Source organism: Vicugna pacos, chromosome 14 (genome assembly GCF_048564905.1).
Source record: "Vicugna pacos chromosome 14, VicPac4, whole genome shotgun sequence".
Classification (NCBI taxonomy): domain Eukaryota; kingdom Metazoa; phylum Chordata; class Mammalia; order Artiodactyla; family Camelidae; genus Vicugna; species Vicugna pacos.
In genome coordinates this window covers 20,147,783-20,219,871 of record NC_133000.1, presented here as the reverse complement: position 1 = coordinate 20,219,871, position 72,089 = coordinate 20,147,783, and the positions used below count along the sequence as shown (strand labels likewise).

Sequence of the window (72,089 nt, the reverse complement as noted above, 5' to 3'; positions counted from 1 at the left end):
TACTGCACTTTGATGACACTTGCAGTATCCTAAGAGAAAACTCAAGGCCCCAGGAAAAGATGGGAGAGACGTTCTTCTTTGTTGTAAATTCCATCTTACTAGGATTTCTGTTATAAACACCCTGAGCCACATTCTCATTTGCTTTACAAACTCAAGGAGAAATGCTCGCTGAGAAGATTCACAGAAGAGCTGGATGGGGGAATTGGGTAACTGGCTTAAGCTCCATGATTGCAGAGACCATGTTTTCTTCAACATCATATCCTTAGAGTTTAACAGAGTATTTGGCAGGTAGTGGTCCCAGTAAATACCTGTTGATCTTCTGTATGTGTAGCAAGTAACACAGCATGAGGATGGATGGGAATTTACAGTGTAAATGGGAAGTAGGAAGGAGAAAATGTGAAAAATGAGGAAAAGTGGCAATAAGTAAGCTTATGTTATTTTCTTTAAAAATATTTCTTCTTTAGTTATATTGTCCTTCTGAGGCTGTCTTTAAGATGACTTCTTAAATAATTGCTCTTATTTCCATTTTTCATAGCTGAAGAAAGAAAAGTACAAAGCATGGATCCCCTTGGGTCATGTGGTGAATCTATTTAATTCTTTTCCTGTTTTAAAAATCTTTGTTTTCTTCTTGATCTTAAATAGGTTCGCGTCTGTCTAACATTATTAGACAGGGACAAAAACTGTGCTACCAAAAACATTAGTCTAATCTAGTGCACCATAGGGTGACTTAGAGAGATTTAAGAAGAGTCAAGAGTTACTTGCCTAAAAGAGGCAGCTGTATTTACAGGAAAGATCAGTTCTCAATTTGTGTGAATAAGTTACATTTTCTTTTGTCCTTCCATGACACTAGAGGCCCTAGTTCTTCTGGAAGAATTTTCCAGGAGCTTGGAGATGAAAGTTTATCCAACTTTTTTTTCTTTCTTTTTCCACCAGCACATGGCAGACATCATAACAGGAACACATTACAATGGTTTTCTTGAGAAAGGAGGTATTAGAGAAAAACAAATATCATATACTATCACTTATATGTGGAATCTAAAAATATGGTACAATTGAACATATTTACAAAACAAAAAATGACTCACAGACATGGAAAACAATCTTCTGGTTATCAAGGGGGAGGGAGGCAGGGTTAAATTAGGAGTTTGGGATTAACAGATACACACTACCATATATAAAATAGATAAACAACAAGGACCTACTTTATAGCACAGGGAACTACATTCAATATCTTGTAATAACCTATAATGGGAAAGAATCTAAAAAAGAATATATATATATAAATGAATCATGTTGCTGTATACCTGAAACTAACACAGCACTGTAAATCAACTGTACTTCAATTTAAAAGAAATAAATTGGCTACACTTTTACCATCTCACATTTTTTTATTCCACGACCTAACCACTGTTTTTGAGTCTGAATCACTCACTGCTACTTTGCTGTGTGATATCTTTTAGATCACTAACCTCTCTGTGTCCATTGTTTCACATCTGTACCTTGAGAACGAATGCTCTTCTTTACACCACAATGTAGGGCTAGAGGGAAAAATACAAGTAGATACAAGAAGGCTGAAGCGAGTCATGTTTCTATTCCCAAAGGAAATTCAAATAAGTTTAGAGTTGCTACCGTATTTCTTCGAATCTGTTACCTTTGATCTTCACCATGGCAGTATTTAGGTACCACTAAGACACAAACAAAAATGCTGTCAATTAAACTAAGACATGTGCCTTCTTATCACATCAATTTTAAGATATGTTTCCACTTTGGAGATGCTAAAACGTGAAAAAAAAATCAACGAAACATGTATAGCATCTTATGTCACTAGAGCCAGGGCCATGCCCAATCTGAGCTATAGTTCAAAAATTATAAAGTAAACATTATCAATTATATGAGCTATTATTTTAGAAGCATTTTGCTACCCACAATTATTATCATGTGAATCCTGAAAGCACAGAACTAGTGACAGCTGTTTTCATGAGTTGTGGATGGACACGGTCTAACAGTCAGCATTTGACTTACATTACAGTTTTATTCAGCTTCCATGAGCCCATTTATTTATTTTAAATCCAACATTCTTTCTATGAGAAGTTCTTTTAAAATAATAGCCACTCTTCCGTGCCTCCCACAAATAACCATCCTTGCACACTTGCTGCTGACTCAGCACTGGCAGTTAAACACAGCCTGTTTCCCAGGGCTGCCCTGGCTCTCCCATCCGGCTAGGAGGACGCTAAGGCAGCGTCGGCCACAACGCTGCCACTCAACTGGCCTTGGTTGTACCAGCTCATCAATCAGACTGCTGTCAGTCTGCATTTAAAAGGGCAGTGAGGTTTATACTTTCCAAGAGAAAAATCTCAAAGTCTTGCCGGATTCCTTTTTTTTTTTTCCATTTTATAATAGGAAACTTTGCTCCATGAAGAATATATACATTCAAAACTGTGGAAAGCGGCCTGAGAGTGACTGTGACCACCTTTATAATGAACAGTAATGGAATTTCGATGGTTTACTTCCACATCAGTCAGCCCAACTTCCCTTTGAAAGCACAGCAAGAGCAATCTAGAACAGATGGGCAGGGTTGGAGAACATTGTATATTCCCTTGTTAATTTGTGTAACACTAGCTGTTATTTGCTACACACTTACTATGTGCCAAGCACTGTTGCAAGGAAATTCATAAGCTTGAGAGACTTTATTTCTCATCACATGTAACAGGCAGGTAATGCTACCAGTGACATCTCACACGTGGAGGAAACTGAGTGTTATGTATTGAGTTGTGTCCCCTCAAAATTCCTATGTTGAAGTCTTAGCCCTCAGTGTGACCATATTTACAGATGGGGTCTTTAAAGAGGCAATCGAGTTAAAATGAGACCATTAGGGTGGGGCTTAGTCCAATAAACTGGTGTCCTTATAAGAAAGGGAAATTTGGACCCAAAGACAGGCATAGAGGGAGAGCCCCAGGTAAACATGAAGAAAGCTACCTGGAACCCAGAGACAGATCCCTCCTTTGTAACCCTCAGAAGCAACCCACCCCACAGATTCCTTGATCCTGGGCTTCCAGCCTCTCAAACTGTAAAACAATGAATTTCTGATGTTGAAGCCAAGTTTGTGGTACTTTGTTGCAGTAATCCTAGCAAACTAATCAAACCAAACCAATGAAGGTGATGTAGTTTGCCAAAGGTCACCCAGCTAATAGGGGTCTATGGTTTGCATGTGAACTTCTGCGCCTGCATCTGGAGCCTGGGCTCCCCTTAACACCATTCTCTACAGCCCCTGTGGAGACAGAATGAACTCTCTTCCCTGGGCCTCATGCTCCATGAAAATGAATGAGCCCATCAGCATGAGGTTGGTGGTTCCTACAAAAACTGTAACGGCACACAGCAGCTGTTTCCCTGCCATGCCACACTACAGGTGAAATATTGGATACACACGTCATTATTCCGCAGGGAAAAGTGAGGGCCAGAATGACCCAGTCCATCTGTCGTGCAGTGTGTAAGCCCCGTGGGAGCCAGAAACGACTTTAGGGACACGGTTTTCCAAGTCGTCCTTTGAGTCTGATGAGCAAGGTCACCATAACCTGTGACTCAGGCGCACGTCTGGAGGATGCTTCAAATCTTAAAGTCCTGATCTTGTCATTCAACTGCTCAGAAGCCTGGATGACCATCTGCCGCTGTGCCATGCACTATAAAGTCCCTAATCTGGTCCCTCATGTGGCATCGCCCTGGCCTGTGTTTCCAGTCCTCACTAGAGTAATACACCTTTTCTCCCCACATGCAGGCATGTGTCGGTGTGCACACACAGACACACCCTGGGCTCACGGCCATGCTGGCTCACTCCCTTCACCCAGGACTCGCCGTGTAGGCTCCCCCAGCCGCACTCTTCCTCCAAGGATTTCCTTGACCTGAAACTCCCTTCTTTTCCCCTGTTCACCTACTGGCATCCTACTCACTCGCGAAGTCCAATTCAAACCTCACATTCCTCAAAGTCATTTCTCCCGTCCCTTCAAATGGAACTATTTCCCCTCTAATTCAAAGTCCCAGGCCTATTTTCCAGTCTGCCTTCAAATGGAGATAATTATGACTCTGTTATCCCCATGAACTCTTGGGAGAGAGGGCCTCTGCCTTTTCAATTTGTGTGTGTACTCCGCAATATCTAGAATTTACATAGTGGAATATCTAAAATTCACACACTCTTTGCATAGTAGGTACTCAATACATTTTTGCTGGATTTAGTGCAGTCTCCTGGGTCATCCCAATGAAGATAACCAAGCAAGCTCTAAAAAATTCACCGACCTTCAAGAACAAAAATCAAAGCCCTGGAGCCTTGCCCTGGGCTTTCATTTTAAGCAGAGCCAGCTCAGAAGGGCAGAGAAACTCTTTCTCATGTTTTTCCTGGAAGACAAAGTATGGGCCTGTGATCACCAAGTATGCTTTGTGGTCTCAAGTTCATTGTCTACCGAACATACAACATTTTATTTTGTTCCTAGACTAAACTGCTTTGAACTCCAGGAGTCAATAATAGAACATATTCCATGATTCCTTCACTTTAGGTGACAAAGTGACAGCACAGATGACGTGGTGGCCCCGAACAGAAATGACATTCAGTGTCTGATTAAAAGGTGCATATGGTCAAAGTCAATTTCATTTCTCCAGGTTGCTTTCTTCTTAAGAAATGCAAAGGCAGCACAAAAGAAACATGTTTCCCAGCTCATAGGCCTCACCCTGGGTGACTGTCCAATTTAAAACCACTACCTGATCAGTGTCACTTGATCTGGATGGCAACAACTTCATCAGCAGCATGATCTAAAACTTATGCCCCTTTGCTCTAAGTTGCTTTTGAACTTGATGGCAATTATTTTGTCCTCAGTGGCAGCTGGTGTAATGTGTAATGTGTAATGGTGAAAAGAATGGTGTTAAAAACAAACAAACAAACAAACAAACAAAAGGAGCCTGGAACTATCTGCTCCAAAACAAATCCTGGCTATACTAGAAATTAGGGATCTTTAATATGACTTAACATTCTGGGCCTCGGTTTCATTATCTGTCAAATGCGGGCAGAGGACTGTTCTAAAGGAGTGTTATGATAAACTAACTGAGTCAATAAACCAGGACATCAGTGTTGGATTTAACATGAACTGTTATGATTGCAAAATGTTCTTTCTCTTCAGCAAAGAAAGGAAGCAGCAAAGAATATTACTGGCTTCTGTTATGGGCTGCATCTCAAACTCCCTTCCCTTTGCTTTTTTTTTTTTTTTCCTTTGCAGAATCCGTAGTAAATTATAAGCAAACATACGAGTGATGCATGTATATTTAGTTTCACATATAACCTCATTGTTACTTCTTGGCTTCCTTCCAAGATATCTTACAAGTTATCAATCTCGCCAGGACAGAGTGTGTTTTCTGACCACTTCCCCTTTGCAATTAAGGACTGTGACCACTCGCTTACGCAGACGGAGACCAGCAGCCTTAACCCCAAAGGAGGTCAGAAACTCCCAGCTCTTCCCGCCGAGGGGGCTAGCTGAGAACCCGACACCGTGTGTTTTAAGGCTGTGGCTAAGACTGTGACCATAGGAACTGGGAACACCCACCAACACCCAGTTTCCCCCAGCCCCACTTCCTTCGCTTCAATGCCATTAAGCATGGTTGCAGTGCCTTTGTGAATGTTTTGAGTGGAGTTAGGTTTCGGGTGTTTATTATTGAATTGCTAAAGATTTGGAGAGACGACAAACAGACAAGTAAAGAAAGAGACAAAAAACATCCTTGACAGACAAGTACTATGAGCAGACCTGGGGTCCACGAAGGTCGGGGTTCTCGCCAAAGCCCCAGGGTTTGGTCAACTGCTCTTCAGATAAAACCTGCCCTAGATGCACAGCAAGGAGGTTTTATTTGCATAGGAGACCTGCCAGTCGGACCTTGCAGATATAGATCAGAGTCAGGCTGGTGGCGAGTTTTCCTGTTTACCATCTACCTTCATGGAGGCGTTGAATGCAAGGCCTTACAAAGGATCTGGGAGGGCCATCTCTTCTCCTCTTCCCAGATTTGGGGTTTCATTACCTTTTTGCTCTCTGTATCACCTCTCCACGTTGAACATGGAGAAGATAAACTCCCAAAGGCTTCTCTTCCGAGTGCGTGGGAGGGCTTGGGAGCGGGGCCGGCTGGGCTGGCGATGGAAAGGTCGGGTTGCACCATGTCGTCCACAGGCTTTCCCAGCTGGGCAGGAAGGCTTCCCCATCTGACTTCATGGTGCCACTTACATATAGTCATTCACCCACAAAAATTAAACCCACGTGGGTGGAGGCCGTGTCTAAGCTCTTTGCCATTGCAGGCCCCACCTTTACTGCATACGTGCCATGCTAGATTTTTGGTTTAGTCAATGGGTTCACTGTGCCAGTTTTCTTTTCTTTTTTTTTTTTTTTTTTACTGTTGAGATAGGAATGGCAACCTTCCAAGGACTGGGGAGAGACCAGCCTGTGATTTCCTGGGAGGGTGAACTCCAAAGGCTTGTCCATCAGAGTTGAAGAGTCTTGAAGTGCACAAGCATCCAAGCATCCAAGCATCCAGGACATATTATATATTCCTTGGAAGTCTAGAATCTTATCACTCCTTTGAGAGGAAAGTTTAAAGAAACTGTTGTTACTGGATCTGGTGAGGAGGATGCTGACTGGCACAATTTAAGACTATGAAAGGTCATGCTCTTTGAAGATGACATTGGCTGCAAGAGTGTAACTTACAGCTTCAAAAACCTTAAAATTTCACCTTTTCATCTAATAATTCTTCTAGGAATCTAGCCCAAAGATATAATATGGATATCAGCAAAAGGTCTGTACCCAGCAAAGTTCATCACAGCATCACATACGAGAGCCAAACGTTGGAAACAATTTTAAAGTCCAGCAGTAAGCAAAGGCTATGTAAATGATGGGGTGTCATCATTAAACTGTAAAGTAAGACACTTTGTTGTGGCTGTTTTGATACCACGGATATTTTCTGTCCCCAAAGAACAAACTACTCAATTCAATAGTTGGGGAAAAAAGTGGTGAATTTAACATGTGCTCCATCTCAGGGATCCTACTTCTTCCTGTATTGACCCTAAGCCCAGGGCTTTGGTGATTAGGTGGCTTTTAGAGATAGGCTGAGTCTATCTGATGTACAAATAATCTGTAATTTAAAATCGAAAGCTTAATGATTTATTTTTAGTGTCATATCATATAGCTGTGATGTTAAAATAAACATGACAACCAAGAATAGGGTCAAATCTTTACTTACAATGGTGATATTTATAAAGAGTATTTATCAATGAAGAGGAATATTTATAACAATAGCAAGTAAAAAAGAACAGGACACACATGTGCATGTACAGTGCAATCTAAGTAATGTAAACATATTTATATGACTATATAGGCTATTCATGTGCTAAGTTATTTACACAGATTTCACCAGTGAGAGATTATGAGCGATTACTTCCTTTTTAATATTTTTATATATATTTTTCATATAGGTGCATATTACTTTCATATTAAACTAAAATTTCATAAGAAAAATATTTAAAAAGTGATTAAAATGACAGTTTATTGGGTTGAGTTAATGAGAAAGGAGAACTTAATGGTGGAGAATGTTTTTAAATACTTAAAATGAGATCCTTGGGTAAAATGTGTGGCTACTTCCTCCCTGAGAGTTCTGGGGAAAGGACCCCCGCTTTTCTCCCTGAAGGGGCAGTGAATCTGAGGGCTGGGCACTTTGGACCACTGATACTCCTTGTGTTCTAAATCTCTGTAAAATTAGGAGACTGAGCAAGGATAGGTTAGTGCTGCAGTATGAAACGGCCATGTTTTTTTCTCTTGACCATGGTTTTTCTGGCAAGTGCTTTATCAGTGAGTTGGCTCAAATCCCTGTCTCAGGCGCCCAGCACTATTAAGAAGTTCCCTATTTTTCAGCTCTCTTCCTCATTCAAGCCCCCTTTGAGTATAAGCTCCTTTTATAGACGGTGGAACCCTTGAGGGCTGGAGTTGATCTACTTCTCCCAAGGCCTCCTCGACATGGTGCAGCACCATGTGTTGATGGATTAGATGCCAGCTTTAGCTAACAAAGCCAGAAGAAGCCTAAGCTGAATGTTTTCTTATCTTCCAGTTGGCTCTGGCCCCTGCTCTCAATCCCTGAGGTCCAGCTCTCTCAGGGATCTAGATCCAGACTAGGTTACGCATCAGGAGGGCAGGAGAGTCTCCCGTGGTCTTCAGCTGCCTTTGGGGCTCTCTAAATATGGCCAACTCTCTAATATAGTGGGGGTAATAGGGCAACACTAAATAGCAAATGGAATGATGTATTTGTAATGGGCAAGAAAATAAATACATCTCATCTTCTGAACAAAATTAAAGGCAATATCATTCATTTCATTAATAATTTTGACTACATAGGGGCCAGGATATGGAAAGGGGTATTTTATGCAGTCGGCATTTTATTTCCACGGATCCTTTCAGAATACTGCTTGGACCAGAAACAGCTGGTAAGAGCTACTTTCTATGGAAGCCTAGGTTTTTCCTAAGGCCAACTTTGGGAGAATTGGCCTGAATTCTGGGAATCCCTCAGAGCTTCCCTGGCCTCCCTGGGGATGGGCTGGATCCTGAAGATGCTTCCTGGGGCTCTAGAGATTAATTTACTCTGGGGAATGAGAAAAAGGGGAGCAAAGGGAGAGAGGCATCAAAAGAACTGCCACAAATTACCTGCTACATTTTGGATAAAGGTGTCCAGGGGAGGAAAAACAGCTCCCATCTAGGGCAGAAGAGTGCCCTGGTGTTTCTTCTGGCTCTATGGTCGAGATGGTAAAGGAAGATATGAGGCAAAGAGATCATATCCCTACTGAGAAGTTTATGGTCCTATAGAGACGGGGCTGGAAGAAGTCTGTTTACTTTAACAGGGCTGCCATACAAGGTGCCATGGACAAGGTGACTTAAATAACAAAAGTCTATTTTCTCACAGTTCTAGAGACTAGAAGTCTGAGATCAAAGTGTCAATAAGGTTGGTTCCTTCTGAGGGGTGTGAGGGAGGGATCTGTTCTCAGCCTCTTTCCTTGGCTTATAGATAACCGTCTTCTCCCTGTGTCTTCATATCATCTTCTCTTTGTGTTAGTGGCCAAATTCCCTCTTCTTAGAAGGATCCCAGCCGTATTAGATTAGGGCCCCCCCTTATGATCTCATGATCTCATTTTAACTTAATTACCTCTGTAAATATTTAAATATGATCACACTCTGAGGTCCTGGGGGTTAGGATTTCAAAAAGTATGAATTTTGAGGGGTATACAACCCAAAACAAAGCCCATTCATTTCTGGCTGTGGTAAACTCTAGCATGGGAGTATTTCCCAGTCTTTAGTGTCCATAGGCCTAGGGTCCTCCACTCTTTATGCCAGTTGGAGAGCAGTGGAGAAAACCAACCCACAGACACACTGCATGCAAGACTTCAGTCTTAGACAGCAGGCACTGCGTGAACCACCCACTCAATCCCAGCCTAGACTGGACATGCTCTCCTTCTAAATGGAGCAGTTGCAGAAAAAGCAAAGTTCTATGGTGAATCCAAAATAGTCTGAAACTATGAAGCTGGGCAGTTTGGTTGTGTGGTGGAGCCCATTAATTATAGTGTGTCCTGATCCTGTTTATTTGTCTAAACTCTTCTTGGTGCTGCAGAACTCTCCCCCTTGGACATCAAACAACAAAAAAGTGAGAGACCGTGTAGCGATAGTCATCCACCCTGTGGCTGCAGGTCTGTGGTGGGCAGGGGCAGGAGGACACACTGTCTCACTGGGCTGGGGCTCTACACAATGTGAGTTCACCTGGGTCCCATGGAGAGAGACGTTCCTGAGCACAATTGTGGGTTGGCTGGAGTGGTCTCCAGGACCAGCTGCCATCTTGTTTGTGATCAGCCAAATGCTTTGCAGGTTAAACTGATGGGTTTGGAGCAAGGGGATTGTGTGATGAGGTGAGAGAAATACTCACAAAGCCTTTCCTAAATATCCTTCATCCATGTCCCAGACTGTGGTCAAAGAGAGCAAAGACCAGCTGGCCAGTCTTGTTTGTTTAAGCTGTTGACTAATCTCTGAGTTCATGTGCTGAGCTGGTTCATGAAGTTCTTGAACTTTTATTATTCTTGGACTTTTGGCACAGTAAAAATGAAATAAGAAACTGATGCTTTCTTTAAAAGAAGCTATGAGATTGAGTGAATTCAATGTTTGAATTAAGAGATTCAAAGAATTCAAAGAAAATCTGACTAATATTTTTTGATGGATACTATGTGCCAGGCACTGGAATTGGAGTAAAGCTGAACTTTTTTTCTCAGCTCTATCAAGAACTCTATTCACTTGGTCTGCTTCTAAGGTCCTTGGGTCATACTGGGCCTGAGTTTCTGTGAAATGATGTTTAAATGCAAAATACTAATGAGTATTTATAAATCAGGGGTAAAGAAAAGTGAATGTAGATCTGTGCTTTCCAATATGGTAGCCACCAGTCTCAGTGACTGGTGAGAAGCTGAGGAAATTCATTTCCTCAGTTGCACTAACCACATTTCAAGTCCTCCATAGCTACCCTTGCCTAATGGCTACCATGTTGGACAGCATGAATCTAGAACATTCTCAACATGGCAGACTGTCTATTGGGCAACACTGATGCAGATTATGAATACAGAAATCTGAGTTCATGTGGAATATTTTTCATTTCAAAACATTTTGCAAACTGCAACTTATGACAGCTGGAAGGGCCAATTAAGATACTGACTTTGTATCTCAGGACTGAAGACAACCTTAAAGACTATCTAGATTCATTTCTTATCTGATGATTAATCTATACTGCAACATCTCCACCAATCCTTTGTCTGTTTGGGGCTTGAAAGTTCTGAGAATAGACATTTACTTTTCAAGGCAGTGGATTTTATCTGTGAATTTCCCTGGTCCAAAATGGTTGGTGTAATTCAGCACAAGGCTCTTAGAAATGTTAATTTTCCTTGGAAAATATTAAGGAAGTCCATATTCTTATTAATCCCTTTACAGATGAGTCACACAATTTCATTGCCATTGTGTATAGGAAGAATAAATGTCAAATGTAAAGGCAAATGTCAAAAATAAAATGAGGTTATGCAGTTGTCTGCCCCATGTCCTGTGGTACGCTAGTAGGTATGCTAATAATAATTTAAAAATTAGGCTTCGATGTATTAACATAGCCAAACAGATGACTTCCTACTAATAGTGATCTTACACATTTTTCAATGATTTCCTTTGTCAAAACTATCTCACCATTGAAAAATGAGTGAATTTTCCAGAGAAAAAATTAAGTTTACCTTTTAAAATGCCCACATTATGAGAATGAAAATCAAGCATGGTGGAAACAGTTCCACAGAATGTCTCTGCTTGACTCAGCAGGGCATACTGACACACCCAGCTTTTTCTGAAGGTCTTGTCCTCAGCCCTGTGGTCCTGCGCTCGGCCCCTGCACCACTGAGGCTCACCGGCTCTGCGACCCTGCAGCTGCTCTCCAGTGTGTTCCTTACTTGTTCAGTAACTCTTCCAAGTCTTCCTCTGCTCTCACCAACCATTTCCAACCACGGTTGGCTATCCTTTATTCCAGCAGAGATTTTATTGCTTCAGTTCTTGTGTTTCTTTTCATGCCCCCTGGATTTATGTTAAGAGATAAGAACCTGAAATGACCATTCTTGGAAGATTCCTAATTATTGGACTAAACAAAGTGCATAGACTTTGGGACAGCTGTTTTCCTTGGTGTCTTTCTACAGTGTCCAGTACTGACTGATGAGGACAGGAACGTCACTGGCTGATAAATGGCGCCGTGTAGCGATCATAGAAATAATTACAAGAAGAAGAAGAAGAGGAAGAAGAAGGAGAAAAAACAAGAACATGCACATATTAAGCTTTGTTCTAAAAGCTTTGGACATGTTGACTCATATTGTGTTCCTTACAACCCCATAAGGTAAATTCTGCTTTCTTTATTGTTCAAATAAGTTAACCAAGGCACAGAAACATCGGCCACCAAACCAGTAAGTGGTAGAGCCTGGATTTCATCACTGGACATATGGCCCCAGAGTCCCTCTTTTTAACCATTTTAAGATAGATTTTTAAATAAAAATAAAACATGAATATATGCATATTAAGCATCTCTATTTTGAATGGGGACCTTTGGTAAAACCCGTGTACTGTTTTATGAGAGGCAGCTTGGTACAACAGAAAGAAACATAAGATCTATAGTCAGAACTGATGGGACATTTGTTCAGGGATTCAATACATATTAGTTTGAACACAGTCCCATCTGAGTATCTTTTTAGGCTATTTCTTCTACCTTTCCTAGGAGGCCAATAGAGCCTGGTTTGCACAGGAGTGTATAGTGGATGCCTGTGGTGGTGGTGATGATATCTGCCATACTGGTTATTTCTGAAATGTATCTGCTCAGAAACACCTAATCAGACATATTTTTGCATGTGTATTGCTGCTTCAATATTTTAATATTATTTAATATTACCTGCTCTGTGCCAGGTATTTTGCTGGGTAATGAGGGTAAATAATGAATAATACAGATTTCACATCCTCCAGGGGCTCATAGTTTACTGGGGAAGACACTCAGGTAAATAGATAAAGACACTATAATGAAGAAAGTGATTGGATAAAGGTGAGTGAGGGACAAGAGAGAAAGGGCTTTTAGAAGAATCTCAGGGAGAAGCCTAGGAGGAGTTGTCACCTGCTTTGAGACTGGAAGGTTGTGGGGACAACTAGATATCTCCCAGCATCATACCCCCTGCAGCTACCACAGTGCCCGACTCACAGCTGGCCTTCATAAATGTTTGTTGCATGAATAAATTATCAGCATGAACGCAGACGCAGGGGTTTGAAATGAAGAGCGTATTGTACAGGAAAATTATAAATAATTCTTTATGTTCTAAAACTAGAACTTTAAGTACTAAGCAGAGAGTGATGGGGATAAGCCTAAAGGTACCAATGCAAAAAAAATGAAGAAAGGGTTTGTAAAGAGCTTGGACTTTATTTTAAGTAATCATAGGCCACTGACCGGTTTCAAATGGGAAAATTATACAGCCAGTTGCACGTGCTAAATAGATCATTCTGGAAATAGGTTTAAGTGGGAGAAGGTTGTTGGTGAAAAGGACAGTAAGGAAGTCATTTTAGTACTATGGGCAAGAAATGAGGATAGGCTGATTTAGAGACAGAGAGGAGGAAGCAAGCATTTAGGAGGCCGGCAGCATAAGCCAATCCCTTGTCACCCCTCTGACTCTGATCTCTAAGAGTAAAGCAGATAGTACTTGGGGATAGGAGGGTTACCCGAGGTTTCACATCCTGAGGTTTCAGGAGAGAAACAAAAATGTACAGGCTAGTTTCTGAACAATATTATTTATAGCAACAAGTAGACCTAAGCATTAATAGATGCTGGAAAATCTGAAAAGACAATCAATCCCATAGCTAACTGAGAGGCTCTGGCCAGGTGATTCCCATGCATTCTGGGAGACATGGAATTATGTGATGCCCCTAGCCCTGGTCCCACTGGTCCTCCTCCCCACTGAGGAAGCACCTTCCTCACCACTCACTCCCTGTGTGTCCACCATTGCCGAAGACACCTCCAGTAACCTGACCTACCCAGGAGCTGTGGGCACACACACTAGCAGACTTTGGTAGGAAAAGAAAGGACGAAAGGTCAAATGCTATTGAAAGGATCTCAGAAACTTGAAAGAGGAACCCAGGCCAAACAGAACAACTGCCTTGCAGCAGAGGTTTGGTAAAGGAGTAGAGGTGAATTAAAAAATGATTTTAAGGAGAAGTCTTGAGACATAAGGAAGTATTGCAAAAGCTCAATTGAAGAGAAAAAAAATACTTCTTAAAGTAAAATTTAATTCTGAATTTAAAAATCCAACAGATGACCTGAATAATAGAATTGAAACTGCTGGAAGATGAAACAAAGATCTTGAGGATCCAATCAAAGAACACATGCATGATGAAAAGCAAAAATAAAATAAATGGAAATTACAAGTTCAAGGATAGAGATCAGGAGAGACACATCTGAGAGACCTAATGTGGTGAAAAGAGGAGTTTCAAAGGGGAGGAAGGAAGAAGAAGAAATAATAATTATTCCCTGAGCAAAACTGAAGAAGGGAAAGATTCAGGAGACGTTTAGAAGATGGATAAGGTAAGACACTTTAATTAATATCATTTGATTATGTTTTCAGAAACAACTATAATCTCTCTGATTAATTTCTGTATTTCCCAAAAGTTTATTTAAAAGGTCTAATACTTGAGATCATTTCATTTTAAGAATGGGTCTGAGATAATGCTAGTTAATTAAAAACCTATCAAACACAGATGCTTCCCAGAAAGCTGGAGATAAAATTACTTTAGATACTTCCAGCATTGTGCACAAAGGAGATACACAGCTGTGGACAGGTGTACTTCCTTCATACATGATCAAGTTACTTTTTTCACCTCCGCCTCCCATTTAGGATTCCCTGAAGTCTCATAATCTACCATTAGAAATGCACTCCTTTAGGGGTAAGGCAGTAGACTTCATGATGACTGCAAACATAAAACCTTAATTCAACTGTCTATTGACACAAGTCAATGTTAATGTGTTATAGTTTATTAGCTAATTTGTTAGCACAAGGGAATGTGATGAGAATAGTTTGCTGGTGGGTTATATTTTTAGGGAGGCCAGACCCAGATGGGAGATTTCAATGGGTCCTCAGTGAGCAGTAATAGCTTGGATCTGAGATAAGAAGAGACTCAGGGGAGAAGGAACACTCAGGGGAGCAAAAAGAATGATAAAAGAACTGGTAAATACAAAAGACAAATGACTCCAGCTTTACAAGGTGGCTCAGGCTGACCCCCATCTCCAGGATAAGATATTTTCTTATTCTTACTACTTATTACAGTAAAATGCATTTTAAATATTACCAGTATGAAGGGATGTAAAAAAATTTTTATAATTCCCAAGCTTATGTTTCCTTATATGGCAGAAGGAACATTGAAGATGTGATTAAGTGAAGGATCTTGAGATGGAGAGAGAATCCTGGATTATCCAGATGAACCCAATGTAACCACGGGGGTCCTTGTAAGAGAGTGGCCGCAGAGCTAGTCAGAGAGAGGACTGAAGGGCAGAAGCAGAGGTCAGAGATTGGAATGACGAGTTTTGAAGATGGAGGAAGGGGCGGTGAGCCCAGGAACTTAGGAAGCTGGAAAAGACAAAACTGATTTGTCCCTGGAGACTCCAAAAAGGATGCAGCCCTGCAGACACATTTTAACTTTTTTAAATTTTGAGGGGAAGGGGAGGTAACTAGGTTTATTTATTTATTTAATGGAGGTGCTGGGGATTGAACCCAGGACTTCGTGCATGCTAAGCACACACTCTACCACTGAGTCCTCCCCAGTAGACATGTTTTAAACTTCTGACCTCTAGAACTGTAAGAGCATAAATTTGTGATATTTTACACCATTAAGTTTGTGATGATTTGTTATAGCACCAATAAGAAACTAATACACTCTCTTAGGGTGAAAGGGGCAAAGAGAGAGGAAGGTGTTACCAGAGCCTAGAAAGCACTGGAGCTGTGGGGAAGGGATAGCCAGTCAGGAGTTGTGGCCAGAGGGGAAACGACCAGGACCAGAATCTCAACGAAGCCGAGGAGGGTGGGGTTGGGGATGAGGTTTGGGGGGTGGGGAAGAGAATTAAGACCCTGCTTTCTCTCCCCTTCTGCCTTCTAGACACTGCCAGTACTTCCTACTGGCTGAACTCATAGGACAAGGGAGCCCAGGATATGTTGGCTACAAAGGTCAGCCTCCTGGCCACAGAGCAAGCCAGAGAATGGATTTTGTATGGAGCACAGAGCAGAGGGTTGGACCAATGGAGAAGAACGAGAAAGATTCTTGAATTATGACATCTTGGTAAGAATAATTATATTCACTATTTTAAACAAAAAAGATTGTATCATAATGTATCTTAAGCTATTTATTAGAGATTGAAAAATCACCTTTTTCCTTCATCTTTTTAGCTGGAAGTTATGGTTGCAGCCTTGACTAACTAAATAAACACAGAACTCATTATTGTACAACTCTAATGGTGTGATTGCATAATTGCAGGCAGAGTACCAAACCCATCACACAGCCTGAGATTTGAGAATGTCTAACAGGCTTTCAGTTTTTGCAGAAAATTCTAAGCCCTGGGCATCACACTTTCAATAATGATGTAATTAACTGAAAAGTCTGATGTTGGAATTAGAATTCCAATGTAGAATATGTGAAACATGGAGATATTGTGTCTTCATGGAAACCATCTTACAAAAACTTTCTTCATAGAGATATGAATCGCGAGGGCAAATGTACCGTGGAAATACTGACAAATAATGTGAATTCTCATCCTCAGAAGCTGGAGGAAAAGGAGGTCAAGGAATATTGTCGTTTCAATGAAGACCAGATTTAAAATATCTGAGTTTTTCCTATATATGTTCTGAAGAAAATAAAGTGGCAAGACATGAGAAGAGAATTTTGGAATTGCTAGTAAAATGAAATTAACAGCATAATCCGAGTCATCCAGCCCAAATACCTAATCTCAGAAGGAAAAAAGGTGCTCATAATATAAACTGAGCTAAGGAGTAGCAGGTCCTTCAGATTCAGCATGCCCAAAATAAAACTCTTTGTTCTTTGCCCCAATCTACCTACCTGTTTTTTTCTCTTGTGTTCTCTCTCTTTAAGACAGTACTGCTCAGTCATCCAACCAGAAACCTGGGTCACTCTGGACTCCTCCCTTTTCTCACTCCCATGGAAGTTGCCCCCTTTCTTCTGAACATCTCCGAGATCAGTTATCCCTTCTCCAGTTCAATCCTTTCCACCTTAATTCATGCACTTGCTTCAGCCTGGACAATTTCAGTTACCACCTAACCTGCCTCCCTGTTTCCCCCTTCTTCCTCTCACATTCCCATACCACATTCACTTATGTCAAAATAAATTTTCTAAAAACAGTCATCCGGCTATGTTGCCCCTGTGCCTGAACATTGTCGATGGACAACTGGTGCTCAAATCCAGCTCCCTCAACATGGCTCAGAAGGCTTCCCATGATCTGGCCCCAACCTGCCTCATCAGGTCACTCACTCTGCAGAGGCTCCTTGTGCTTTAGCTGCACTCAATGAGTTCTTTCCCCCCAAAACCCCCACTCTTTCTGGACTTCCATACCTTTGCCTGTATGGGCCTCACAGACATCTCTGAAGACCTAGACTGAGTGCTACCTCTGTAAAAACCTCCTGGAGTCCCCTACAGAGTTTGTTGGACCTTCTTTGAACACTTGTAGCATTTGGGTCAGATACCTAAGACAGCACTTATTTTAATTTGGCTTAAAAATCTCTCTTACCTGTTAAACAAGGAGTCCCTGAGGGTAGGAACTAAGTCTTGCTCGGGCTATTAGAAGACCTTATTTAATAAACAAATGAGAGAGAATCGATGTCCTTGGCAGTGGGTTTCAATGTAATTTTATAGAAAGGGAAGATTTATAAAGTCAACAATCAAATAGTTACAGAGTATTGCTCAAATTACCCAGTAGGAGGATATTAGAAATGACAGACTTTATATCACTAAATTAAAAATATGAAATATTTGTTTACTCCTTACTACAAAGATAGTGTGTATGTACATAAATAAAATACTTGTTTACTCTTTACTGCAAAGATAGCAATAATATTAATGCAATAAAAAGGAACACCAAAACTTTTAAAAATGAGGAGACATTTGGAAGTAGGAGATAAATGGATTAAACAGAATAGTACAAGTAAGATGATGCTAAAATGGCAAGTTAAGTGTGACTGTTGATTCCCAGTGGCTTCATCCTCTGTAGCTTCACTAAATATTCTTTCTGTGGATTCACAACATCATCATCCACCCAGTCACCCAGTCCAGTTCTCCTGCCAGCCACCTCTTACGAACAGTCATCAAGTTCTGTCTATTTTATCTCTTACATACTTAAAAATGTCTCCAAGACCTTCTTTTGAACAAATGTTTGCCAGATCTAACAGAATGAGGCTGCACTATGTAGACTTTGCCAAGACATACCTCCATCCAACAGATTAGTGGTCCTCAAAGTGTGGTCCTCAGACCTCCTGGGGTCCTTGAGATCCATTCAGGGGATCCTCAATATCTAAGCTATCTTTATAGCAACACTAGGGTCAGAATTTGCTTTTTTACTTTGTAGACATTTGCACTGATGAGTAAAATGCTGGCGCCATAGAATAATCAAGGAGGGTTGACGTGAAAACTCAGGCATTCTTCATGGCTACAGACTTCAAAGTTTTTTTTTTTTTAAGCCAGTTTCACTTAAGAATATCCTTGATGGAGTAAATGCTATTATTTTTATTAAGTCTTAATACTTGAATATACATCTTTTTAATATTATGTGGGATGAAATGGAAAGTATGCACTGAAGCACTTCTGCTACATAACTAAGTATGATTGTCATAAAATAGATAAACAAGTTCATACTGTATAGCACGGGAAATTATATTCAATATCTTGTAGTAACTTATCATGAAAAAGAATGTGAAAACAAATATATGTATGTTCATGTATGACTGAAGCATTATGCTGTACACCAGAAATTGACAAAACTGACTATACTTCAATAAAAGTATATATATATACAAAAAATTTGATTGTCACAAAGTAAAGCACTCATGAGATTGTTTGAGTTTTAAGAAGGAAAAAAATCCCTTTTCTGGAGATTGACAAAATATATTTGTACATTAATGCCACTGATAAAATCTGCATTAAACAAAAAACAACAAATTTTTGTTGAACACAGTATTTTCCAAGCGAAGGTGACCATGGGACCACCTTTTTTATTAAGCGAATGTCGAGAAACATCTGAAAGAGCCATTTTCATAGTGTGGTCTGGGATGCCTAAGAATCTCTGATCCTCTCACGAGTTCTGTGCCATCAGAAGTATTTCATAATATACTAAGGCGTTCTTTTTCTTTTTCTTTCTCATTCTCTCAAAGGTGTACAGTGGAGTTTACTAGAGGCCGCATGATGTGCAATACTGTAACAGATTCAATACAGAAGTAGATATGAGGCTCTATTAAGCCAGACAGTAAAGAGATCTGAAAAAGTGTAAAACAGGGTCACTTTTCTCCTTAATTTAAAAAAAGTGATTATTTACCTATAATGGAAAAGAATCTGAAAAAGAATATATATATATATATATATACAACTGAATCACTTTGCTGTACACCTGAAACTAGCACAATATTGTAAACCAACTATACGCCAATAAAAAATTTTTTAAATAGAAAAAAAGGTTATTAAACAAATAAAACTGTACTATACTAACATGCTGATACATCAAAAATCTCTCAGTTTAGATTTGTAATATGCCAAATATTTACAAATATAACCCACATAAACGAAAGCTCTATGAGGTTCTCATTAACTCTGATGAATGCAAAGGAGTTCCGAGACCAAAGAACACTCCTGAGAGCAGGATCACTGGTGTGGAACTATTATTTTTCCCTGCCCAGCAGCACAGCATCAATTCCTTTCTTTGTTGATGTCTGTACTTTAATTTTCCTTTAACTCAATCCCCTGGCTCAAGGGAAGGCATTTGATTCAGGCTTGTGTATCAAGCCATGCCTGAGTCCAGATTAACCCTACATTTTTCAACTACGTGAACCAGTAAATTGTCACTTGACTCCAAAAGAATCCCATTTTGATACACCATGGTTCCAGGAAATACAGTTTGAGAAATGATGATCAAATCATTGTGCTGTTTATAGCTGAGTATTGACATAAACTTGAACTTTCAGTTGTGTTCTTGATCTTGGCAAGTCTTGCTATCTATTAGTTTAATGGGACTTTGGCTTAATTATGTTATGATTTTGGTAACAGATTAACTGATGAATAGATATATTAATACAATAATAAATATATTAGGAAATTCTCAGTAAATTCAGACATGTCCAATTGAGAAGATACACTAAACAAATAATTATAATAACACAGTCATCTTCTGCTTAAGATAGCCATTGGTCAATTTCTCCCTGGGTAGCTATTACTCAAGGATTAGTTTTAATCATTATTTTTGCCCACAAAACCTTCTCTGACTATCCAGAATAGGTTAGGTCCCATGATGATTAAAATGTCCTCACTGTTCTTACATTTTTGCCTTCAAAGCACTCATCACAGTTTTAGTGAACTGTTTGATGATTTGTTCAATGTGTTTCTTTCCCATTAGAATGTAAGCCCCATGTTCTCTCTTGGTCACCACTCTGTCCCTAGGATACAGCTTAGTGCTTGGTATACAGTAGGCATATACTCAATTACATCACAGAATGAATGCATGAATGCGGGGGTGTCATGATAGAAGTGAAGGGTGCTATGGGAGAGTAAACAAAGAGAGTCAAGCCAGGTTAGGAGAACACAGAAGTCCTTCTGGAGTAGAGACATCTGAGTAGCGAGAGGAAGAATTGAGTAGGAACGTCATCCAGGTGTGGAGAGGTGGGAGAGGAGTCTACTAGAGTGAGTGGTAGTGTCTGAATGTAAGATGACCTAAGAAAAGGAGTCTAGAGCCAGATTATGAAGGACCACTTGAGGCCTTTACCTCAAGAGTTTAGACTTTATACCAATAACGCTTAGGAGCCATTTAAAGACAGGAAGTCGGGAAATGGTACATCTTTTTGTTTTAAAAGGAAATCCTGATCAGGATGTACAGAATTGTTCAGGGGCAAGAAAGACTGGAGGTAGTGGACCAGTTAGGTGATGTGATTAATTCAGGTGAGAAACAGTGTGGCTTGGACTGGGCTGGAAGCAGAAGCTCTGTGAATTCCTTCAATCATTTTTTTTAAATTGAAGTATAGTTAGTTACAGTGTGTTGATTTCTGGTGTACAACACAGTGTCCCAATCATGCATATACATACATATTTTCATTTCATATTCTTTTTCATCAAAGGTTATTACAAGATATTGAAAATAGTTCCCTGTGCTATACAGAAGAAACTTTTTAAAAATCTATGTTTAAATATAGTGGCTAACATTTGTAAATCTCAAACTCCTGAATTTATCCCCTCCCACCCCTTTTCCCTAGTAACCATAAGATCATTTACTATGTCTAAGAGTCTGTTTCTGTTTTGTAGATAAGTTCACAGTGTCCCTTTTTTTTGATTCCACATATGAGTGATATCATATGGTATTTTTCTTTCTTCTTCTGGCTTAATTCACTTAGAATTACAATCTCTAGGTCCATTCATGTTGCTGCAAATGGCATTATTTTATTCTTTTTTATGGCTGAGTAGTATTCCATTGTATAAATATACCACAACTTTTTTATCCTTCAATCACTTTTTATTGAACATGTATTTACTGTGTACCTACTATATACCAGGCAACATTCTAGGAAATGGGGATATAGAGGTGAATAATACAGATAAAGTCCTTGAACATACAGAGTTTACTAATTGGGGAGTGAAACATTGACAACTTATAGTCAATTAATAGGCCAGAAAGTTTCTTTACCTTTGAAGAAGAAACACGTGCACTGACAGTGGGGTTTCCAATCCAGCCTGTGGATGTGGGAACACAGTGGGATGACATCTTTAGGGTACGATGGGAAAATCACTGTCATGGGGTAGGGATGTCACTTGAAGAACTCTGTAGGAATGTAATGTACAGTCTTATAAATGAAGATACTGGGTCAAATAGACCAGAACATGATTCAAAGTTTTGAGGGAACTTCTTGTAATCTGAGGATCAAGATATCAAGGAATAAAAGACACATAACAAACACTGAAAAAGAACAGAAGGGGCTACAGTAAAGTCACTGTGGGTTTAGATATTATAACACATTAAAAAATCTTTGATCCTAGTAAAGATTTACTTTAAAAAGGTGAAATATAGAATTGTTTCTCAAAAGAAGAAAAAGAAGAAGGAAGAGAAAGAGAAGGAAATAACCCTTACTTCTCAAAGTTAACAAACAAAGAGTAGAAAGAGGCCCAGGATTGCATGGAGTAGGGGACCAATGTTAATTATTTTTCTATTGGAGTTTGAAAAAAAATTTTCCCCCCCTTTCCCCGTCAAACTTGATGTACATATATACACAAATGCTAAAAGCATTGAATTTAAACACACCACTGCATTTGTTTGGGTGCTTTTTTTACCCAACCTGGTTGCTCTTCCGCACTTGTGCTGAGTTCTGCGTGTTTAATTGAGAACCCAAGCTTTGGTAACTCAGAGATATGCCATTTGTGAAAGATCTTCCCCATGGAGGTGCCCTTTACAGAATTACACAGAAAGAGAACATAAAAGTAAAACGTATCAACAAAAAGTGGAAACATCCTAAGTTTGTATACATGTTTAAATTGGCCAGAACCTCCAATCCTTCCTGCTGAAGATGTGTCAGACTCTGTTAGCGATGTTCGTATTTTCATTTTCTTCCCAAGGGGCACAATTCTGAATAGAGACTTTTTAAGAACCCTAGAAAGTTTTCCTTAGCAAGAAAATTAACATTGAACACCACCACCATCTCAGCTTTGTGTAACATCCTTCTTTCCTGAGTGGCAGCTGGATGAGCCCTCCTGGGTGGCCTACCTCTGCTGCGTATACCCCTCTTATTTTTAGGACACTGAAAGAAAATAACCGCCCAGCAGTAGGAACGACATAGACCGACCTCTGGAGGAATGCAGTCTATGGTCTTATGTTGAGGATACTAGGTCCTATTCCTCTCACTGTACCGTTTCTTTTTTTAACTCAGAGTTAGTGCCTACAGGCTCTCCGCTACCACATTCCAAATCCACTTCGCTCAAAGACACTTTGAGGGCACAGAAGCAGGGATTTGGGAAGAGGGTTCTGGTTTTCCAAGCCTGCCAAAAAAAATCAGAACCTATATTTGAAACCATGATAAAGGCTGCACCCTCAGGATCCCTGAGGGTGTTCCTTGCTGAATTTTTTTGAGGAGGAAGGACTGGGAGGGGTGGGAAGGAGAAGTAGATAGAAAAGATCTTCAAAGATCACCAAGTCCAATTTTCTAAATGCTATCGGGGAAACTGAGGCTCAAGGAGGCCTACTGCCCCGGGAATGTCTGTGATGTCACCTTTATCCCTGACCAAAGCGTTCATCTGCCTCTCTCCCAGCCCATCTCTTGGGCTGCCAGAAAGGCAGCTGAGGATGGGCAAGTGGCATCTGGAACCGCTGGAACGACCCACAGCCTCCTCCTCTGAGGGCCCCGAGGGGGGGAAGGAGGAGGCCTTTCAGTGAGGGAGTAAGAGAGGGAGGGCGAAAGGAAGGAAGGGGAGCCAGAGGTGGGAGTGGAAGCGGCAGCTTCGCTCGGGGCTGATTGGCTCCCAGGGCCAGCCCTCCCGAAGCGGTTTATAAGAGTTGGGGCGGCCGGGTGCCCTGCCCGCTCGCCCGCGCGCCCCAGGAGCAGCGCCCGGCTCTGAGCGCCCCACGTCGAGGCCCGCCTGGCCGCGCGCGGGCTCCGCGCCGCCTTCGGAGTTGGCCGCGGGCAGACGAGCCAGGGAGGGCAGGCGAGTGCCCGAGGCAGCGGGCCGAGCGCCATGCGCCGCGCCAGCCGAGACTACACCAAGTACCTGCGCGGCTCGGAGGAGATGGGCAGCGGCGGCGCCGGCGCCCCGCACGAGGGCCCCCTGCACGCCCCGCCGCCGCCGCCCGCGCCGCCCGCGCCCGCCGCCGCCGCCTCCCGCTCCACGTTCGTGGCCCTCCTGGGGCTGGGGCTGGGCCAGGTCGTGTGCAGCGTCGCCCTGTTCCTCTACTTCCGAGCGCAGGTGAGTGCTCGCCTCCCAGGGGCGCGCGCGCGGCCGGGGCGCACCCACCTCGGTCCTCTCGCGCTCGCAGGTGATGGAGCCCGGGCCCCCCGGCTTGGCTCCCCAGATCTTGCATATTCTGGAGGGCAAAGTGACTCCGAAAAGGGAGCGTCCGGCTCGGGGACAGCCTGGCGCGGGGCAGGGCGCACTGGCCTGTGGCCCCCGCGCGCGCGCGCACCCAGCCCCGCCGCGCGCTGAGGCTGGGCTCGCCCGGCCTCGTGCGTTTGAATTTCCCCCGGCGAGACCGCATTGGCCGCTCACCTTTTCTGGAAGTTACTGCACATTTTTCTCCTTCATACATTTCCCACTTGGAGCAAAGAATGAACTATGTCAACTTAGGGAAAAAAAAAATTGAGCGCCTCCAATTAGGCATCGATGTTTTTCCCTTCCTACCCATCAGCGGGAGGAATTGCGTCCCTGGGGCCGGCGGCTTTGCACCGCGCGCGGCTAAGCGCGATGCGTGGGCCGCCAGCAGCTGCTGGAGCACCGAGGGGCGATGCCCAAGTCACCAGATGGACCGAATGACATAGCGCGACCAGAGAAACCTGGTCTCGGTACCCGGGCTCCGCTCGCGCGGGGTGAAAAAAAGAGAAAGGGGCCCACGTGCCTTCTCACTAAGGTGCGCGGAGGAAGAAAGTGTGTGTGGACACGGTGAAGGTCTCTCTCCTGACACAGCCTCGCGACAATCTAGCGAATAACCAAGCTTTTCAAAGATGAGGAAGACTGCTAGGAACTGCAGAGAGATAGTAGGAAGGAAGGGGTAAATTTGTAACATTATGCTTTCTGGTGGTTTTTGCTCTTGTGTTTTCTTGGAAATTGCAGTGCAGTTGGTTGGATTCATTCAAATATTCTTGTCTGGTGCTGTGAACTCTCTCAAAGGAAGTGGGGGGCTGACTGTGCATTTTTTTTTTTTTATGGGAAAAGAGAGTTGGGTTTGGACTTCATTGGTTTTCAGATCCAAAGGTGATTACTAAACCAAACTGGATGCATAAAAACACGGCATTGCTTGGGTTGTATGGGGTTTTGACATGTGCTAGTCTCGAACTCCATTACTTGTGATCATAGGCTTTATGTTAAATATTCATTACCTATTAATTTGCATTTTATGGACTTAGTTTGATGATCTAGTAGAACAAATGTAGACATACTATGTGCAGTGCGTTAGGAAATCTGTATCTATATGTATAAAAATAATCTTTTTCTTTTGAGGAAATTTTGTTTCCTACAAAAAACAACTTTTGAGTGGTTTATTTGTGACGTAGATTACACAAATCTATATGAAAGTGATGAAACGTTTTTCTTTCATTGGAGTATGCTGCAGTCAAGAATGAGTGATTTATCCATTTTCCCATCCAACATATGGTTCCCTACCTCCATTTAATGCTTGCATAATTGATGCCTGTATTGCACATTGCACTATTAAACGGTATAGAATGTAAGTTAAGAATCATTTATTCAACATGCAGTGTCCATCTATTATGTGTGGGGCATGATGCCAGGTAATGAAGGGGCCTCTAACCAAAGACTTTACATTCTTAGTCAAATAAGAGAGGAGCTTTCAGAAAGGGATAGAGGATGCCCTGGTTCTCTTTTTTGGCTGTTCTAACACCTTAGAATGAGGAATGAATGAGTTCTAGGGACCAGGGACAGCTTAGATTGGCAGGAACCATGGAAATTGGTGTGACCATTTAGGAAAGAATGACTTGCTGGGCTGTTCAGCTTCTTTGTAGGGATTCTCAGCATTAATGGTCTGGTGGGCTAAGGGCTCTGGCTTTCTGATGATCTTCATCCTAACTGAGCAGTCTTGATGTCACATGGATAACAGTGAAACGTTCAACTTTGTTTTTTTCCCCAAAGTAAACATGTAAGTTAGTAAGCCTAGCTGGAAATTTTTCATTTGGAGAATTTAATGCCATCAAATTTCCGGGTATGGTTTTCCTAAATGCCACGAAGACTGAGTTTCTCCAAGACTTATGCAAAATATATTAGCCACTACTCTGAACCCAACTTTGTATTGCATTTTTGAAAGGGCATCTCCTTCAGGAAAGAAGTGATAGTAGGGGCCGTGTTTTCATAGGAATACACCACTAGATGTGATTGCATTTTACTGAGTATGGTATCTGCCTTTGATACCTAAAGGAGTCCTCATCATTTACAGAGACATTCGGGAGTAGTTTCAAATAAAATGAGATGTTTGGAATTTGTTTCAAAATAACAGGTGGAGTGGGTGAGGGGACAGGGAAATGGTTGCTTACAGATGAAACAAGATTGTCCAATCACACTGGTACTTGTTGAAGCTCTGTGCCAGGTACCTGGACGTTCACTCTGTAATTCTTTCCACTTTTACATATGCTGGAAGCCTTCTTGCAAACATCTGGCCAAGAGAATAGATTCAGTTTGACCTGACAATGATTTAACATTTTCACTTACATTTGTTCCTTTGGATTAGAACTTAGTACCAAATAAGAGAGTTTTTTGATTTCCGCTGAAGTTTTAGGTCAGCTACTTGGGTTTTCTGAATGCGTTTGAATTAGAATGAAATCATCTACTATCATGTAACATGTTTGCAGTTTACAGTAAAAAAAAAAAAGGGAAAAAAAAGGGATCTAGTTTTATTGTTTTTGTTTAAAGGTGGTAGCTATGCAAATTATCGAGAAAAAAAAACAGTTCAATTTAGTTTTAAATGCATTGAGACGAATGCCCCAAGTAGTGTAAAACTTATACTGACTTTAAACAAAATTTTCCCTTCTCAGATTATGTTTAAATAGTTAAGCAGCCTCCTGAATGTTTGCAGATTGCCTGTGCCTACATTAAAAAAAAAAAAAAGTACTAGATCCAGTGGAGATTGGCTTTTCCCCCACCAAACTTGCCAGAGAAAAAACAGCATGTGGCTTGTGCTATATATTTACCACATAGTATTCATACTTCGGTTTACAAAGAAAAAAAGAAAAAACCTTCTAAAATGTTGCTTTTAAATTTTATGTGTGCTTTAAAAAAAAAAAGTCCATATAATCATATTCAAAGTTTAGAGTTTGGCTACAAGATAAACTTTTCAGAAAACTCAATCTCTGTTCCCTTTTAATTCCTTCCCCCCAGCCCCTAATACACACTCTAACCTCTCTGGGCTGTTTGTTACCCAAACAGGAGAGCAATCACTACCCAAAATCTGATGTAGAGCTGTGTAGGCTGTCTGCTTGAAAAAAAAACCCAGAAAACAAAGTAGCACAAATGTCAAGCATCCTGCCTCGTTTAACCCTACAAATGATTACGTTTTTCTTTTTTTAAACTGAGTTCATGTTATATGAATTGCATTATATGATAGATGTATTCTTGAAGTCCATTTTCAATCAGATGTTCAAGATTTACTTAATATGTTCAGTCATTTCTAGGCACAATGGATTCATTTGTAACTCAGTTTACTGTGATTTTTTTTCTTTGATGATGTTCTTCTCTATCTTCTTCTGTCATGTGTAAGTTCCTTGAAGATAGAACTGCCTGTTTTACTTACTGCCCTATTTACAGCATCCAGCCTAGTGCCTGACATGTTGAATTTACCAAAAAAGTTTTCAGGTGATTTGCAACGCTAGAAACATACCCAGTTTTAATTTGTAATGTGTAAATGATCTCATAAGTGGCTAAAACAGACGAAAAAGTATAATTGTTTCCATCCTGCAAATTCTCTATCCAGACTGCTGCGTCAGGGGATGGGTTGTTGGGGAGGTTCCATTGTTCAGTGAGCTTTGTGGAGTGTCCGCCACCAATCCCAGGCCCTGCCCTGCAGCTCCTGCAGCATCAAGACCGCGGGAGAAGAGGCCCTCATTGGCCCGTGTGTGTGTAGCTGGCCCTGCATCCACGCAGCATCTCTACTCCTCCCTTTCTTCTGGCCTCCACATTCAGGAAAGGAGAGCTGCAGGAGCCCTGAGATAACAAAGATATTTGGTTCCAGGTTAAAATTAACATTTCTAACGTATGACCCTTAAGTACCCAAAATAAGTGAGTCTCGCAAAATTAATTATGCCATACTTTCATTTGGGAAAACAATTGATGACATTTTGTAAATGTTTTAGCTCTAGTGTGAACCTTCTGAAACAGTGGTTCCCACCTGCACCTTAGAAACACTTGGGGAGACACTAGGTTGACCCTTCCCCTTAAGGGTGTTGATTAAATTGACCAAGGGTGGGATCTGGGCACAGAGATTTTTTTTTAAGAGAGAAGAGACAAAATCTTTGCATTATATATCTTTGCATCAAGCCATAAGCCATTATTGACCATTGCAGTATTTTTGTACCAATTGATATTATTTGAGAAAAAAATTGTAAAATTGGAGTCCAAGGAAATTAGGAGACATCTTAAGAGCAAACTATATTTGTACATTTGGTATTTGAAAGCAGAACTGCTCAAACTTTAATGGGCATCAGGATCTATATGGGATCTAGTTGGAATGCAGGTTCCCAGGCACTGCCCAGGGTGGGGCCTGACCTTCCGCATCTCTAACAAGCTCCCGGGGAGCCTGGGATGCTGCAGGTGCTTGGACGGTACTTGCAGCAGGGAGAGTAGCAGGGGCTGCCGCTTCTGTTGATGGCGTTTAGCTTGTCAGCAGGACGGAAGCTTAGTCAGTTTTAGGGTCCCCAGGCCTTGCCCACTCATTCCAAATTGTTCCTTACTGCCGAGCCTGGCTTGCCAAGCCAGCCGAAGCCTTTGCATGACTCTTCCGTCTTGAGGTCTGAACCCAATGATCCTTCATATCAGTTGCCCAAGCTCCTCTGGTTTTGTGGGGAACTCCTTGGTATAAGTGAGCTTTAAAAAAAAAAAAAAGAAGAAGAAGAAGTATAGAATCGAAGAAAGCTTGCCTTACATGAAAACTCACATTTTCTGATTCGTACTAATTCTTTTAAAGAAATAAAAAAACAAACATAGATCGCAAATAGTTTTGCTTCGTGAGTGATGCCCCTCCCGGGATTATAGATAATCCTTATATTTGCAAGAGTGGAATGACAGAATTTGTTTCAGCAGATGCTCGGTTGTTGAAAGGTGATTATTTCATTTTGCGACTCACGGATATGAAGAGGGTACGGACTCGTTTATTTCTGATGGTTGGTTAATAAACCCGCACATCTTCTGATGACTTTTAGAAAGATAGACCAGGGAAAGAGAGACTTGGTATGCATTGCCTGGGCTTTGGTTATTGCCAACTTTTTTATTTTTTCCTTTTTTCATCTAGCCTGTACCTAATAAGCAAATGCACATGGAGTGCCTTGAATTTTTTGAGAGAAGAGGACAATAAATTAAATGGCTATTATTAAAACAGTTAGATAGCTAATTATCTCTACCCTTTACTTGGCAGTTGAAACCCCTCCTAAGGCTTGTCATAGCCACAGGAGGAGAAGGCAGGTAATTCCAACAAAAGAGTAATATTTGCAGAAATGCGTATGCTGGTACCTGTTTTAACCGGGTGACCCGCTAATAATTCGATGGAGATATTTTGGTTGGGACAATCCCTTACTCTACAAGAATTTTAGCATCTTTTCAACGTGCATCCATGTAGCTTGCTTCTGCCATGAGCCCCCCTCATCCCATGTGGCACCATACATCACCACACTCATTCTCAGGCATCCATCCCCTGACAGACGTACCAATAAGATGTACTAGGTTAAGAAAACTGAAGAAAGATTCAACAAAAAGGGAAATTATGCTCCTGGCTTCAGATTTTCTTTGAGGTTAGGAAATGGATTTCTCCTTCCCTTCTTTGGCTGGTTAAAATATACATTGGTTAAGGGGGAAAGCCAGACCAAACATGGCAGCTAAACATGATGTTAGTTTCACCTGCTTTATGTTAGCCTCATGCGAATTAGAAGCCAGTGTTTTCACCAACTCAAGGGCAATTGTATTTCCTATTAATTGTTGGGGACGTAAAGACTTTTGCAAGATTTTTTTGTCCTTAAGTCACACTTCATTAAATAGCAGAATGATCAATGACAACCACGCTGATGTCCTCACGTTTTTCCCTCAGATGGATCCTAACAGAATATCAGAAGATGACAGTCACTGTATTAATAGAATTTTCAAACTCCACGAAAACACGGACTTGCAAGACACAACGCTGGAGGGTCAAGACTCAAAATTAATACCTGATTCGTGTAAGAGAATTAAACAGGCCTTTCAAGCAGCTGTGCAGAAGGTAAGTCCACCTTGAGATTACGAACGAGTCAAGGGCCCTCACTGGCTCTCTTATGACTGAAAATTGAAACTGACTACGTGCTGTTGGCTTTGTTCTTTTTCTATTTTAATAGTTTGTAAAGGAGCTAATGTGAATTTTTTTTAGCAGAATTCTTTTGAAGTTGGTAATAGTTAATTATGGTGACCAGTGATATTCATGCAAATATTCTTTTCTACTCTCTTTCTTTTCTTTCTTTCTTCCTTCCTTCCTCCCTTCCTTCCTTCCTTCCTTCTTTTCTTTCTTTCTTTCTTTCTTTCTTTCTTTCTTTCTTTCTTTCTTTCTTTCTTTCTTTCTTTCTTTCTTTCTTTCTTTCTTTCTTTCTTTCTCTTTCTTTCTTTCTCTCTCTCTCTCTCTCTCTCTCTTTCTCTCTTTCTGAGGGATTTAAATTCACACTTGGAAAGAGGACAAGGATGGTTTGTGGTCCTCAGTGGATCAGTTTGCTAGCTTGAATCCCCTGTCTCAGAAACCATTCCCTCAGTTCACAGGATTCTCTGCTAGCTCTTTCCTTTATATTTGGTTTTGGGATGGTAGGATTCCCTATTCCACATCTGTTGACCCAGGAGAATAGCTATAGCTGGTCCACTGAGGTCATCTGAGGTCAGGGGGGAGGCAAGTAGAGGGGGAACTGATGTGGTGAGTGAGGTGGAAATTCTCTGCCCATCTTTGCATTCCCCGGGAGAGCTGGGTGAGAAGGGAGGAGGTGGGGACAGAGGAGACTAGTGACTTCTCTTACACCGACAGCACCAGTTGAGAAACACTGTAATAACTGCCTGTTTTACTTCCCTGGATAAAGCTGCTTGAGAATTCTGCGGCCCTGGAATTGTTTTGTTTACTGACTCCACCAAACACTGGGGAGAACCTAGTGATGCCAGTGCTTGCCCATCTGTATGCATTGCATACTTACATGCCCCTCTGCATGGATTCTTGTGTCCACCCGTACATTTGGGCTGTCTCTGATCATCTTAGAGGAAACTCTGAAGTCCTCAAATTCTTTAAATCTAAATTGAAGTTTAATATATATTTCAATATTTTATCTTTAATAAAATATGTTTCTTTTTTAAAGATTCACATATAGTAACAGCATTTTTAAAAAAGAGGCTATGTGTTGGAGGCAGAGGTAGGGTGATGCTTTGTGTAACCCTTAAAGCTGATATTTGCTATATTTCATCAAATCAAAGATACCAGTTTTCAACTTTATTATTTTATGCATCATAAAGAAAGAAAAAAACATTCACTAAAAAATTAAACATGATCGTCATAAATTCAAGTTACACCTCAGTTTCAGTGGAGCTGAAATGTAAAAACATATGCATCATAGAATCAATAAAGTACATATTGCTCTAGTGCTAAAAGAGCATATTTCTTATAAATATTATATAAATATTACATTTTCATTATGATTAGTGTGTAGGTGCTCAGCTAGCTTTATGCAGTAAATGCATATTTTAAAATTTGGGTTTAACTTTGATCTTTTTATCATATATTGTAACTTTTGAGCTCTAGCAACAGCAATTCCACTAGTCTAATTCATATTCTTATGTTCTATAACATTTTCTTTTTCCACTTTTGCAAAGAACTAACTTTACTAAAAAGAACAGAAAAATGAGCGACTTCAGGTTTTTCACTAGGGGAAGAAATTGGAAATTGAATGACTCATACCGTATTTACCTCTGCCCATAGCATCTTAATTCATGTACATATTGCAGGAAAAACTGTAGGATGTGAAGTCAGATAAACTGATGTTTGAATAAGTGTGATCTTGGGAAAGTATTTAGTATTTCTTCGCTTTGGCTTCCTCATGTTTATGATGCTCACAGTACCTCCCTAGCAGGATTGAGATTAATTTGAGATAATAGATGTAAAGGTGCTGAGGGCTGGAAATACAAGTATGCACTCGGTAAATGTTTATATGTTACTTTTACTGCCACTATTATTAATTCATTGTCATTATTGATGATTTAGTCAAAGGCATATTTTTAAAGTATGGAGCAGGTTTGATCATTTTTCAAAGAGCGCATCCAAACAGTATCACATTGAAGCAAGTTGCAGAAAACCACTGTCATGTTTTTACCATCAGCAACAATAAACACGTTGAGTACATACTATCCTTTAGGAAACTTCTAGGTCTATTTAAGACCTAGAATTAATTGATTCAATTAATAAAATGATTTAGAATACAGAGAGCCTGTTCTTAAGGCATTTACGAGCTACATGTTGAGGGATAGTGCATTAGTGGAGGAGAGAAAGCCATCACATTTGCAAGACCCCTCAGTTTAAAATTATCATCAAAAATCCTGATCTATGTTGGGAAAAAGGGGGCCTACTGAGCTGTGTGTTGTGAAATATAATACTCAATTTGACATATTTTTTAAATTGAAGTATCATTGGTATACAATATTGTGTTAGTTTCAGGTGTACAGCAAAGTGACTCAGCTTTTTTTTTTTCAGATTATATTCCATTATAGGTTATTATAAGATATTGGATATAATTCTCTGTGCTATACAGTAAATCCTTTTTGCTTATCTGTCTTACGTATAGTAGTTTGTATCTGTTAATCCCATACTCTTAATTTGTCGCTCTTTCTCTCCTTTTCCCCTTTGGTGACTATAAGTTTGTTTTCTGTCTGTGAGTTTGTTTCTGTTTGCATATAGATTCCTTTGTATTATTTTCTAGATTCCACCTATCAGTGATATATTTAAAAAAGAATGAACTATTGCCATTTGCAGCAACATGGATGGGCCTAGAGAATATTATTCTTAGTGAAGTTAAGTCAGGCAGAGAAAGACAGATTCTAATTCCTTTTTTATTGTTTTGTTCTATGTTTTATTTTCATAAGTCTGCCTTTTATCATCTTAACTCCCAAATACCGAGTAATCCATCTATAGGCAACATTTATATGCATTAGAGATGATCTGTTAGTTCAAAACTGAACCACTAATTAAGGTAATTCTGGTTAAGTAAATGATCACCTCCTAATTTTCTGTTTAGTTCAATCCATATTTTATCTCCTCACAATGACAAAGAGGCAAACTTTCAATTTCACTGGTGCCTTGGTTCTTAAAAATTATGCTTTAGATTGCTTCTGGAAGAATAAGTATGTAAGATCTGCTAAGATAATTTTGAAAATAAGTAATATTAAGAAGAACACACACCATTAACAGTTAGTTATGAGAATGCAAGGATGATTCATCTTAAAAGTGAAAGGAGAAAAACATTCTCATCTCACAGATACTGAGAAGGGATTGACAGAATTTTGCACTTATTTCTGATGTCTGAAATCCACTAGGAAATTGCACGAGTTGGATTCTTGATGTTATCCTAAATAGCTCAAACTAAAAGTCAGCTAATGATGAAAAAGAGGAGCAATGCTCTCAATATTAGGAACACATCAAAGATGCCCACTGTCCCCATGTTATTTAACATTGTTCAGCACATGCGATTACATGTGAGAATGAAATAAAATATATAAAAGGTGGAACTTGCACGTGATATGATTGTGTACTTGGGAAAATTCAAAAGAACGGAAAGGCTACAAGCAAAATACATCCGTTTGTAAAAGCTAATAGGTCGTGATCACTAGCTGTCCTTATTTCAAATAATAATTAGAAAATAGGAATGAAAGATTTTATTCACAACTTTTAAAAAGCCTAAAAATTAGCTTCACAAGGAATGTACAAAGCTTATGGAAATAAAACTAGAAGACTCTACAGAGGCCTTTAAAATAGGATTGAATAATGTAAAGATAGAAATATGCAGAGTCAGACCCACGAAAGAGTACGAACACCTTAGAGAAGCCCTCATTGTGTGCTGTGAATATCTATGTGTATATAATTTAATATAAAAGTATTTTGAATAAATGGGCAGAGTTTGAATTATTCAAAAATGATACTGGGACAGTTTGTTTGCTATTTAAAAAAAAAAAGTGATATCCTGAGTGAAAATAAATCCCAGATGGAGAGAGATGGCCAATATCTGCTCCCTGGCCATTCTGTGCCTTCTGCTGCCTCAGTGAACGTTCTGCCCCTCCCTGTCTCATCAGGACTTCCCTGGTCATTGTCCCGTTTCCTTTAAGCTTCCTAAGTGACTGTCTACAGAGTATGACAAACCAGTGTGTACTGAAAGATGCTGATGAATAAGAATGACAGAATTTTCATTATTTTATTTTATCTAAAAAAATTTTTTAGAACTGTTTTTTGTGCAATTTTATTTATTTATTTAGAGAGGAAGGGAACTAGGTTTACTGATTTATTTTTAGATGGAGGTGCTGGGAATTGAACCTAGGACCTCATGCATGCTAAGCACACGCTCCACCACGGAGCTATCCCCTCCCCACAGAATTTTCACCATTTTAAGAGTCTGTTGGAGACCAGGTGCCTTGTTCCCAACGAGTAAGACTATGAGAGATTCAGTACCTGGAAAGCCAAAAGGAGAAAGATTGGTGGGCAGACAAGCATAGTCAACTGCTCTTATTAAAGACACCCTGTTTTAATGATTACTAATAGATTAGTGTGACTCACAATATGAGTAGAACTTTATTTTATTAATTTCACATTTTTTGGTCGCTCTGTAGGATTTTACCTGTTATTCCTGAGTAACAATATTACACCCAGGTCATTCTTTTTAAAGAATAAGAGCTTGTCACATTCTAGCATTGTGTGTTTGGAGGTGGAAGGTGCCGTTTCTTCTCCCAGCCCAGGGGATCTTGAGGAAGGAGACACGCTTTATCCACATTCTTATCACTGGAATCAAACAATGTTTATTAAGGGCTAGGCACTTTGCTATAACCTCTCCTAGCACCGAGGATTTACGCTTCTCTTATCTTAGCCAAATAATGATTTGCCAAATGTGTTGTCCTGATGAGGATTATTGGTTAATGTGGCGTTCTGCACATCTTGCCAAAATCATCAGATTTCTCATTTCTCGTGCTGATGCTAAAAATAGGATGGAGGTACCAGGCATCCATAAGGAGGTTTGTGTCTTAGTTTTAGTTCTAATATAGCTATTGGGTGAACCCGTAAAACACAATTACACTTGTGGCTGCCGTCATTATTGAGAGATCAACCCATCCAGTGGTAACAAACGCTAGACATAGCACAATATCACATTCTGTGTGTGCAGAAAGTGATGTTTACCCAGCCCGACTTTGGTCAGACAAGTAATGCTGTTTTATCCTCCCTTTTTTTTCGTTTGTGGCTGGGTTTCCTTGGCTCTTTTTCCTCTTTAGCACAGAACACTGAAAGCCTCTTAGTGATCTGGCCCCACCAACCACAATTTACAGTCTATCATAACAGTCTGTGACAATAAAGAAAACACTGGTACAAATACGATGTCCGATTTATAAAGCAATTCCTGCTCCAGCTTTGGCAGCCCCTCCGGCCCCTGCCAGCCTGAGGAGTGAGGTGGGGAGCTCAGGCCTGAGCAGGGCACTTGGCCCTCAGACCTCCGGCCAGGCTTAGCGGGAAGCCATCTGTTTATTCACTGTTTATACATCCTGAGCCCTGAGGGCTGAGACTCGACTCGATGTCAGCATGCCCGGTTGTTGATTTCACCTTGGGTACCTGTTTGTGAAAAACTTCCCGAAACTGACTTTTATAAGTGTCTGAGGGTAACAACAAGGTCCTACTCTATAGCGCAGGGAACTATATTCAATAGCTTGTAATAGCCTGTAATGGAAACAAATCTGAAAGAGAATATATGTGTGTGTGTGTGTGTGTGTAACTGAGTTACTACGCTGTACACCAGAAACTAACACAACACTGTAAATCAACTATACTTCAGTTAAAAAAATAAACATTAAAGCCATGAAAAAAAAAGAATCTGAAAGGGTGATGTGAAGGAGAGAGATCAATATAGAAGTCATACCAGTCACCTTGCTGCTGCAACCAGAGACCCGTCACTCAGTGAGCCAAGTAAGATAGAAGGTTTTTCACTCGTGTGCACCAATCCAGAGGTGGCAGTTCAGGGCTGGCAGAGAGGCCCCTCCTTCCTCAACAGGTACCTTCCATTGACGGTCCAAGTTGGCGTCTACGTTTGTTATCATTTCCAGACAGAGCGAAGGGAGAGAGAAAAAGTGAAGGCAAGACCTGGAAGTTCAGACGTCATCACCTCTAGTAGCATCTTATTGGCTGGAACTTACTCATAAGACTAAGACGACACTTTGATGCAAAGTAGGCTACACCCTCCAGCTGAAGGGGGTCGCCTATAACCAACCGGAAGGAGAGGATGGATTCCAGGAACACAATGAGTGGTCTCCGGTATTCACTAAATCCTGTTTAGGAAGGAAAGCGGGCTCCCTATGTAAGCAAGAGTTAACTCTATGTACGCACAAGTCTATGAAAAATTGACGTGGTCAAGGTTATATTTTATAAAAGTTAAAGCACTTTAGGATTACGCAGATCCCAGGAGACAGAGAAATTTAAAAGTAGATTTAACAGCATGCATCTTTTCGAGGAACTTTCACAGGCTGGTTTAGTCATATGCATCTGTGATCTTTGAATCAGCCTTGCTTCTCGCTTGCACAGTGTTTAGTCGGTTTTGTGGATTCAAGGGTAGTAATGTAAAACCAGAAAGCTAGTCAGGTGAAGTGACTGTTTTCTCCACATGCAAAGCTGATTCCTTAGAATTCCAATGTCAGTGACTGCGAGAAGCCTAGTCCCACTTTTAAAACAGAAGTAGGTCAGAAATCAATTAAAATTTAAGTAGCTCTTAACTGCTTATGAAACTGTAATCACTGGAGTTGTTACGCAGCCATTATTTCTCGTCTGCTTTTTAGTGAAGTACACAACAAAAACAAGGGGAAAAAAATTAAGCCCATGCAGTATCTCTTTGCCTTTGTATATAAGAGTATGCGTCCCAAGAAAGTTTCTTGTAAACCCACAAGGCAACTTGGGGTTTGGGGGCAATGATGTTCCCAAATCATGATGTTAGTCATGTAGTGGTTTTCCAATGGGATTTCATCTCTGCCATAACAGTTTTGGGAACTGCAATTCAATCAACCCCAGTCATATCTAGCATTTATAAAAGCTGTCTTTATGGGAAAGCTGAAGTATGACCCACAGAATTTTCCTACAAAACCAAGGCCATCGACTGCCTTTGGCTCAGCAACGGGCCATTGGCTGGGATGTGCTCAATCTCAGGGGAGACCCAGGGCAAAAGGTAGGAGGGTTTGCAAGAGGGAAATAACAGAGATGACCCGACAGCTGATGTTTGCTTCAACTTTTTGAGATTCAGGGTCTGAGAGGTCCGTTCTCTTGTGGCTTCCTCATCACCAGGGTGCTACCCCAGCCCTCAGTCTTTGCCCTTTGAGAACGCTAGTTGGTGGTGATGGTGGTGGTGGCGGCGGTGGTGATGGGAGTTGTAGCAGCTGCAGTAAAAATAATAATGATAATTAGAAACTGGGAGGCTGCTAGCCATTAGAAAGTTTTGGTGAACCCAGAATCTCTTCTCCTCGGGGCCTCTACCTGCTTCTCATCTGATCTTCCCTTTCCTGGTGAGTGATGAGGTCAGCATTTCCATCAGTGCAAATCAGAAGCCAGAAGATGGTCTTACACACTTACTCACTGACTGTTCACCTCACCCCATCCTGTGAACTCCAGCTCCTTGCTAAACCTTCACATACTTCCATCTACTCTGTGTCCCTACTGTTGTCACCAGTACAGGTGTCACCATCACCACCATCATCCTGTCTTGTCTGGACCACTGCCAGGGGCCACCCCATCCTTCATCCCACTGCCTCTAGTCCATCCTCTCCACCGCTGAGTGACTTCTCAAATGCAAATCCGAACTTGTCACTTACTTTGCTGCTTAAGGAAATCCTTCAGTGGACCCCTGTAGTCATCAGGGTTTAAAAAAAAAAAAAACCTGTAGTCATCAGGGTCAAGTCTGAGCTGTTGAACACGTAACACCATGTCTTCTGTGTCTTGGAACCTTCATTCCAACCCCAGCATCTCCAGACTCATTACCTTGTGCTCCCTCTCATCACCCAACCTCAGCTTGTGCTCAGTGGCCCCACCACAGTGAAGTGCCAGATGTTCCCTAACGTGGCTGTGCCCTCCCCCCGCCTGCTGTAACCATAAGCACAGTGAGGGCAGAGAGGATATCTGTCCTGGACATGCAGCATCCTAGCACCCTGCAGGATGCCTGCCCCTAGCGGCCATCAGCAAGCTTTGTGGGATGGACGGATGGATGGATGGATGAAACATGGGTTTTCTGTACACATTCTTTATATGTCATTCTGGGCTCTTCTTTGTGTACCGTTTTTAATTGTTTTTCAAAACTGAGCTCAGGCATTTCTTCCCAAAGGAGTCCCCCATCGGTGCCCGCCTGCCCACCTTTGGGGTTGGCAGCCCCTCCTGTGCACACCCAGGGCGTCTCGTATTCACCCCATCGCAACATGGACCACAAAAGCTGGGTGCGGGCCTGGCTCACCCGAATGTGAGCTTCCCAGGGACAGGGACTGTGTGATGTTTGCTGTGTCTCCCCAGTGGCAGGCACACAGCGAGCGCTCCATGAACGTTAAAAGAACCAGTTTAATGAATAGCTGAGTGCTCTGTCTCATCCTTGTTCTTGGTGGCATCAGGCGGCTGGTTATCAGTGTTACCAGAAGCTAGTCGCATTACCAGAGCCTGAAAGATTCCCATCAGGGGCTGGAGGTCACTCCCAAGCGTGGTATTTTTCCTGCTTCTTTAAGGGGGGAGCTTCTTCCCTTTGGGAGGCATGAATGGGATGGAGACTTTGAGGTTAGGGAACCCTCCCTGGCCAGGCTGCTCCCTCCCCCATCCCTCTCCAGCCTCATTTGTCCACAGTGGCTGGCTTGCTACCTCTGTTCCCCTTTGAGTTCCCTTCCTAGTAGTCAGAATCACTTTTGGGAGAGTCTGAGAGGGTGAGCCTTCTCAGAGGAGATGAAATTTTGTGGCTGTCAGAAGCTGTGCTGATGGCAGGTGGCACGATTATGCTTCAAGGGGCAGAAGCGAGCGGAGACGCAGTAAGTGGCACAGTTCGTCCCAGAGGTCCCACTACAGTTACTCTGCCCAGCCCTTCAATTACACTTTTTTAACCCTAGCGCAAGACATTTTTAAATTGGCCTCTTTATGAAGACTAATACTGCCGTCATAAGGCTACTTTATGAAACCCCGAGGGGACCTTTAACTGTAGCAGAAACTTCCTCATTTAAACCATGAAGGTTAAACAATAAAAACTAATTTTCTATTCCCAGCATAGCCATCGCGCTGCCCGGAAAGCATCACTCTGCTCTAGGAAAACAAGGGCACGGGATTCTCCAGCCCTTTGGTGGGTAGAGTCCATTATCTGTGTGCAAAGACATGTCGCCTTCAATCAGCAGGCTCCTTCTGGGAGAAATGAGCCCCCGTGGGCTGTACTTGGGGCGGGAGGAGGAGGGCCACTTCCCATCCTGGTAAAGCTCTTCCCTGAGAGTCTCCAGAGACTTTCCAGAGATGCTTGCAAAGATGGTGGCAGTGGATTCAAGGAGGAGACGAAGAGATTAGGAGGTTCAAGGGGTGGGGGGTGCCTGAGGGCAGGGGAGGGAGAATCTGTGTTGCAAAGACTTTAGTTTTGAGGGAGTTTTTCAAATCAATAGTTTATATTAAGAAATAAGGAATTTCAAGGATCAAACGTCAGAGTTACACATTCAAGTTGGAGATGGTTCTTAGCTTCAGGAGTAGCATAGCTTATGCCTCAGCTACTGTTTCCCCGCCCCCCAACACTCCCTAGACTTTGGCCCCCTCCCATGTCCCCTGCCCCCAGCGCTGGCCTCCCTGTCCTGGTACCTTGTAGGGCTCTGCTCCAGGGAACCTGGGCTGAGAAACACATGCCTTTCGTAACGTATATTGAGGTTTAACAGGACACTTAATGGATCTTGCTCTTTAAGTTCTTTGCTTTGAGGTGTTTTTGAACTGTCATCATTGACTCTTCTCAGCAAGCCTGGGGGGCCTCCAGTTCCATCCCGGTGCATATAAAGTAGCCCCACACCCTGTGGATTCAAAGTTCAGGGTGAGCTTTAGGGGAAGAGGGGAGGAGGCGCAGACATCTATTCTAATCTTTTCTCTTTAGTTGCCCACAACGCCTGGCGGGTGTTCCTTCTGTGCCCAGTGTCCAGGAATGCTATGGAAATAAAATCTTTACAATGAGAGACGAGCTACTGATAAAACGGTAAGACAGCTCTCCGAGGGAGCAGGTGTGCACTAAGTCTGCATGAACGGGCGGGCAGGAGACTTGCAGAGAGAACTGCCTCTAAGTAGTTCTGTGTGGCTCGAAAGTCCAGCATCCTCAGAGATGGTGGGGTGCAGGGAGTGCAGGGGAGGAATAACAGGAGAGCCTGGAGTGGCAACCAGCCCAGTTGTGCAAGGCTTATAAGCCCAGGCCAGGCATGGAGACTTGTTCCTGAAGTCTGCAGGCAGCCCCTGGGGGGTTTTCAGAAGAGGCGGGACTTGCTCTCCTGAGTACTTTCCAATGCTCTAGCAGTGATGGACCAGTCTGAGGAAAGCAGGAGCCCAGGAGAGGCGGCGAGAGGCTACTGTTGTCATCCTAATGAGAAATGATGAACGCTTGCAGGCAGGCAGTGGTACTCCGGCTGGAAAGGAGAGGATGGATTTCTGAGCTGTTTACAAGGTGGAAGTCTGCAGGATTCCTCTGCAGGAATAGGAAACTGACTATTCATTTTCGGAAACAACCCATGTGTGGCATTCATGTGCTAACTCGGCTGATGAATACGCTCTTCTTGTAGCTAGGTTGGAGAAGAATTACAGGAAGTGTATCATTAAGATGTTCAAATGAATGCATTACATATGTTAACAAGTGTATGAACCCTGTATTATATCTGGCAAACGGGGTGTTAAATCCTTGTTCAACCAGCCAGATGTCCCTGCAGCTGCTGCTGGTATGGCAGAGGGAGGCAGCCACCTGAGACCCCAGCTAAGAGCTGGTGCCAGTGGTTTCCGGAAGCATCTGGCTAGACAACTCGCTTCTCCTGTGCTCTGATTGACAGGTACCACATAGATCGCACAGTTCACATCACAGCGCACAGGTGGGGTTTTCAGTCTGATAAGCCCAGACTCCAGCAACTTGACCTTTTTCACGGAATCTTTACAGGCGCGAACGTCCTTAGTGGGAATATAAATCTATTTGTACATATGATTTTGCAAGACCAAAAAAAAAAAAAAAAAAAAAAACCATGGTCAAACAAAGACCAATTTAATAACATTCACTCTTGAATTGGAACGCTATCAAAGTCTTGTTTGGGGCAGTTATCCAGCTAAGTTTGCAAAGGCTGGTTTAGTGTTTGCTGTAAATGTGTGAATTACCTGGAGCAAAATTCCCATAACTGCTCAAAAGAAGTTGAAAGTCCCTGAGAGGTGTTTATATTTATTCTTATAGAGTACAATCTTTCCTAAGTGGGTTTGATTTACCAAGATTGAGACAATTCTGGGATGTCTCCCTCCTCCCTACGCTTGGCAAAAAGATCCTAAAATATTCTAAAAGATGTTCAGAGGAGTCTGTCCCAACCGTCTGAAGACACGGGCTTCACTCTTCAAGTTCTCCCCATCACCCTCCTGGGAATTGTGCCTCTTGGATATTGAGTTCAGGAGAAGTGAAAAGAGCAGCAGTCCGAGAGACCACAGTTACACAATCACATTGATCTTTTGTGTACGTTCTTTCCTGGAGGAGAAATTGTGAAATCCCAACATTTTCCTATGAGTGAAATAAAAAAGCTGAAATCAAAAAAAAAAAACAAAAAAAAGAAATCATCATGCCGGTTGTTTTCTTGTCTGTTCAAATGTACTCTGACAGCAGAGATGAAAAGTCAGTGCAGTCTAAATAGGAAAATACCACAATGAGAAGATTGTCGAATGTTGTGAAATGCCCTCATCTGCATTGTTGTTAGACCTCTGAGAGGGGGCGGAGGGCAGTTTCAACTTCGCAGTCCGGCTCGGGCAGCCCAGGCTCGTCAATGCTGGGCGGCGCCCACTAGGTGGCAGTATGTCAGAGGGTTTCTTTCATCCGAGACTTGGCCGCGATCGCTTTGGCGGTCTCCCACTAGTTCAGTTTTTCTTTGTCCTGTTTTGAAGGGTTAAATGAAGCGATCGTAATTCAGAGATCCATTGTGCTTATTTAAAAATGCATAAATTCGCTGAAAAGCCTGCTCGTTACAGTGTGACCATAAGTAAGTTCATTCATTTATGGGATTTTTCTTAGTAGTTTATAGGTAAGGATTCTAGTGGTCATGAGTAGTTTTTGGAAAGCAGGGGGTCGTTGGTTTTGTCCTTCCATGTGATGGATGCGAAACATGCTGTCTTCTGAGAAGGAGGATCGCTGAGCTCCCTGGGTTGCGGGACATGGGGTTGTCTTCTGTGGCTTTCAGCCAGGAGAAGATTGCAGGTGGAGCCATCTGCCCAGTTTCCTCACCCTGGAAACTGTTTCTGGCTTCTGCTTGAGGCTGTTTGCCAGGAGGTGTGTCTAAACTACCTGTATTTCTTTATGCAAATCTGTGGGCATAATGATAGTGTAGACATCATAGGATTACATGGCATGTGTATCCAGAGAGTTAACTATTTTTTTCAATTTATAGCTGGATATCAAATAAGATAAAACACATACAACATTTTTTTAAAAAGATCTCTTTCATCTGAATAATTTGTTCAGAGGAAAGGAGTTAGGCTGTTCTTTGTAGTGTCTTCCCCAAATTAGATGATCAAAATTTTCTGATTTCAAAGAAACAAGAAGCCATGTTTGAATGATAAGATTTGGGAATAAAGAACTCTGCAAATTTTTAAGCACCCTAATTAATGTGACAGAAGTAGGGGGACTAATGCGGATGAAAACAAACAGAAATGCAAAGCTTAGGAAATAAATGGAATTGTCAGCTGGGCTGAAGTCTGGGTACTTCTTCAGAAGAGTTTCCTATAATCTTGAAAATTAAAAATATTCGGGGGGTCATTCCAAAGAGATCTATGCTTGATATGTACAGAGCAAAGTATCTGACCCTTGAGGAAAAGGACCAGAGTGGCCCTGCTCTGCGGCATGGACTTGATGGAGTCATATTTGGAGATGGGGGGTTTATGGATTAGTTTGGGGGGTTCACCAGCCAAGCCTTGAATGAGTCCTGGTGGGTTCTGAGCATCCTGTTTTCTGAAGCCCCTGGGAATTCTGAGACCGTATTTCCTGATGTTGAGGCTCCCTTTTGTCAGACTCCCCAGGTGGTACCTGCAGCCAGGTCCCCAGGTAGTGAAGGTGTGTCTCCTTTCCACTTACTGCTTCAGGGAGGGACCCACCCTCTAAGGATTTCTTGATGGGGACAGAGAGGAAAGAGGACCTTTCCTTCTTCTCACTTAGGTTCTCCTCTCAGGGCCCTACAAATCAGACTGATGAAAGGCAAATTAGCAAGAGAAAAAAGCACACCAATTTATTTAACGTAAGTTTTGCATGACACAGAAGGCTTCCTAAGGGAATGGAGACCTGCAGGAAGGGCCAAGCCGAGTGGATTGGGTTTGATAAAGAGTTGGAAGGTGTAGAATAAATGGGACAGGACAGGACTGGACAGGGTCTGAGCGACGGGTAGCGACCTGAGGATGCTTCTGGGCGTCCTTCCATCTTAAGAGATTAAGACGGCTCCTTTCTTCGAGATGGGGAAGGCATCTCTCACCCGAGGGTCTATGACCTGCTTCAGGAGGTTACAGAAGGAAGTTACTCCTTCCAGCATCTGCCATTTCTCAAAATCAATCCTTTCCCTTAAAATATTCCACTTGCCAAAGCGTGTTCTGAACCTCATCACAGGCCATTGATACTCTAACCTCAGCTTCCAGGAGCGTATTTGATGGCTACATCTTATAAAGGAAGGTGGGCTTCTGGCCCTAGAAGAGGAGTGAGAAGGCAGAGGCTCAAGTCCCAGAGATATAAATGGCAACCTTATTCTCCCTTGGCCTCCATCTCCCAGTCTGAAAAGTAAGGTTAGTAATAGGTACCCTCTCTGATTCTAATATGAATCAAATAGGGTCATACAAGGGGAAACTGTTGGCTCCGAATGTAAGGGGTTATTTAATTTTCAATTTTATATAAATATAAATTGTGAGACTATCATAAATCTATGACTAAATAGAGCTGTCACCAAGCAACCATTCATGGGGACACTCAATTAATAATAACATTTCTCAACACCTGCTACATCTTAGAATCACCTGGGGAGAGTCTTGTAAAAAATGACCAAGTCAACATCAGACTAATTGTATTACACTGGCTGGAGTTGGGCCAGGACCCCCTAAAAGTATAGAAGAATGTTTTGTTTATGGTTGATATCTATGCACATAAATTATGATCTTCGAGTTAAGAAGATTGGGGGTGGGGTAGGGGATACAAGCAAAGATATTGAGAATACAATTTTTGTAGCCTGACGCGATAAACACGTCTTTCTTTTCCATTCTTCACACACTTGCTTTTCATGTAGAGACTTCCCTGCAGAGTTTCGGAGAAGAACTGCCCTTCTTGGAGAACCAACAACATATAACATGAAAACAGCATTACCTTGTGGGTCTTCAGCTCGAGTTTTAATTCATCCTGGGTCATGACACACCTTTTTATTTTATTATTATTATTATTATTTTAAGCGGACACTGGAAGTGCTTCTGAATGGCGCTGGTTTTTGAATTTTTTTGTAATGAAAAATTCTGTGGCAGCTCTGACCTGGCAGCTGCTGATGAAATGGGCAGGAGAAGTTCATTCCCAGATGGCAGAGGACAAACATCCTCTGTCCGCTTCATCAGCTTGGGCCTGATCTCAGGCTTCAAGAAAAATCTCATATTGGCCCATCTCGGAAATCTCTGGGGATGTCAGAAGAATTGCTCTTCTCAGACTGAGGCCCCAGGTCAGCAGCACCAGCTCGCCCGTTAGAAATGCACATTCTCAGGCCCCGCCCCCCCAACCTAGTGGGTCAGAAACCCTGTGTTTCATTCAGCAAGCCCTCCGGGAGATGATGCTGCGTGTTCACATGTGAGAACCACCGAGCTAGCACCAAGGTCCTTTCCTTGTTTTGCTCAATAATAAGCAGCTTTTCTCACCCAGTAGGCACTTGTAGGCATTGGTCATATTTTCTTCCTTCTTCCCTCCCGCCTCTTCCCTCTGATGGTGAGGCAGGTCGGGGCTAGAGGGGAAGTGAAGGGTAGCTTTCATTCTCTGAATTAGTCTGTCTCCCAGGTTCCTATTCCTGTTCCAATCTTTCAAGAGATAGTAATCAGATGAAGATATATAGATAAACAGGTAAAGAGATACATAATATACAAAGACATATTGCATCAGAAATGTATAAAGGTATATACAATGAATAAAGATATATTATATGTACACTGTATGTAATCTATTATATATTCTTAAAGGTAAAAGATATATACAATTTATAAAGATAAACTGTGTATATATAAATGTATAAAAATGCACACAGTGTATAAGGTACTTTGTGCATATATAAATCTCCATTGTGAATGCAGGGAAGACCAAACCAGGGAGTCCCAGAGATCAGGGTACCATTGGGAATCCAAAGATCATCACATGAGACTTGGGAGATTGGCAGTCAGCAGGGGAGAGAACTAAATCTTGGATGGAGTGGGGAGAGGAACAGGACCTGGTAGAGGCCACTGTGTTGCACAACCCAAAAGGGCCAGCCGCCACTGGCCTAGAATTCCGGGCAGTGATGCTCCCTGAGCTGTGCAGACCAGCGACCTAAGTCAAGGCAAGGGCAGGAGGTCATCCTGAATGAGGCTATAAAGTTTCCTTCTCTAAGTCAGTCATGCTGTGACTTCTTTAGGATGTTAGAATAGGTAACTGAAGGCAGCTCTGCTATGTCCTCCAAGGGTCTTTAAAAATAGAATAGATTCTCATCTCTCTTGGGGTCCTACAGTCAGAAGAAATCAATGAAACTTTATGACCAGAACCCTTCCTGCTGTTAACAGCTGAAGTTGTGTTATATCCTCTATCTATCTACCTGTCATCTCTCCAAAGCCCTTCTCTCCAGACACTCAAAGAACCGGAGCTATCCGGCCCGGACGGCCATCCCAATAATGAAGAAATTAAGAATCTCTCCAGAGTGTTTCTAGTATCTAGATGTATGGATTTACCAGACCGCCTGCGAAGTGCCTACATTCGTTACCCCATTGAATCTTCACAACCACCCGTGATGGAGGTGCTGTTAAATACCCTCAGTGTATGGAAGTGACCGAGAAGGGATCTGAACTGACGTCAGAGCCTGAAGTTACATCCACTTGACTTTACTGTTAAATGGTAGCTAAGATTTTGGTTCGCGTGGGCCCGCAGTTACCTATTGGGTCCTTCACGGTCAGAGCTCAGATTGAGACGTGCAATTAGCTACGCTCTTTATGTACTTGTGTTCTTTCTTTTTCTGGCTTGCACTTCTAAACCTCTATTTGTGGCAATATTTTAAGTTAATTGTTGGTAATCTAAAAGCTCTTAGATGTCCATGTAGTACTTTAAATATGCTGTGACTTTTTTTAAACAAAAAATTAACCACTGGGAACTAGGCATCTTTCTCTTCCTTATGGGCTGAGCGTCAACGTTGTAACAGGGATTCACTAATGAAACAGACATAAAAAGAGCCTCCCTAAAGATTTAGGAGGGTCATATACTCCGTGGTAATTGTTATTTTCCTAGTTAACTTCATCTCCATTTGTGTACCTGCTACAAATGTTTTATTATGTTCAGTGATTCCATTTTTTTTACCATTTACATTGTCTCTTATTTCTTCTTATTGTCCAAAGTGTTTTGCTAGATGGCAGGCACGCAGCCTACTTTTTAAGCGCATCAACATAATTCTTCAGGGGTGGATTTCCCTTGATAGCTACTTACAACATCAAGAAATTTTACCATCTTGGCATAATTTTGAATAAGGATTGAAAATATACATCTAAAGGTCTCTCAGAAAATATTGGAGAGATTGGAGACAAGTGAAAGAAGAAAGCTTCTCTACTTAAGGCTTCTGATGCACGAAGATAAAATGCTGATTATCTAAGCAAGAACTTTATTAACAGTGTAAATTTTGAGATGTCCTTTGTAGGTCTGAAACAATCTCTTAAGATATCCTATATCTCTCCTTACAATGAAGTCTCATGACCACATCTTCCCAAACCCCTGAAATGTTTTTATATCTTTTATAAATCTAGTTCATTAACTTATAGTATGTATGATCTGAAATTATGATAACTTCTTGGATTGTTATCTTTAGATATGAAAGAAAGACCAGTTATATTAGGTACCTGGAGTTAATAAAATTGCATCAATTAAAAAAAAAAAAAGAAGGAAAGGAAAGAGGATTGATGTATTGTATGCCCAACAGTCCTGAATTCTTACTGCTCTATCGGAACAGTGAGAGTATAAATAAGATTCTTCTTCCCTTGTATTTCAGGAAATGCAGCATGTTGTTAAGTCACAACACATCAGAGCAGAAAAAGGTAAGCGTGGATCTATCTGAATATTTGAAAACCCCCAGGGTCACCACTCTGGGCTAACATGGCTTTCTCATCTTCAGCGATGGTGGAAGGTTCATGGTTGGATCTGACCAGGAGGAACAAGCCTGAGACCCAACCCTTTGCCCATCTCACGATCAATGCCACGGACATCCCATCAGGTAAGATCCATTTGCATCCCAGCCTGGAATATCTCAAGAATTCTTTTATCAGCCCATTTGAATTCTCAAACCTATTCTTAGTCTGTGACCAAAAATTTGAGAGCCCTTAACTTCCAGACCAGAAGAAAGGTCATTTAGTCTTCAGTTAGTAATCCACATCATGGAAACACTGATTCTCAATCATGCCAGAATGGACACCATCACTGTATTCAGGCCATCAGAGTGACTTTCTTTTAAACGACGGCTAGTTGAGGTTGCAGAGCGGGAAAGGACAGTCCCTTGTTAGGCTTGTCTCCATTTACCCAAGCAGAAGGTGGCCTGGGGTGCATGAGTTCCTCCAGGTATGAGTGTACGACTATACACTCAGCCATCTCTTGCAGAGTTTTACGTAGGAGCTCAGCAGAGTGACGTTAAAAGGCAGTGGCCCTCTAGAAAATGAGACATACTCCTTCTCCGGGGGGATTATCACCTTTTTCTGGCTAAGAAATTAGCTCAATGGATTGGAGACCTGATTATCTTTTGGAAATGAGGAAACCCAGAGCTCTGTGCCTCCAGGTACCTTAATACACCAGCGATCTCAGCACACAATCCCCACTGGTTACTACACCTGCGGTTAGGTGGGCATCAAAAAGATTACAAAGGACATGATGACAGAGTGACAATTGGACATTATTATTATTGTCACATCATTTATTGAACACACACTACATATCAGCAAAAACTTTGCTCCTTATTCAAGGTCTCTGATCCTTACTACAATCTTGCAAGCTAGTGATTATCATACAGATTCTGCAAACAGGGAAACCAAGGTCCACCTAGTTTAACTGATCTGCTCAAAGCTGTGTTGGTGGCAGGATTAGAAGTTGAATTCCACTCTAGCTGATTCCCAAGGCCATGCTTTTTACACTATAGGTTATCATCTAAGTACCCGGGGCCCGTTGGCTTTGTCAGAGGGAAATAAATTCAGAGCTCTTACGTTCCTCTTTTCCTGTAAGAAGTAGATTAATGTAGCTTTAATAGCATGTCGTCTTGAGTCTGATGGCCTGGGTTTCAGGCCCCACTGTGCTGCTTCCTGGTCAGGTGACCTTGCGCAAATTATTGGAATCATCTGGGTGTCGGCTTCTTCATGGGGATGGTAATAGCTACACTGGGAGTGTAGTTGGTGCAGCCACTGTGGAAAACAGTATGGAGATTTCTTAAAAAACTGAAAAAAAACAGACTTACCATCTGATCCAGCAATCCCACTCCTGGGCATATATCTGGAGGGAACTCTAATTCGAAAAGATACATGTACCACAATGTTTATAGCAGCACTATTTACAATAGCCAAGACATGGAAGCAACCTAAATGTCCATGGACAGATGAATGGATAAAAAAGATATGGTGTGTGTGTGTATATATATATATATATATATATGTATATATATATATACACACACACACATATGTGTACACAATGGAATATTACTCAGCCATTAAAAAGGAATGAAACAATGCCATTTGCAGCAACATGGATGGAACTGGAGATAGTTATACTAAACAAAGTAAGCCAGAAAGACAAAGAAAAATACCATATGATATCACTTATAGTGGAATCTAAAAAAATAACACAAACAAACCTCTTTACAAAACATAAACAGACTCACAGACATAGAAAACAAACTTAGGGTTAAAAGGGGGAAGGAAGGAATGGAGGGATAGGATTTGCAGATACACACTACTATATATAAAATAGATAAACAAGGTCCTACTGTACAGCACAGGGAACTATATTCAGTATCTTGTAATAGCCTATAATGAAAAAGAATGTGAAAAAGAATATATATATATATAAGTGAATCGCTATGCTGTACGCCAGAAATTAACTCAACATTGTAAACCGACTATACTTCACTGAAAAAAATGGTATCTACCTCATGAGGCAGCTACAAAGACTTCATGAGGTGATGTTGTAACATGCTTACATGGAAGCAGGTGTGTAATAAGCACTCAGAGAATGTAATTTGTTAGTATTCTTTGAGTTTAATTAGATAATTATACATATTCTAATTTTTTTCCCCAAAAATGATTCAAGGTCAGTTTTTCTTCAAGTTAAAAAAAAAAAAAAGAATTCAAATTTTAATAAACCGTTTTGAAGCCACTGGCACAGTATGGGCCACGAAGGAATTTTTCCTGACTGCAGACATGGAAAGAAACCAACTCTTTGATTTTTAGAAAATTTTCCTAAATTATCTATCCCATCCCAGATATGTTGCCTATAAACACATTTTCTGTGTGTTTGTGTGTGTGTGTGCGCACACGCGCGCACACGTGCACCTTATGGTGGACCCACACTAATCTTCTGGGTGAAAAGCTATTTTGCATGTTAGCAAAGGTGATCTAATTCATACTGATACGTCAGCTGTGAGTACCGTGAATGGGCTGTGCATTGATCTTTTCAGTTCATTTTAAATGGCAAATGATAAATCTTGCCTTAGACTGTGTGCCAAAGTCTATTTGGTGGGAGCAAGCATGTTTTAGGTACAAAGCTCTCCCTCCAGGCACCTAGCATCAAATCATTGCCAAAAACAAGGCCAAACTCCTGGTTATTTTCTGATGGTTACTGAGCTTGAGACAGAGCGAAGTGAGCTAGTGTATGCTTCTGTTGAAGAAAATAGAATTTGCTCCTCGGGCTTGGCCAACAACTCCTTGGGTCCGTTCATCTCTCATTTGGGGCCACTACTGGATCCTTCTGGGGAAGATGGCTTTAATTTTGCACGTTCCTCTCAGGCCTCTGTTTCATACTTATTTGTACTTATTTACACATGAGAAAGAAATCAGAATCTGCCTTGTGTTGATTGTATTTCAAAGCTTCTTGGATAAAATGCATGGGTAGAGGGGAGTAATTTATTTTGGGAGGTCAGAAGTCGTGGCTTTCTCAAGGGTCACTCAGATAAATATTTGAAGGGCATCTTGTGTAATAGCTAACAGCTGTCACCCTGAGGGCTGGGGAGGCGGGGAGGCTGGGATGCAGCATGGAAGCCCAGGCTTGCTGCTGAGAGGTTCTTCAACCTGGCTGAGTGCACATCTTTCTCATCTTTTCTCCCGCTCTGTTCGAAGCTTTTATAATAGGTATTCTTACTAACCACTGACTTGGTGTTGAGTAATAGCAGCTGACGCTTATTGTGTGAAACTATTTTAACTATTTAAAATGTTTCATTTAATCCCACCAATATGGCACCTCTATGGAAGAGGAAAGTGGGACACACAGCATTAAGTAACCTGCCCCGAGTCACTAAGCTGTCTGTGAGTGTCAGAGTCTGGCTTCCAAGGGAGCAGCGCCTTTATCCTCCCAATGTGTCCCAGGACGGAGCTTGTAGTCAAACTACGGTTCATCCAGGCTTCCTCTGGTGCTCATGTCCTTATGTTCTCAGGGTAAGAGAACAAATGACTTCGCGGTGGGCAGCAGGCGACACATGGAGAGTCTTCATGTTACGTCCATGTAAATTATACCAAAAAAAATTTTTAAAGTTTAAACAGACCATACGAACCTTTGGTTTAGTTATCATATGATTTCTCGATTTCCTTAAGGTTTACCTTCAGTAGGTCTCAGATTTCAAGGCAGTACTCATTTTCATAATCCGATTCCAGAGAAAATCTGAAGTGCGATTGTGAAGGAACAAAAGTTACTTCTGATAGGATGTCTGGACTCATCAGCATAACTCAGTAAAGAGTAGAAAGAAGATTTACTGCTCTTGATGCAGACTTTTCCACAAGTGTGCGAATACACACATAGGAACGTGTAAATACACACACGATGAGGGCACACGATCTTGGCTGGGCTGGTAAACATGAAATCACTGATGGGTAAATCTAACTGTAAGTTCTATGTTTGCCTGCAGATGTTCACGGGGAGGTTAGGCACAGGAGAAAGAATAATGTTATTCCTATGTTTTTATTATTGCATTCATACAAAAGGACTTTAAAAGCTTTCACACGTCTTCATTAACGAAAGAAAGCAGTAGATTAAGATTCTTTGTAATGGCGTAAATTGTACAATATTTTCTTCTCTGGGTGCATTCCATTCTTTGCTTGAACAGTTTTCCTCGCTCACAATCCTTTTCTCAGCCCATCCACATTTGACCCAAGTCCTCCCAGCCCTCTGTCCCCTCTGTCCCTTCTCTGGGCTGAGCTCACCTGATCATTTCCGCAGCTCCCCCTTGGCAGTTGCTGGAACTGAGCTGGGTCCCCTGTGCGCTATGTGACATTCCGAAATGAAAATGTTATCTTTTTTCCTTTTGTGTGCCCATTTCTTATTTTCTTCACTATGAAGTGGTAAGTGCCTTGAGGGTCCACTGCTTGGTATAATTCTTAATCATGGGTAGAGTGAACGCCCATAGAAAGGACCATTCATTGTTGAGTGACCGATTTAATCAGGGAATGGATAAAAACTGGTATGTTTAGTAGGAAATAAGGACACTCCTTCCACTTACCTTAAGCTATCAAAGAGAGAGGTGTGTGGTCAAGGTTTCTGTATTCTCCCCTGGTTCATGTTCCTTCCCTGCCTTCCCAGACCACAGCACCAAGACCTTGCTCTAACACTGGCTGATCCAGCCCATCGAGAGGGTAGACTTCACCTTAGCCATTCTGCTGCTGTCTGTTAAGAGCTATCATAGGAGATAAACTGTAAGACCAATAATTCATTGGCTAAAGGATTGAATACAAGAGTAGGGTAAGAAGGAGGTAAACACAGATGGTTTGAGATAGAAAACACATTGAGTTTTATTAGGTTTGTCAATGGATTGGGTGGCTGTTTACCAATCTGGAGAAATGACTAGGGTTTACGAGGATGCAATGAACAGAGTCTTGTAGTCTCATTTTGACTCACTTGGGACCACAGGATGATGTTTACATCTGGGATGCTTTAATCTGGGATGACCTGAGGTAGGATCTCTGATGGAAAAGGGTGTGTGCTGTGCTCGGACCTGGAGGCAGCCATGCCTGTGATGGCTTCTCAGGCTCAGTCTAGCGCCCTCCTGTGGATAAGAGGAGGAGTCCAGGAAACCTTTCCTGCCCCTGGATAGCTTAGTATAAGTATTTACCACCAAATCCTCTGGAGGAAAACTGTGTCTTTTGACCTTCCATAAAGTGACACCTTTTTCCCCACCAGCTGACTCTTTTTCCAATTATATAACAGGTATCCACATAAATACAAATATTTAATTAATTTTATCATGGAAGTGGTCGCTTTTCAAAGACCTAGTAAAATACACTAAAGACCTGAAATATTAAACGCATTGGGTGCATGGCTGATATAGATTTTCTAGAAACTTCTGCCACTCCAGCAACAGTGGCATAAACATCAGGTGTCACATTTCAGGTGTGAGAAGGAGCTAAAGGAGAATTCTGGCTCATCAGGAGAGATTTTACCATCTTTGAGGATGGTGTGACGTTGTGAAGTGGGGGAGTGCAAAGCCAAGAATATTTTCTTTGTGAACTTCTCTGGGGGCAGCTTTTCAGTCATGTGACCTTGGGAGGCATTTGGGCAATTGGAGGAGGAGAAAATCAGCGGTGATGAGCATAGAATTTAAGAGGCTGACTTTTTGGTTGAAGTTGCTGTGACCCAGATTTTCAGTTCCTTCTACATACCTCTCTCCATGAATTAAAAGAGAAGGTGGTTAGAGATGATCGTACTGAGTGAAGTAAGTCAGACCATGTCTGAGAAAGACAAATATCATATGATGTCACTTATAAATGGAATCTAAACAATAATGATACAAATTCTATTTACAAACCAAAACAGACTCATGGACATAGAAAACAAACTATGGTTACCGAAGGGGAAAGGGCGGGGAGGGATAAATTAGGAATTGGAGGTTAACAGACACATGTTACTATATATAAAATAATAAACAAGGACCTACTGTATAGCACAGGGAGCTATATTTAATTTCTTGTAATATCATAATGGAAAAGAATCTGAAAAGGAAAAATGTATATGTATGTATACGTATAACTGAATCACTTTGCTGTACGCCTGAAACTAACATTGTAAATCAACTACACTTCAATAAAAATTAAAAAAAAAAAAGGTGAGGGTCCCATGAAGTGTGGACAGTCTCCTCCTAGACCTGTTCCTTGCTTTCCTGTTTGAACTGCCTTTGATTGATTCTCTTCCTTCAGCCTTGAATGACCTTTATGCTTCTGTTGGCTGAATCCTGTTCCTCCTTTAAGTTATCAGGCTCAGTTGCTCAATAAAGTCATTCTTGACTCTTCTGAGAGGAGGTAATCTCCTTCCTTTGAATTCCCACTACAGCATTTGCACCTTTCTTGTCAGGGCCCATGCCTTGCTTCCAATCTAAATGTATATCATACTTATCCCATGAGGGCAGGAAAAATGAGATTTTTGCCTTGCTACCCTCTCAAGTGCCTAGCAGAGGGCACTGGCACATCTTACTATACTCATACTCTGGCTTTAGGAGATACATTCGGAGAAGCTATTTTCCCATTGGAACAATGACTGTTACAGTGAGTTTTTCTCCAACCTCATTTGAAGGGGTGTGTTTTAAATCACATGTCTCGTCAGGGTGGGTAATAGCTCTGTGGTCGAGTGCATGCTTAGCATATACAGGGTCCTGGATTCTATCTCCGAAAACTTAGAAAAAAAAAATCAAGTGTCTCTCTTTTCCTTAGGTTCCCAGAAAGTGAGTCTGTCCTGCTGGTACCATGACCGAGGTTGGGCCAAGATCTCCAACATGACGTTCAGGAATGGAAAACTCATAGTTAACCAAGACGGCTTTTATTACCTGTATGCCAACATTTGCTTTCGCCACCACGAAGCTTCGGGAAACCTCAGCGTGAAGTATCTTCAGCTCATGGTGTATGTCACCAAAACCAGCATCAAAATCCCGAGTTCTCACACCCTGATGAAAGGAGGAAGCACCAAATACTGGTCAGGGAAAGCTGAATTCCATTTTTACTCTATAAACGTTGGAGGATTTTTTAAACTACGGTCTGGGGAGCAGATAAGCATTGAGGTATCCAACCCTTCACTACTGGATCCAGACCAAGATGCAACGTACTTTGGGGCTTTTAAAGTGCGAGATATAGATTGAGCCCCATCTGGTGGAGCGTTTTCACGTTATTTCTTAGGATGTATAGAAAACTTTTTTAAAACAAGCCCAGAAAGATGTATATAGGTGTGTAAGACTACTAAGAGGTGTGACCCACAGGGTACAAGAAGACCCCAGCCATGCTTTTGATTCTGTAGAGAGCAAATGTATTTACAGCCAATGGGAGGTGTTGGACTCAAGATGTGTTACAATCTAAGGGTTTTCTTACACAATGGTTTTTAAATTTTGTGATGAATTCCTAGAATTAAAAGTGAGTGGAGCAGTTACAGTTGCCTTTATGAAAAACCGCATTTGAGCTATGGGAAGGGTTAATTTTCTGACTCTAGCCTGTGGTTATGTGCCACGATGCAGCTGAAGTGGAGAGGGGTCATCTAATGGCAAACTGATGACAATCTGAAGGGTTAAATTCTTTTGAATTGTTACATCATGCTGGAACCTGCAAATAAAGACTTTTTCTAATGAGGAGAGGAAAATATATGTATTTTTATATAATATCTAAAGTTATATTTCAGATGTAATGTTTCCTGTGCAAAGTATTGTAAATTATATTTGTGCTATAGTATTTGATTCGAAATATTTAAAACTGTCTCGCTGTTGACATATTTAATGTTTTAAATGTACAGACGTATTTAACTGGTGCACTTTGTAAATCCCCCAGGGAAACCTTGCAGCTAAGAGGGAAGAAAATGTTGTTTGCTGATATCAACTGTATTATATTTCTTCCTCGTTTTTAACTTAATAGATTTTTCAGACTTGTCAAGTCTGTGCAAAAAAAATTAAAATGGATGCCTTGAATAATAAGCAGAATGTTGGCCACCAGGTGCCTTTCAAATTTAGAAGCTAATTGACTTTAGAAAGCTGACATTGCCAAAAGAGATACATACTGGGCTACTGGGATCTGCCAAGAGTATTTATATAATTATTGAACAGGTGTTTTTTTCTACGAGTGCTGCAAATTGTACATTTTTTTTAATGGCAAAGTTATCAGTGGCTTATCAGCAAAAACAAAATCCATTTTTAATTTAGCGGAAGTTATTTTATACTATACAATAAAAAACATTGCCTTTGAATGTTATTATTATTATTTTTTTGGTATGAAAATAAATTTATAAGAAAACCCGCCTTGTGCTTTTTGTGCTTCTCTTTCTTGTCTGTCTTGCTCTGTGATCCTGTTCTCCCCAATATGCTAATGTGGCTTCTATCTTTCCAGAGGTTACTGGGAGAAATGCAGATTTAATTAAAAATTAGGAACAGATTCAATTAAATTAACGAACCTCGGCATTTGAAACATAGTTTACAAGGGATTTGGAGGCAAGAATGGAGCCAGATGGAAAATAGAGGCTTCCTCGCTCAAAAAAAGATAAGTTTGTTATGCTTATGTTGTGAGGAAAAAAAGTGTTGCTTTGCACAAGTTCGTGATGCCCTGCAGAGCAATTGTTTGACCTGGAGGAACCCGGGAATATTGTATCCCTTACGACCATGAAAAAGCATTAACGGTGGTCTGCGTGTTTATCCTCATAGGAATCTACATGGGGGAGCCGTAAAAATTTAAACAGTAGATCTTTGATGGTGGGACTTAATCATGGACCAAAATACACTTATGGTTTTAAAACTATCCATAAATTGGAGGGCGACTGGTTCAAAGTATCACTTAAGTGTTACATATCTCAATTACTCTGATCCTGTTTATTCTCAGTTTAAGGAAAAATGAATTTTGAGGGGCAATTGGAGAATTTCTCCACTCTCCACTGACACAAAATCTTGTTATGTAGACAGCCTTTCTAACTCCCCTGGCTCCTAGAATACGATTTGATCATTTCCAATGGTGAATCACATTCATTCACTTTTGTTTGTTGCACATCATTTATTGAGCACCAACAGTGTGTGAAGCACTGGGGATCCTATGGCCCTCTTCTTACCCTTGAGGAATCTTCATTTTAATGGGAGCCAGCCTAGTAAGAGCATGGTAAGCTCCAAGGTATAGGCATCCAGAGAATAATGTGGGAACAGAGAGGAGGTCATTGAACCCAATCTGAGTATCATCGAAGGTCAAGAAACAAAATCAGACTGGATAGGAGGTGGGCTGAACGGCTCCAAAAGTGTTATAGAATATTCATTCTCACTTTTAACTTAGAGGCAACTAACTTACAGTGTCTCAAAGATGAGCTAAAATCCAAGGTCTAGGGATGGAAAAACACCTGGGATCTAGCAAGAAAGTACATGGTGGCACGAGCCAGACCAGAGAACCACCGTGATGGATGGTCTGCAGTGCGAAGAGAGACCCTCTATACAAGACCTTGAAAAGTCAGGCTGACAGTAATGTCAATTTTGTGTATGTTACCCAGTAGGTCAAGGATATTTAGAGCTTCCCTGGAATGAATCTATGACAATGAAATGTTGGTGTGAACTGGCTTATGCCTTAAAGAACGCAACTGTAGCAAGCAGATATGACAGGAGGTAAAGGAAAGGTTTTTTCTTTTTTCTAGTGATGCTCAACATTTCCAGGATCTGAAGAGAAGGATCCAAAATGCGAGATCCAATACCTTACTTTTCCCGCCTACATGCCACTTTGTACTCTCACTTTTTCTTCTCAGTTACCCCCTCTCCACCACTTCCACTCTTAGGTGTTTTAATCCTTTCCTTTTTTCTTTTCCCCTAATGCCTGATTCTTGCCTCAGAGGACCATTTAGTTTCTCTGATGGCCCTTGGAGACTAGAAGGCAGCTGCATCTGATTGAGATGGAACCAGACATTGACAGTGCTCAGCACAAGGAAGAGGATGTTGAGGAATGACAGGACAGATCAGGAAACTAACACATACTGGATGCTACGGCCAATGGAATGTTTGCTCATGTTACCTGCTCCATTTCTTCTTCTTCCCAACACGTGCCAAATCCAAAGCAAGGGAAGTGGGCCAAATTTGAAGTCATCTCAAAATACTTTTGAGTCAGTTTTCAGCTAGATCACATCCCTGCCTCCTTGCATCTTCTCAGAACAGTACACAGGTGGCCATTCTTGTTTAACAAAGTTGCTTTCCTCCGGCTTCCCTTTGTCTCACTCATCTCCATCAGGACATCCTAGAGAGCTACCCAGAGCAGACCCGTTTCCCGGGTGTCTCACGTAAAAAGCTTCATCCTCTCTGTGCGTCTAATTATTGATGTGGCTAGAGATAGTGGCATGGGATTATACCTGCACATTGTAGTGGCACAACTTTGACTCAACTTGCGGCTTCACGGTTAGCCTGTAGAATCCTTCTGGGCCACTCCAAGCATGTGTTGGCTTCATTGTTGGCTTTGTTAATCGAATCTCTAGCTTCTATGCTATGAAATTGAAATATGTTTCCCAGTAGCTGCATTTATAAATGCTAATTGGTTATTGATTCACATTATTATGATTTAGCCTCATGTCACTTTACGATAAAATATTTTGTACACAGGGAATGTTAGATTTTAGCTATAAAACAGAAATCTATCCTTTTGATTAATAACACTTTTTATGATACTGCTGCTCTTCTATTCTTGTAATTAAAAAACTCTATTTCCTTATCATCTACCCTCACCTCCCCTCTCCTTTGTTGACTGATATTTTCTGTTGTTACTGCATCTTGACTAGCTCTCTGGCTATTTGCAGTGACAAGCTCTTTGATATTGTCAGACATGGACCACTTATAACATGATTCATACCATTCCTGGCTTTCAATCTCTATAGAAGATTGAAAATTCAAAGAGGGATCCTTTCCTGTGACAAAGGAATGGGCTAGAAGTTACTTAGTCCATTAGAAGCCCCCAGAGCTAAGAACATGGGGATCAGGGCTGGTTTCAGAGATAATATACATCCTCCTAGAAGGAGGTAATAGATACTTCAATCTCCCTCATCAGGGTCTTAAAATCACGAGGTGTTACTCTCTTGGGCAAAACCCATTTTCTTCCTTTTCCTATGGATTCTGAAGAAGCTTTGTTTCCTCAAAAGACTGATCTCAACCATCTCAGGTTGGTGGAATGAAAGCTCCTCAAGTGGCATGAGCATCTTTTGGAAGAAAGATCACAGATTTGGGTATCACCTAGACTCAGGGTTGGAATCTGAGCTCTGTTGCCTGGTGACCCTGGGCCAGCAGCCACCATTTGGATTTCGGTTTCCTCCCTTGTAAAGCAGGAGCCTCCCTGTCTGTGCAGAAGGGTTGTGAGGGTCAGCAATAAGAAGAGCTCAAATTAGAGCCACTAGTTTTATCCTCTCATCCCATTTGCTACATCCCGCGTCCCCAGGTTGAACACACAGTTTGTCCTTTTTCTCCAGCTGCCAAATAGCCTGTCTTGAGCAAAGCACCACACTCTGCATTGTGGGAGACACCAGGATAGAGACGGTATTAACTTCCTAGGGCTGCAGGATGGTCACGTGGCTGATGGCAGGAAGGACAGAGCAGTTGAGAGATCAGAACCTTACCTGTAACCCTGAAATCTCGGATAAAGTTACCCAAGCATCCTCATGAGTTTGTTTTTAGTTGAGTTTGCATTTCTGGTGGGAGCCAGTGAAATGACAAGAGTTTGCCCGAACACTGTGAGGTGCGGAACAGAACAGCCTGCAGATGCAGGAGTGGAGGAGGGAAGTTTGGGGCCACCGCCATGATCTCAGGGTGAAGGTGCTGGTGCTCCGAAGCACCTTCATTTCTGGTGACCTTGAAACTTCTCTGGGTGAGGAAACCTGTGCTGAGGGCACTCGTTCAGATTTAAAGTAGAGAATTCAAATTGAGAATGAAAACATCTTGGTCCCTAATAGGTAACAGGAGAAAACATCACACAACTCTAGGGGAAGCACAAATAATAAGTAGGACTTATCAGAAATACCCAAATGAGGGAAAATGTTATGAAATAGGGAAGGGGAATCTGGAGGCGTTTACCTAAATCCCAGAGAGACATTACAGCAGAGGAAGAAGGTGAGGCCCACAGACAGTCAGCACCTTCCATCCCTTCTCTCTTCGAAATCACCAACACAGGTGGCCTGTGATCCAAAAGGCAAGCCCCATCCACGTCCAAGCCCAAGTCAACGGTGAGGGGGCTGGGAGGAGGGTCTGGCCCGTGGGAATGAAACAGGAAAGCAGCTTGTGGCTGAGCATCCATGTCGGTTCCGGGAGGAGGTTTTTGTGTGTGGCCAGAGGCTCAGCAGGGGTTCAGTTTTGAAAGAAGATGGTCAGGATGCCTAGAAGTGGTCTGACTCCAGCTGCCTGGAGGGATAGGTGAGCCCGCTGCCAAGACACGGGGGAGCCCTGGGTTGGGGAGAGACCCCAGTGTCCACGTTCCCGGGAGAAGAACGGGCCTGACAGGCAGCAGGGCTTCCTTGCGAGTGAGGTCGGGAAACTTCCGTGCAATCCTGTTCCCGAAACCGTGAAAGGCTGTTTTCCTCCATGAGTGTCCTGCAGCCGCCTAAACATATACCACAAACTTGGTGGCTTACAACAAAAATTCATTCTTACAGCTCTGCAGCCAAATATCTACAACTGAGGTGAGGGCAGGGCCACACTAACTCCAGGGCTCTGGGGGAGAATCTTTCCCTCCCTCTTCTGGCTTCTGGTGGCCCCAGGAGTCCCCCGTGACGGCTTCATGTCAGTCTCTGCCTCTGTCTTTCTCCTTTTCTCCCTGTGTCTTCTTTGCTTCTGTTTCTTCTAAGGACAACTGTGACTGGATAGAGGGCCCACCTGGATAATCCAGGAAAATCTCCTCTCAAGGTCCTTAATTACATCTGCAATGGCCCATTCCTAAGTAAGGTGACATCCAGAGACCCTAAGGGTTAAGATGTGGACCTGTCTTTTGAGTGCCACCATTCAACCTACTAAACTTTCCAAATCCCAACGAGTCATGGAACCAGCCACTCTGCTAGTCTCCTTTTTGGGGGTGATGGCTTCCAAGGAGGGACCGGAAAGAGGCCAAAACTGGAGAGACTATAAGTAAAACACTGAATGATCCCCCCAAAATCCCCAGATCTGCAACCTGCATGGGCACAGACAAATAGGAGAATGTTGCTGTGCTAGGAGAATGGAATTACGGATATTTTCTTCCTTCCAAAATTGCCCTGCTGTTATGCTACCATTGAATTCAATAATAACGGGCATTAAAGCCAATCTTTTCAATAGAGAAACATCAGAGCTTTTGGTGCTAAATGAGCCTACAGCCCCGTGATGTCGGCCTGTGTGCTTCTGAGATGGAATAACCGAGAAGCTTGGGGAAAAGTGTGTCAGCTGGAAGGGTGAGGAGAGGCTTTTTAGAATGAGAAAAAGTGACTTCTCCCCGGTGTGCTGTCTCTCTCTGTTTACACCCTTCCACTTAGATCGTATTTAGAATTAGGCGCTGACACACCTGGCAGGAACCAGACTTGGTGTCCAGCGTTCCCGCCTCCCCTCCTGACACAGGTTTTCTCACCATTCTCTTGATTTGAGGAGACAAGATGAGGAAACAGGACAGTTTCAGAGAAAAATACTTTCCTGAACGTGTTCAATAAACCCATTAATGAGATTGTTAAAAGAAACTCAACAACTCAGCTGAACATTTTTGTTTGTGATCTATTAAAGACCGGTGATAAAGGCTTTCTTTTCACACAGAAACTCTGATGTGTCAAAACCTAGGGATTTTTTTTATTTAAGCCTGAAATATTGGCCCGCAGAAGCCCAGCCCTGAGAGCTGCAGTGTCTAGAGAGCATCTGCTGGCCTGAAAAATAGAGTTAAGCTTCTGGTCCAACACCACGGCAAGAATTGTGCTTTTCTATTGTAAAAGCTGGCTAACTGGAGGAACACAGGCAAACACGGGGAGAAAACCTTTCTTATCTGTGCTTTACAATAAAATCCTTTGAAGTTTGTTGTGTACTATTAATATTAACGTAGTCTTCAAATTATTTTTTTAAAGCTACATATGGCATAATCTTGTTTCTATAGGGGACTTAAGGAGATTTCTGTGGTTATTGGTATCCCTGAAAGAAATGAGTCATTCAGTGCCCTGGGTCGAACAGGAATGCAGGTCTTGACCCAGAAGAGATAGACCAATTTAGTCCACTCGCAATGAATATTTTAAAATACCTGCTCAAGACTTCTTAAGGAGAGAAGGAGAGTGACACAGATGTATAGGCAGAGAAGGAGGTTGCTGGTGGCAAAATTAAGCCCCCTTTTGTCTGTCCTGAGCAATTCAGATCTGGCCCAAACTTGCCTATCCCACTCAGTAAGAGGAGAAATTCATCAGAATCCCCCTAAATAGTCGGGCAACTCACTTTTGCCAGAGGAACATAACCCTTGGAAACCAGACCTCTAGGGATGCCCCTGGGGCCAAATATGAATTCCTTCCTGGCACACAGAGAAGTAAAACACCCTTTCATCTCTGTCTTCTTACATTTCAAGTGCCCCAGCCACGAGCCCCTCCCGCCCTCCCAATTTGGCTCTGCAAAATGTACCACTGCAATCTCCAGTCTTCCCACAAAAACTAATTTCCCTTCTTATTGCTGAAAAGGGCTTATGAACTATATTACATCAAATTGTTTAAAATGATCTATAGTCCATTAATGTAGTTTCATCCACTTTTCTTGGCCTTGATCAATGATTAAGAAATATCTGGGTTTGTTTTAGGAAATCCATGTCAGCATTTGTCCCATGATTAAAAACTGTGCATCGGGCAGGAGTCAGACATCTTTTCGGGTTTTGAGAGCCTCTGATATATTGAACATCATGCTAGGGCTATTTTCTTGCAAAATCTCTTTGAACCCTGATGACAATTCCACGAAGTGACTGTTATGATTCCGTTTTATAGACTGGTGAGTCAGGACATCTGGCTTGTGTGTGTGTGTGTGTGTGTGTGTGTGTGTGTGTTTAGGATTTGAATGTAAGACTACCAGGCTTTCTTCTGCACTCCAGCAGTCACACACCATGTGACTGATGTCATTGCTTCTACCTGAGACGTCCTCCCATTTCTCACCTGGCCAGATTCTCACCGTCCTTCAAGTCGTTGGGTAAGCCCCGCGAATCCATCTGCCATCTTTTCCTTGTGAACTCCCATTGTTCTTTGTGTTCTAACCACACAATTTAAGACTCAGTTATCTCTTGGCTCCTACTACTTTTTGATTATTCCCTAAGACTTGGTCTTACCTTCCAAAAGGAATCTGAGCAGCTTCAGTATATAAGGGTTCAGTTCTTTGTGCTTCTTCAGGGTCCCCAAAGGGGTGGGTGGACAATGGGGGTAGAGAAGAACCCAATACAGGCTGGTCGAGTACATGATTGATGAATTCACCTGTGTCCTCTGTCAGTCATGAGAATCCACAACCTAGCTTGTGTGTGTGTGTGTGTGTGGCTCTTAAAATCTTAAAAGCCCCTCCGTTTTTGACCCCAATTTCTTGCCGAAGCTATAGAGAATTGGGTGAATGGTGGTGGATGGGGGGGAAATGGAGCCATTGGGGCTATGTTTGCATTGTGAGTTTTTTTAGGTGTAGCGCCTTTACATGGAATCCCATGTCGGGGAGGTACGACAGAGTGGAAATACGAACAAATTTGACGTTGTGAGGTCAGAGATCTAGTCTTGCTCTGCAACAACTGTTATAAACTTTGGATAAGACACTTAACTTTTCTGCAGCTCTGCTTCTGTATTCACAAAATTAAAACAATAATAGCCACTTCATCTATCTTGTGTTGTTGAGAATTCAAGCAAAACAAACGTGCAAAGGTGTCAGAAGGAATAAACCGAAATACGGATTGAATAGCATCATCATTCCTGAAGTCCGTCAGATCTGTTACACAGTTTGACCTGATCAGCACTGAGCACCTATCCTGCTCATCCTCACCCCCTTTGGTACCATCTTCCAACCAGAAATCATTTCTGGGGAAGATTTTAGGGGTCAGTGGGGTCAACATATATGCTGGTCTCCATGCTGACCCAGATCTTCAAATTCATTCTACTCTGATTTGACATTTCAAGTGGGGTTTTTTTTTTCCTCTCCTTTTGAGTCCTGGCTTCACATCCCGGACGCTGAGCTCACCTCTTGCCAATTTTTCCTTTTCTAAAGTAAAAGAAAAAGAGGAAAAGGCAGAAAGGGAGTGCATTTTAATCATAGTTGCAATGGATCACTTTCTCTTTCCTGCAGGCAAAGTAAAAATGCCCTTGAAAGAGCAATGAATTAGAGTCTCAGGGCCAAATCCATCTTCTTCTCCCCCTCCACCAAGCTCTTCTACATTTTCCTCTCTCAGCCTGAGGGGAGCTGATCAGCCTCGTGGTGAAAATGAGGACAGTCCAGGAAGATGGCGGTCTAAATCATTCTTCTTCATTTAAAAAAAAACCCAAGTCTTTAAGGACCACCCATGTCTAAAATCCTCACAGCCTAGAAGGTCTAGCACTTAGTAAGGACTCAATAAAATGTTGAACTCGTTTAAAACCAATTTTTAGAAAAGTAAAGCCTTAGAGGGGATCCCCTAGAGATGTGTGTATTACAGTAGAAAGGAAATTCCCCAATGGCGAGAGTGGCTCATAAGGAGAAGCATTTCAGACACCAAGGGTTGGTTAGAAAAGAGATATTTTGGGGTGCGTGTGTATGTACGAGTGAGTGTGTCTGTGATGTGTCCTTGCGTTTTCAGGAGGTATAACTCAGGAGGCTTTTATTGGTAAGTAACAGAAAACTCCAATTCGAAGTGACCTAAATAGTGAGGAAATTTGCTTTCTTGTCTAATAAGAAATCCAACTGTCAATCAGGCTACAGATAACAGTATGTCAAGGCTCCAGATCTGCCCCTTACTGTTCCCTGTGATCTGTTCTCCTTCACGTGTTGGCTTCACCCTCTTGGTGGCAGCAAAATGGTCACAGCTGTTCCGGGCATCCAGTCCGGGCACAACAATGTTCAGAGGAGGAAATAATAAACACGACTTGTCCAGGCTTGGCCGATGCCCTTGAGGGGCTCCCACTGGTGTAAGGAGTTAGTTTTGCAATCCCCAAGAAACTGGCTTCTAGTCAGAAGCCAGGTGAGAGCAGAGAGAGTGGTATGCTTAGCTTCTGGAAAACCACATTGATAAATGTGGTGTAATTTTACATCACGTTTGTGTACAAAACACATGCAGAGATTTCTCTGCAGCAAAACCCCACTGAGCACTAATCCACTCACAGCTGGGTGACCTTCACCTGAACCTTTCCCTCCGTGCTTACTTGGCTTCTAAGTAATGATGTGGGCTGAATTTCCAGCAAGCACACATTCTTCTGAAATCTGAAATTCCCCTTAAATTCCATGCTCTAGCCAATACACCGAGGAACTGGTATAAAAACTTTATTCTTTTAACATGAGCCCTTCCTGGATTGATAGAGGCTAATTCCTCCAAACTTGTTTGGCTGCTCAAAACATGAGCTCAGTAGTCATTCTGAGTTCTGAGATGACTCAACAATTGCTTTGGATCAGCTGCACAACTGGCCCAAATGACTGCGAATATTGGTCGTTAAAATGATTGAGAAACATGTTTCAAGTGAATAACAGTCGATTTTGTGTCAGCAAGTTGATGTGGACAAACCCCAGCCTGATTTTCCTACCCAACCCCACGCCTCTGCCCTGTTCCCAGTCCTTCTACACAGTGCCCCCCTGGCAGGACAATTTTCTAAAACACAGTCTTGGTCAGGTCACTCACTGGTCCCAAAGCCGAACATCATTTCTCAACACCGCCAACAGATTAAATGTAAAGCATCTCCTGCAATCGACTGGTTTTTGCAAGTTTTTCTCCTGAAATCTCTGTCCCCTGGCCTCTACCCACTCTGCCCCATTCACGCCAAAATACCACCTGTTGTAAGAGAGATCCAGCGTCTTAGCCGAGGGCACACAGTAAACGGCAGAGCCTGAATTCAAATCCAGGCACTTATGCTACAGAAGCCACTAGTCAACACTGTTATGCACAAAAATACAGTGGCCACTTTTACACTGTCTTCCATTTTCTAGCCACATCCTGTCGGAACACCTGGTAACAGAATTACGAAGAGCTCAACACAGTCACGACCTTTAGATAGGAGAGACTGGGCAGGAACTGGACTTCGACGTGGCTGATTCGGTCCCCTAATCAGGTTCCCCAGTGACACACAGTGAGGGGAAGGCACGGCTGGATGTGAAATTCGGATTTAGTCACAAGATATGCCTGGAGTCTATGCTGTGCGATTTGCTAGTTCTGGGGCCGTGAACAAGGCATTTCACTTCTCTCAGGGTAAAGTTTCCATCATCACTAAAATGAAGAAACTAACACTGTAAACGATGACTGTGACCTTCACACGGCGAAACTGAGGGGCCAGAGGGATAGACAGGCACGCGCCCCCTGCTGCGGGGAGAGTGGCCGCAGCCGGCCAGAGGAAGACAGCCTTCGCTCAGGGACCCGTTCTGACCACCGGCGGCGCCGAGTCAGTGAACGGTGGAGTGAGTGAGAAGACTGGCCACACGGGGACAGGAACTTCCTGCACAAAGTGACAGTGGGGAAGTTAATCTCCTCTCTCCCCACCGTGTGGCTACGGGGGGCAGAGACCAAGGGCCGAGAGTGGATTCCTCTCCCCTCGCCAACTCCCCACGACCCGGACACCATCAGGGTAGGGGGTGGGGGTACAGTGGTCTCTGATGAGGATGCGAGCGGCTAGGGGAGGGTGGGGGTGGGGACAGGGACCGCAGGTGGGCTGACACCCCAAGGTCCCAGCTCATACTCCATTGTCCTATCAGACTTACAGTTGTAAAGCAAAGTAATTAAAGGATAAAATTATTAAGAACTGTAAGTCAGCGCAGCTCAGCTTTGAACCCCAACCCCCGGACCCTCGGGACCGCACGAGTCTTGGGCTCTGCGCAGGCGCAGAGATGGGTGCAATGCAGCAAAGCCAGGCGGGCTTGGCGGAGGAGGCGGGGTTTTTTCTGCCCTGAGGTCTTCTCAAGGCAACAGCAAAGCGAGGGTTTGACAACACGAAGGAACGTTTATTAGGTTTCCTGCCTCAGATCTAGGGATTCAGCCTCCTCTGCCCTCTTTTTAGGGAGACCGAGGGTGGTCTTTCTTTGCATTGGTTTTTGCTGACCACCACCTATTGGGATGAGGGTTTGGTGTTCTAAGGCTGATGGTTCTAAGGCTGATGTTCTAAGGCTGAGGTTGTTATGCTAAGTGAAAATAAACACTAATAAATCCCGCTGTACGCGCTGGGTCACATGCTGGCTTTAGGGAGACATTCATATCTATCTATATATTTTTTACTGAGTCTTACAGTGGAGAAGAAACATCATTCACGTGTCTCTATTTGACATGCATTTTATTAGACATAGGACTGCTGGAAAACATCCCCCACCAGCCAGCTTTAACTCCTCTGCTGCCACACAATTGCTGCTAATGTCACCTTCAGGGAGTGCCTTGTTTAGACAGGGCTACTTTGGGGGGGGGATCTGCTTCATGATTAAAAATGACTTATCAAAGTAAGTTGCTATAGAAATGAGTTGCATTATTCTGGATATAAGTCAACTAATGTCTGACTATAAGAAGCAGCCAATGATATATAATATAAAAGCACAGATATAATGCATTGCTTAAAATCCTATGGCTGTCTGCAATAAAATCATTCCTCATACAATTTAAATTTTATATACATTGCCTAAGAGTACATTTCTTATGCATTGTATATTTTATCTAAAACTATATTGGCTCTGAGCCATATTAATTAAACTCTTAATTATTAGAATTTGGAGTGGTTCATTTCATCTTATTTTTTCCAGATTGATTGAGATATTGACATAATGTGTATAAGCTTAAAGTGTATCACCTGATGAGTTCATACATGTATATATTGCAAAATAATTACTACAATATTTTAAATTAATGTTATTATTTGGATGACTCAAATTTCTTACAAAATATGCAAGCAAAATGGATCAAGTCTCTTAAAAAGTCCATATCCTTTGACAGAGAACTTCTATCCTAGAGAAATCAGAAGGGGAGAGAAACATATATGTAAAACAGATGTTTATCAGAGAAGCATAATTTACAATTGCAAAATACAGAAAGTTACTTAGTTATCCAACAGGAGAATGAGTACATAAATGAAGGTATTAGAAAAAAATATATAATCTCAAGATTAAGAATGGACTTTGGAGTCAACAAGGTCTGAGTTTGAAACCTAGCTCTTTGATTTACTAACTATGTGAGCTAGAGAAGATTAGTTTTCTCATCTAATGCATTGATTGTCTGTTGCTAAATTATGAACTGTCCCTAAGCTCAGTGGCCTTAAGACAACAATCAGTAATTGTCATAGCTTCTATGTGTGCAAGTTGGCGGGGGTTGGCCTGATGGGGGCTGGGCTGGGCTGTGTACCTCTGCTTCTCACTGTCTGTCTGTGTGTCTGGCGGGGACCCTGCACCACGTGTCCCTCATTCTACTCTCTTATCCTAGTGGGATAGACAACATGCTCCTTATGTGATGACAGAAGAGCCACAAGAGGAAAATGTGAAAGTGCATAAGACAACATCACATTTCTTCCTCATTCTGTGGGCTAAAAGCAAGTCACATTGACCAGACCTCAAGTCAAGGAATAAAACAAATCACACAGTAAAGGTTATAACTCAGGGACAGGAATTCTCAACCTTGGCACTCTTGGTGTTTTGGGCCAGGTAATTCTTTCTTGTCGGGGGCTGTCCTACAAAACACTGAATGTTCAGCAGCATCCCTGGCCTCTACATACTGAAGCACCTCCATAATTGTGACAACCAAAAATGTCACCAGGCATTGTCAGTTGTCCCCCAGAGGACAAAATTGGTCCTGGTTGAGAACCACCAATCTGTAGGGAGAGGTGAAGAGTTAAATGCAATAATAGATCTGCTCCTGTGAGGGTTATAATATTACTGACCTTATATTGATTTCAGACCATTAAATTCAATTGGTGCTACTTTAATTGTTTAATAAATGCTGGCTTCTATGATATAGCCATGTAATAATATAATAGTTATGTAGTGTATAATTAAATACAGCCATATAACATAGCCATTACAGATTATGTATGACAGCCCAAGCTGGGAAGCAATGTTCAATGACGCATCACCCCTGGGTGTGGGAGATCTCTATCTGCAGACTTGTAACCATCTCGCATTTAGGAATAGACCCTCACCCCTACAGAGTTTTAGCAAAGCACATGGTCTCCCACCAGCATCACAATTGAGATGTGAATACAAGTGATGTGAGTAACTTGAGAATCACCCCCATGAAAAGAAAGGAACTGCTCGCCCCCCACTTCCTCTCCACTCGCCCTGAGCTGCGGGGCAGATGTGGTGCTTGTGAGCAAGCCCAGACCCCGTGTCCAGGGCAGGACTGTAGCAGGTGAAGGACTAACAAGACGAGAAGAGACCTGGGTACTGGATGACGTCATAAACAGAGACGCTTTCACGTCCCTAACCCCTTATTTTGTGAGACAAAATTCAATCTATTCTGCAATACTTGGGGGCTTTTTGTAACAGTAGCTTCGTCTGAATCATGAAAACAACAACAACAACAAACACTATAAATTGGGACAAGAAATAATATCCTGCAAGGGTAACAAAAATGTCAGCTGTATGACTTTAGCAACTGTGTGAGCTTTTAACAATTGAGTTCAAGTTGGTTGTGTTTAAAATTGATCCCGGAACCGTTGTGGGATAGGCAGCCAGGGAACAGACATTGCAAGCTGAAGGGCTGGTGACCTTTGTCAAACCATAGCAAAACATCGGTCAAACTGGTTCCTGCGATAACGCTGAAGACAGGTTATATGCCCTGGAGTAAACAGTGAGACGAAACCAGATTGTTGGTTTCTGTTGGCTGCTTCCTGCTGCTTTGAGTAGAGAGCGATGAAGTTTGGAAAGAATCTGTCAGTTTGCCAGCAGAGACAGAGGGAAACCCAGCTGGGTTAGGGATGTCCCCTGTGCTTGGGACTGCAATCTGAATTGACTTGCAGTCCAGTAATTTTGGCCTCATGGAGCTGGAAAATTGAACCGTTTCGGCATCATAAACAGAAAGAGATAACACTGTGTAGGAACCTTTCTCCAGGGCCTGTTGTTAATGGAACCGTAGGAGCCAATCCAATGGCAAAGATAGAATTAAGCATATTGTTGTCTCACCCAAGCCTGTTATTTTAAATGGCCTCAAAGTTGCTACTGAATTAGAGAGAAAATAGTCCAAGTATAGCGATGAGTAAACATATGTGTTCATGAACTTGAGATTGTTGCAGACAAGATCGCTGGCTACCCTTGCATGTTCATGGAAATGACTGGGAGCAAACAGTCTAGAAAACTGCTAAGAATTCTGAAAGAATTATGTGATCAAAGAAACCACAAACCTGGCCTGCAAAAGCTGTAATTTTCTGGCCCCTGAAGCAACCCCCAGGAGAGCCGCGCATCCCCAAGTAAGGCATGCTCTCCCACACTCACTTTAGTTGTGGTCGCAGAAGTAAATGGACAGTCAGAGGCTCGGAGAGGTCAGGGGACAAAGGACTGTCTTCCAAAGACGAGAACTGGCATCTACAGACCAAGGAATTTTCTTCATTGGCTGCGATGGAGACTTAACATAGTTCCTTCCCAGTAGGATTTCACCATTCTTAAGAACCAACGACTTTTTCTCCCATTCACCCTTTTTCCACATGAGTGTTTTTACTGCCGCTCTCCTGTTTGACTCCACTGTCGAACACTGATTATGGGGAAGGTGTCAGAAAACACACCCATTAATCAAAAATCTCCCAGATCTGGGCACCTCCAGTCCTGATGGAGAAAGCTTGATGTCATCCAGAAATCTTGAATTCTGGGTTGGATGTAGTAACTGAATGTTTTTAGACTGTCCCCTTGTTAAAAGAGCGATTGTGTTTTTGTGTGGTTAGCAGGGCACAGTTGAGTGACCAGGGCATTTGGGGCAGAGGCTGGCAATTGTGCCCAGCATCCATTTTCTCCTTACGTTTAGTAACACGCTCTCCCATGCTGGGTTTTTGCAAGATACATGACTGTGCAATGAGGGGCCAACTTTTCCTAGCCTCCTTTGCAACTCAGTATAGCCACGTGATTGAGTTTGGGCAATTGGTAAGTGGACAGAAAAGAATTAAGCCACTACCAAGGCACATTTTCCCCCCTAGCCTTTTAATTTTTTTAAATTTTAATATATATTTTTATTGAAGTATAGTCAGTTTACAATGCTGTGTCCATTTCTGGTGTACAGCACAGTGCTTCAGTCATATAGGAACATACATATATTCGTCTTCATATTCCTTTTCACTGTAAGTTACTATCAGATATTGAATATGGTTCCCTGTGCTCTACAGTGTGGACTTGTTGTTCATCTATTTTATATGTATTAGCATTTGCACCAAGGCACATTCTTAAAAGAGGATGTTGCTTGTCTCGCATCTCCTCTGTATCTTCTTCCCTTTGGCTAAAACATGATGTGATTCTGTTGAGCCTTCAACCACACGGACCAGAGCAGTGCCCTGGGGATGTGGGCCCAGACCTGGGTTCCTAGACAGCCACGGGCACAGAGCTCTCTAAGCCCCCTGGAAACCCGTCTGCCTCTGTATCTATCCACAAAAGACAAGAAAGCTTCTATCTTGATGGGACCACTGTATTTGGGGGTCTTTTTGTAATAATAGTTTCAATCTGCCCTAAAAACTCAACTATTCAGGTATAAAAGAAACCCCAAACCAACTTACGCATTATGATCTCACATTTTTTAAAAATGTAGGTAGGCACAGGAAAAAACCTGAAAAGCTAAGTATCAAAACATTTATTTCTGAACAGTATGAATAGTATTGTAGGTACTATGATAGTATGAATAATGGCATTTTCTTTTTTGGTGTTTTTCCATATTTTCCACCTTTTTTTGACTTTGCGTAAATATTATTAAACAGGCACCAATATCAGCTCTATTTTTCAAAGACAAATAACCACGATCTCTCATTTCTGTCCCTCACTCTTAGCTACTTTTATTTTCTCCAGTGGCCACAGTTTTTTCAAAGCTAGAAGCATTAGACCGGAAAAAAAAAAAAAAGTCCCAAGGAAGCTCTAAGTGCTTTTTCTTATCTTTTAAAGCCATGAGACCTGTTCAACGCTTGGTTGACATCTATCATCTTGGTTGACTTCAAATTTCCTGGAAAAACCGGGAGAATAATCACCAGCTGATTGCCACAGCTTAAAAAAGGCCCTCTTGCAGCTGCTACAACACCCCAAGACTCACAGAAGGGGCAGTTACAGGGAAGACAAATGGCCCGTTGAAGAGCTTGCCTACATTTTCTTTCTCTCCAGAAGCAGCTCCTGGCCAATGTGGTTCTCATGCTTTATACAGGGTTGTGA

At 42.0% G+C, this 72,089-nt stretch overlaps 1 protein-coding gene across 1 annotated transcript; it reads left to right on the top strand.

Annotated features, from left to right (window-relative positions):
- The first annotated feature begins 23,529 nt into the window (after nucleotides 1-23,529).
- TNFSF11 (TNF superfamily member 11) lies at nucleotides 23,530-54,889 on the top strand. The gene is made up of 5 exons (XM_072937375.1): nucleotides 23,530-23,783; nucleotides 29,833-30,000; nucleotides 47,460-47,505; nucleotides 47,583-47,681; nucleotides 54,355-54,889. The coding sequence occupies exons 1-5, from the start codon at nucleotides 23,556-23,558 to the stop codon at nucleotides 54,774-54,776; spliced, it is 963 nt and encodes a 320-aa protein (XP_072793476.1). The 5' UTR covers nucleotides 23,530-23,555; the 3' UTR covers nucleotides 54,777-54,889.
- Nucleotides 54,890-72,089: the final 17,200 nt, after the last annotated feature.

Bases quoted from the DNA above. Each gene is read 5' to 3' on its own strand.
- TNFSF11 (XM_072937375.1), top strand. From the start codon at position 23,556: ATGCGCCGCGCCAGCCGAGACTACACCAAGTACCTGCGCGGCTCGGAG. The intron at 30,001-47,459 runs GTAAGTCCACCT...CTTGTATTTCAG, and splicing joins TTCAAGCAGCTGTGCAGAAG to GAAATGCAGCATGTTGTTAA. The intron at 47,682-54,354 runs GTAAGATCCATT...TCTTTTCCTTAG, and splicing joins TGCCACGGACATCCCATCAG to GTTCCCAGAAAGTGAGTCTG.